The sequence below is a fragment of the Macrotis lagotis genome, chromosome 3 (assembly GCF_037893015.1).
Source record: "Macrotis lagotis isolate mMagLag1 chromosome 3, bilby.v1.9.chrom.fasta, whole genome shotgun sequence".
Classification (NCBI taxonomy): domain Eukaryota; kingdom Metazoa; phylum Chordata; class Mammalia; order Peramelemorphia; family Peramelidae; genus Macrotis; species Macrotis lagotis.
This window is the reverse complement of record NC_133660.1, coordinates 299,504,621-299,576,709: the sequence shown is the minus strand read 5'-3', so window position 1 is coordinate 299,576,709 and position 72,089 is coordinate 299,504,621. Positions and strand designations below refer to the sequence as shown.

Genomic DNA, 72,089 nt, shown 5'->3' with positions numbered 1-72,089 from the left:
AAACTAAAACCATTCTTCTGGGAATCAATTTATTAGAATTGTAGGAAAATATATCTTTCGATCTATATTTTGCTGTTAAAGGGAGACACATTTAGTTTCTTGCTGTAAACAGTCCAAAAAGTTTTTAAGTTTACATTTTCATAGACTATGTGCATGTATTATTATCTTAATTTGATTCTGATCAAATTTGGGATAAGAAAGTATTTTCTAATAATGATCACTGTTTGCCACCACTCCTAAGGTCATTATTCATTTCTCCATGAATGCTAGAAACAACCATCTATAATCTGTTGATTTCAGTAGATGTGCCTAGAAAATTCCTTCTTTTTACTTTTCAGAAATATGAATTGTAGAGAGATACACAAAAAATTCATTTTTTTTGAGAGACCACATGCTAAATGTTCATAGTTCTTATAGCTAATCTTTTTAGTTTGTTTTAAGACAAAGTGTAGTGATTACGCCTAATTATTAAAGAACACTTGTGCAAGTGATGTACTAGGTCAGACCTTGATGGAAACTGGGCAAGAAGAGTGAAGGCATTTCAGGCAGGGAAAATTGCGTGTGCAAAAGAAGGAAGGAAGAAATAGATGTTGCACTTCAGGGCATTATGATCAGTGTGCTTTGGTTGAAACAATAACTTCATTTAGAAAAACATTATGGAGATAAGTTTATACAAGTAGTTTGTCCAGATTAAAGTAAGATTCGAATGTCACAGGGTTAACTATTGTTTTAAGCTTTCCTGATAGTCTGGTACAAAGACTGATCCAGATAATATAAAAGATTTTTCTTTCATTAAACCTCAGAGTAGGTAGCAGGGACTCAAGTTTCTGAGTCAGAATATTCTGTTTCTTCACCAAACTTCTTTTTTTTTTTTTCCATTTCCACTCAAATTATTCTAGTAAGGGAAATTTCTGGGTCTCTTATTTCTCCCCAACTTGTGAAAATTTGTACAATATTTTTTCCTATACAAGTCAATATTTAAATAATATAAAATAGATTTTCTTCTGGGTAATGCATATTTCTCTCACCTCCTCTGTTTCTCTGTCTCTCTCTTTGTCTCTCTGTCTCTGTCTGTCTCTTTGTCTCTGTCTCTCTGTCTTTCTGTTTATCTCTCTGTCTGCCTGCCTGCCCTGTCTGTCTGTTTCTCTCTCTCTCTCTCTCTCTCTCTCTCTCTCTCTCTCTCTCTCTCTCTCTCTCTTTCTTAAACTCCTGGACATTGTCATTGTCCAACAAAATAGAAAGGGGAAGGTTTTTTTTTGTCCATGAGAATTAAATCAGAATTAATAAGCTTTTTAATAGCAAAGGAAAAGGGGAAAAGTGTTAGAAAGGATTCAAATGGAAGATTAAAGTGGAAACTAATTGACTGTATTTCTGGAGTGTGATCATCTAGTTACTTTTTCCCACATCTTCAATGTCTTAATATAACAGATGATTAATTAATTCTCAGAATATACTCAAAATTGAAAAAAAACAAATATTGCAATGTATAACTTAATCAGAATGGGTTATTTTCTTTATTTTATATAACTTTAAATATAAAATACTTTTGAAACTCAGGAATTCAAGATCTCATTTATTTGAAGTGTATCCTATGGGTCCCATCCAAAGATGAGAAATCACAGACCTACTCACTAAGAGGAAAAACCAAACAAAAAAAATGTTTAAAAATTGGAGAATGAAGAGAAATTAAAGTCTTATAATGGATATATCAGAGGGAAATGATGATATAGTTATAAAAGCAGAAGATTGCAGGTAGGAGGCTTTAGGCTATATAAAAAATGAAAAATAAGAAAGTTTATAGTACAAGATTATTTTGATTTATTCCTCTGTGGAATTAGATACTAGGAAAAACAAACAAGTTTAATTCTTTGGAATTTTTGTACTCAGAACTTTCAACATTTGGACAGCACTCCTATTGCATTATTTACTGTGCTATATGACTATCATGATCAGAAAAATGATAGATCCTGTCACTTACTCCTAACTCAACCCCCCAACTCAGGAATGAACAGCTTTCTCTCATCCCCTTTCTTCTCCATAGTCTCTTCATCTCTCCTCTTATTTTGTCTACTTTCCTTTCTCTCATTTCTTCTATATTTTGAATTGATCAAATTTCTACTTTTTTCTCATCTATGCTGTATGAATTCCTCCCCAAAATATAATCTTAATTTTCAATAAATACTAATTTCAAAAGTGAACTATTTTATTTTTGTTTAAGGCTCCTATTTCTTTGTAAGAAATAGATATTATTGTGAAATCAGAACTTCAAAAGTGAATTGACCTATGATCTATTATAACTTGGAGCATCAATGAGTTGCTTGGGCCACCAAAGATTATCCAGGGTCTCAAGTTAATATGTGACAGAGGGAAGAAGGATTTAATATTTTGTTACCTTTAATCCATATGGAAACATTATCTTTCATGGGGGAAATGTTTAACTCCTTTAATTTTTTTTTTAATTTAAATTGTTAATTTGAACTTCCCTTTACTCATTTATTATGTTACTCTCGTCATATTATTCTGTTTTTCAGGATATATATCCAAATTCCACTCAACTTTAGTCATGACGAACTATGACAGAAATCAGCGCACTGCAATTTTATTCATTCTCTTGGGATTCTCTTACCACCTAAAACTGTAGATTCTGCTCTTTCTATTTTACCTAGTTAACTATATGATCACTGTGAGGGGGAATCTTGTAATGATTTACATCATTATTGTAAACTCCAAATTGCAGACAGCACTATTTTTCCCATAAACAGAAACTTAAAAATAAGCCTATACAAGTAGATCAATGTTGAAAATCTTTAGCAACATGTAATTGGAAAAAGAAAAGAAAATATCAATTAAAAATAAGAAAGATGATCCTGGCCATGCCTTATCCTAAATCATCTGTGGGTAAACTATTCCATCATATTATAATTTTCATCTCATTGCACATTATAAAATCACAGGAAATATCTAGATAAATATTTGTGAAGGTGAGAAAAATTCAAATATATGAAAAAAACTGATTTTTAGAAAATTCCATTCACTGACAGTGACATAGTAGAGACTTTTTTTAAAATTATCTCTTTTGAGAGCACATATGTAGGGTTGGTAGAGAGTCTCTAGGGTCTGTGTCCCAATGGTCTTACAAGCAAATGGAGGAACTTTAGCATAAGTACAATTCTCTGATTCAGAGTAGGACATCTATCCAACTTTATTGTAAAATGAAGAGAATCACATTTTTCCTTATTCAGTTAATGAAAAAAAGACTGAATTTCTTTTAATGAGGTATTCCAGTGCATTCATTCTTAGTTTAATCCTTACAAAAGGATCAAGAAATCATGTAAACATGAAATTAAAATATAGAAAAAATATACAATCTATAGTACAAATCTAGAAAATGAAGGATCTAGGAGAGTCTATGTTCTGGTGAGTAGATATGCCTGGTAATTTCATACCAGAAAATTTTTTCTGCTTTTGCTTTTTCTTTTATGATTCTGTTTTTTTTTGGGGGGGGGGGATTATTGGAAATTAGAAGATTACTTTCATAAGTTCCATGAAAGATGAATCAGAAAAGAACTGTCAAAAAGGAGGGAATGGGTGGGCTTATCTGAAATCCCCATTCTACACTCCCTCCTCAACATTTTCATCATTTTCCATTTGATTTTTATTCTTATAAAGGGAACATAATTTCAATGCTTCTTAGAAGATATTAGAATCCAATATCTAATGTGTCTTAGGAGGTTTAAGAAGATATCTCTTCCCAGGAAAAGTTTTTAGTACATGTGAAAAGATGAGACAGGTAAACACAAGCATCAAAGCAAATAGCTTTTAGTCATTGTTAAAAGTCTACTGGCAAGTGCACTCAGAAATTGAGAGCAATCAAGAATGCCTGTGGATGAGGAGCATTGGATGGTCTAAGAAGCTTAATTCATAAATTACACGGTAATGATATTTTTTTATCCTAAAATAAAATTATTTGGATTATATTCTAAAAAATAATTAATTTTAGAGCTCTCACCTCAAGAATTTTCTGAATAACATGAAATCACAAGACCAAAAAAAAAACCACAACAGCAATATGATAAATAATTTTAATTGACTGAGATATATTAATGCATTAGAAGTCTAAAATGACCTCAGTATGAACAAGTATGAGGGATATGATAAATCCTGAAATGAGACATAGATGGAAAAGGGAGATACATCACTTTTTAATAGAGTACTACAAGGAATCCAGGGAAAGAAATTGCTAAGAGGGAAAATATCTAAAATAAATTTAAAAATAGAAGTTCGTTAAAATGAAAACTATTGGCCATAGCAGTGCAGCAGAAACATGAAAATTAAGGGAAAATATCCTCAGAAGATCACCTTTGATTCAATGAATTAAAGAAGGCATTAGTGAACAATTATGAAAGTGTGCACTCAATGAGTGAAGAGGGGGAGGGAGAGATATAGATGGATGGAAACTAGATATGGAAATACTTTGAAATGGTAGATAATGGTCTGGAAAATTGAACATATTATTCCTGGATGAGGAATGAAATTATTTATATTTTGCTTGTTATGATTCATTTATAACTTTCTCAAACAGGAATCATGATGAGCACATCGAAGAATCAGAGTTTTGCAGTCAAATTCATACTATTAGGATTCTCTGAAAGCCCAGAGCTCCAAGTACCCCTCTTTCTACTATTCCTTACCATCTATGCTGTCACTGTGGTAGGGAATTTGGGCATGATTGTGATCATCAAAATCAATCCCAAGCTCCATACCCCCATGTACTTTTTCCTCAGTCATTTGTCCTTTGTGGATTTCTGTTACTCCACTACAGTTACACCAAAATTACTAGAAAACTTAGCTGAAGAAGACAGAAGCATCTCCATCAAGAGTTGCATCACACAGTTTTCCATTGGTGTCACCTGTGTGGCTATTGAAACAGTCATATTGGCTGTGATGGCCTATGACCGGTTTGAAGCTATTTGTAATCCTTTGCTCTATACAGTTTTCATGTCCTCAAAACTCTGTGGCCTGCTAGTCACTGTAGCATATTTATGGGGTATAATCATTTCTGTGATTCTCACCTACTCAATTCTTGTATTGTCTTTTTGTGAGACAAAAATTATTGATAACTTTGTTTGTGAATATTCTGTCTTCCTTTCTGGTTCCTGCTCTGATAAGCACTTCAGTGAGCTAATAATTGTTATCTTTGCAAATCTCAGTGTATTGTGCACCCTCATCATTATACTTTCATCTTATCTTTTTATTTTTGTCACAATCCACAAAATGCATTCAGTCAGTGGGAGGTATAAAGCTTTCTCCACTTGTGCCTCCCATTTGTCTGCTGTTACCATCTTCTATGGGACCCTCCTTCTTCTTTATTGTATTCCCAATTCTAAAAACTCAAGGCTTATGATCAAAGTAGGATCTGTTTTTTATACCATAGTGACTCCTATGCTAAATCCCTTAATATACAGTCTAAGGAATAATGATGTGAAGGAAACCTTTAAGAAGTTAAAGGATTTCAAAATCATTTATCAATAAGATTATTTATTTAGATTCTATGACTACTGAATGAATTAAATTAAGGATGATAATTAACTCTAATCAGTTTCTCTCTTCTCTTGCTCTCATATCTGTTGTGTGAAGGATTGTCAGAAAAATTTTTAGATAAATTGAGAGTGTTTGAAATTGTTTAAATGTACTCCAAGATCCTGCATCTGTCTCAGAATCTTTCAATAAAGATCCTTGACAATTTATTTTAAAAATGTAAATCTACTAATTCTACATGAGTGAATAGTTACCTTCCTTTTTTTCATTCTTCACACTTTTTTATACTCATAGAGAAGACATAAACTAAAAAAAAAAAAAAAACAGTTCTTAACTAGTTGCACGACCTAGTGATTTTTGGATGTCTACCAGAAGCAAATATCTGGATAATTGACCATATCCAGTTTGGAATATAATTTGAGTCCCCAAGTTCTGGAGCAACTCAGTTCAGCTGTCAGATTTATACCCAAATTTCTGCCTACAAATTGCTTAGTGCAGGCTTAGTAATAAATATAGGCTTATTTGGTGATGGTTGATAGATTCATTTGCATGGGGAGACAAAGTTTCCTAGCTCTCCTATCTTTCAATATGAATAACTCTATCTAAAAAATTAGAGTTCATAATATAGTTTATTAAAATTCACTTTTTAATAATAGAAAAAAAGAATTATTCCAGCTTCAAGTTTTGTTGAATCTGCTAATAAAAAAAGACTGTAAAATAATGGATGTTCCTACTTCACTGAGACATTGTAGCAGTAGGTAACAAAACATAGGATGCAGGGCCAATTGTTTTCAGGTCTTTCCAAACTTTCATTTACAAAACCCTTCTGTTAATCATAGAAAGCATCCGATTGAAAGAAAAGTTATAGATAATAAGATAGATTGATAGATAGATAGATAGATAGATAGATAGATAGATAGATAGATAGATGATAGATGGATAGATAGATAGACAGACAGAAGACTTTAATGTCATTTTAAGAGAAGTTCTGAGGTTTTCTAAGGTATTTGACTTTTCATACTGAATAATTATATGGTTGGGTTTGAACTATAAAGTGTCAACCCCAAATTCCAAGAGTCCTTAACTTTGAAATCTTTTGTGAAAAAGAATGTTGCTAGCTTCTTGCTTGAAATATCTGGAATAGTCAGTTTTTAATATACAAAGACATGACCAAGTCCATAAGAGGATGGGATACAAGACACGATAAAACCCATTACTTGGGATCACTATTTAGAGATGACTCTTTGAGATGTCAGTTCCTTTTTTTTGAAACCATAACTAAAAAGAAATAGAGCAAGGAAAATATCAGAAAGAGTTGATGAATTTCAATTGTGCATTCAGAGAACCCACATAATTCTCTAGCTGTGGATAGTGGCTAATGTGGTCATCCAGAATCAATGCTGTGGTCTATGGGTACATTTTCTTATTCAGAATCATAAATGCCAAATCATTATTCATGGGATCTAATGTCCCAGAGCTGAAAAGAAGGGGAACTACCATGGAGATGAAAGCCCCATTCAATGATTTAAATGCATCTTTCTCTGCTGATATACTTCAAGAGTTTGTCAATGAGTAAGCTGACATTATTGGTTTGAATCTCAGCCACACACACCACATCTCAGTTTCTGAAGGCCATGTATAGGGCCCAAACACCACCAATAAGGAAGAAGAAATACATCAGGCTAGTAAGGATAAGAGACATCAAACCTCTATCTCTCAGCTTCTTCAATAGTAAAGTGGGAAAATGATTCTCAAGAGAAAATACCTCCACTTGACATAAAAAGGCTGGCGATGAGAAGCTGACCTGATACATCTATGCTTCTACCATTAAAGCTTCCTGAGTCACAGCATCCCCATAGTCATGAAACAGAAGGTTAAGGCTCTGGTTCTGAAGCTCTAGGGTTCCCAGCTGTCCGTTTGTGAAGCTGCCTTGATTAAAGAGGAATGATGATGGGATCTTGGTTTGTAACTGAAACTAAAACTTAAGAAATCAATGGCTATTATCTGGTGAAACTGTTGTTATACTTTCCTAGATCCTGTACTATTCAAAGTTAGATGTTGAAAAGAAACATGATTTCTGAGGTTCCAACTATACAAAACCCATTCATCCATTCAGAGTCTTTCCCTTACTATCTAGTCTAGATAATTCTGTTGTGAGACCTTCATTACTGAACCTCTCACTTTCTATTAGGTGCTTTTTATAATATCAGAAAAACCTGTACTGAATTAGGGGTGTCCTTAGGAGAGGTTGAGATAGCACAAATGAGGAGAATTTGGAGGAAAGCTTCCTAATTCCTCCTAAAGCTTTCAGTTTTCTTTTCCTGTTCCCTCCACTCAACAGAATGTAAACTCCAGTCTTTTTGCCTGGCCTGTAAATCTGTTGCTTTGAACAGGGCCTAGAACATAGAAATCAATTAATAAATACAAATTTACTGTTGAATGCCAAATTCTAGGGGTGTTGATTATCAGGTGTACTTTCTAGGACATTCACTTGATGACTGGCACTTATGGGTACATTTCAGGTTTGTTATCACCAAAGTGATTAATAAATTTAAAAAATATTATGCAAAGATCCTATTAATATTACTACTTCATTAGAATATAAGAACTTACAATAATTTTTTCATGTTTTAATGCTACTTTTAGGTCTGTACCCTAAAAACCATGTTTTAAAGGAAAAGGATCGATCTAAAAAATATTTATAGGCATTATTTTTGTTGTGGTAAAGAACTGGGAATGAGCAGATTCCCATCAATTGGGAAATGACTGAGCAAGCAATGGTATATAATACTGAAGAAGTATTAATGTGCATTAAAAAGATAATCAGACTGTATACTAAGGTCTAAATGGGTATATAAATATGATAAATGGTTATATAAATATGATAAATATGATATAAATGATATAAATATAAAGGGCAATACCATAAGAAATTTAGGTTAGGAAGAAATAGTTTATCTATTAAATCTCTATAGGAGAAAAGAATTTATGACCATACAGGAACCATAGAATTTTAGGAAATGAAAAATGGATAACTTTGATGATACTAAAGTAAAAAGTTATATAAACAAAACTAATGTGACCAAGATTAGGAGGGCAACAGAAAACTGAGGGAAAATATACAGCATAGGATTCTATTAAAGGTCCCATTTCTAAAATTTATAGAAAATTGAATCTAATTTATAAAAATACATGTCATTCCCAGGTAATTAATGATCAAAAGATGTGAACAAAGAGTTTTCAGATGAAGAGGTAAAGCTATTTATCATCATAAAATGCTCTAAATCACTGTTGATTAGAGGAATGCAAACTAAACCACATGGAGGTAGCACTTCACACCTGTCAGATTATAGAAAAGAATAATAATGTTGCTGAAGACTTGGAAAAATTGGAACATTAATGCTTTGCAGGTGAATTTCTGAACTGATTCAAACATACAAAACAGAAATTTAGAATTTTGTCCCCAAAGCTATAAAAAGTGTGGGTACCTTTAGATCCATAAATACCACTACTTGATGTGTATCCCAAAAAATATTATAAAAAGGAAAAATAGAACAAAAAGTATTTATAGAAATTTTTGTGATGGAAAAAAATTGGAAAATGAGGGGATGCCCATCAATGCGGTAAGGACTAAAAAAGTTGCCTTATATTGATGATAATAATGTAATACTATTGTTCTATAAGAAAAGATCAGCAAGTATATTTCAGAAAAACCTGGAAAGAATTTCATGAGTTTCTATTGAGTGAAATGAATAGAATAAGAAGAATATTGTACTCAGTTACCACTATGTGTTACTTAAGTCTTTACCTCAAGAAAGTAGATACAAGAAAATTAAAAAGTTGTTTTGATGGAAAATGATAAATTGAGATAGAGCTAAGGATTCTGAATGCAGATAGATGAGATTACAATTTTCAATTTTTTTTCTTGCTCTTTTCTCATATATTTTCTCCTTTTCCTTTTACCTCTTCTTTCTTAGCAAGTCCATAGAAATATGTTTAACATTAATATCCACATATAAACCATATCAGATTTCTTATTGTCTTGGGGAAGGGGAAGGGATGTAAATGAGGGATGAAAATTTGGAACACAAACTACTACATAAATGAATGTTGAAAATAATCTCTACTTGTAAATGAAAAAAATAAATACCATTAAAGAAATATCAAAGAAATATCAAAAGAAAGAATTGAAAAACAAGCAAAATAACCTGGAATAAATTATAAAATCTGATTCAAAGTTAAATGAGTGAAACCAGAAGACATTATACACAGTAAAACCAATCTTATAAGATGAAAAACTACAAATGATTTAGTAGTTTTCCACAATACAATAAGGATCCAGGACATTCCCTAGGGCTTTTGAGGAAGCATGCCATCTGACTATTTGGGAAGGGGGATGATTGGAGGGAAACTGACACTGTCTGAATACAGACTAAAATATGCTATTTTTCTCCTTTTTTCCTTCCTTCCTTCGTTCTTGTTCATTTTTTTTTTACAAAATACTGATAGAAATATTTTGCAATATTTTCATAAATGAATCAAATGAAGGGTAAGGAAGTAAGAGAGGGATAGAAGTTGGAACTTAAAAGTAAAAAAAAAGTTTAATTACTTGAGCATGTAATTAAAGAAAAAATAAAACATTATAAAATATCTTACCTGGAATGTATATGTATGCTATTTATAGCTTATGGTCTCCAACAAAATATGAACTCATTGTTTCATCCACAATATTAATTGAAAGGTTTGAAACATTTTTAAATACATAGTAAACATTTGTTGCATTGTGGATTGACTAAAAATGTCTTCAAACTCACAAACATAATTACTGTATTATTGGGCTTGGGGTGAAAGGCAGAAGAAATATATTATAAATTCTAACAGTAGCTTGACAATAAGCTCATCATTAATTTTATATATATAATATATATACACATACATATAAATATGTTTATAAATACTTACATGTGTATAGATAGATATGTGTATTTATATGTATATAAATATATACATTTATACTTGTGTACATACCAATGCATATGCAGTGACGTATCCAAGACATTCCATAAGGAAAGAGTGTCCGTTGGTGGGAATAACATTATGAGTTCAGGAGAGCAAACATGCAGTTATCAAAGCAGCTGTATCCCTACAGGAGAGAGTCTTGCTTGAAGGTTGAATGATAGCAGATCACCAAATAGAGTCATACTAGCTATTCAGTGACTTGTCCAGAAGTTAGAGTGAGGATTAAATTCTTCATCTTGAAATCCACTTTCTACAATGTCTTTACTGTGAGGTATAAGATGAAGTCAAAAAACTAATTATCAATGGGGGGAGAAAAAAGATGTTGGAGTGAAGATAGGAAATCCCTGGAGCTCTCCTTTAGACCACTCCAAATAACTTTAAATAATGATTCAAATCAAGTTCTAGAGTGGTGGAACCCAGAAAGAATAAGTGAAACAATTTTACAGTCCAAGACAACTTTGGAAGATCCGTGGGAAAGGTCTGTTACACAGGGAGTCAGTGCATCCAGAGTCATGATGGAGCAAACCATCTCTAGTCATCCAGGAACATCCCACAAGGTATCTGGGTCCATGGAAGTGGTGGCTTTTCCAAACCTCTAAGGCCAGGAATTGCCAAAGACAACTTAGAAGTTTAGGGGGAGAACTCTGCTACATCCAGAGACCATGGTGCACAGTTCAGAGCTGGCCTCAGCACAGACATGGCCCCAGGAACAAGGAACAGGTCTGGGGAGTCACCCAACAGGGAGTCACCTGTCATCTTCTCAGTCCAAGGATGATAAGGGGGTCAGGGAAGACTGCAGAGATCTCTGCAATCTCTGAGGCAGGACTCTGCTGCTTTATCCATATTCAGATCCAAATTGCAGTATGGGACCCCAGGCTCAGGAAAAGGCGATTTACTGTAATAGTGGAGCAGGGACTCTCCTTGCAGTTCCAGGGCAGATAAGAATGTTTGTGGCCATCCACACACCAGAGCACAGACCAAAAGTGCAGTCAGAGTCTCACAAAAGACCTTGAAAGAATTGAGGTCCCAGGGGAGTGTCCCTAAAAAAAATTACAGAAACCCTCAAAAACTCAGGACAGTATTTCCTCTACCCTGGAAACAGAGCCCCACCTTAACAAAGAGTTAAAATCAAATCACAGGCTGAGGAAACGAGCAAACATCAGAAGAAAATAATCCAAACTTGCAAAAATTACTTTGATCCTATGGAAGACCAAAATACATACTCAGAAAATAAGAAAATCAAAGTTTCAGTATCTAAAAGTTCCAAGAAAAATAAATATGAATTGATCTCAGACCAAGGAAGAGCTCAAAAGAGATTTTTAAACATTAAATAAGGAAGGGAGAGGAAAAAAATGGAAATTGCAGGAAAATCATGAAAACCAAGTCAGCAGCTTGGTGAAGGAATTACAAAAAAAATAAAATACTGAACAAAATAACATCTTAAAAACCAGTTTGAGTGAAATGAGAAAAGCAGTCCAAAAGATCAATGAGAAGAAGAATGCCTTAAAAAGCACAATTGGTCACATGAAAAAGGAGATACAAAAGATCTATGAAGAAACTAATACCTTCAAATGTAAAATAGAACTAAAGGAAGCTGATATGAGATATCAACAAACAATGAAACAAAAACAAGACAATGAAAAGCTAGAAGAACATGTGAAATATCTCATTGGAAAAACAACTAGCTTGGAAAAACAGATCTAAAAGAGATAATTTAAAATTTATTGGGCTACCTGAACATTATGAACAGGCAAAGAGCCTAGACTTCATTTTTCAAGAAATTCTCCCAGAAATTACCTTGATATTCTCAAAGGGTATCCTCAGAGGGTAAAATAGAAATTGAGGTAATCCACCAATCTTCTGGAAGAGCTCTCAAAATGGAACCTGCATGGAATATTATAGCCAAATTGCAGAACTCCCAAGTCAAGGAGAAAATATAACAAGCAGTCAAAAAGAAAGGGTTCATATATAGTGGAAATCCAGTAAGGATAACACAGGTTTTCATATCATCCACATTAAGGGCTCATAGAACTTGGAATATACTACAGAAAGCAAAATCAACCATCAAGCAAAACTGAGCATCTTCTTTCAGGGGAAAGGATGAATATTTAATGAAATTGAGCAACATTTGATATATGAATATAAAGGAAAACTTTTCCTATAAGAAAGATTAAAGCATATTATTTTCACTTCTTTTGTATTCCTAACTTGTGTTTTATCCCTGTTGATCTAATTCTTCTTTCACACCATCCACAATGTCACAATATGCTTAAAATTATTGTAAATGTATCACCTCTTCCAGACTAGAAAAGTTTGCAACTCAAAAGCTTACATAAATAATTGGTAAAAATCATCTTTACATGCAATTGGAAAAAAACTAAAAAGAAAAAAAAGAGGCTTTCTGCAGCACAACAATTTCCAAGAAGAAGCAACAAAAGAGGAAAGACCCACATGAATTGATGTCAATAAAATGAGCAGAAAAAGAAGAACATTTTATACTGTGAATTATTCTTCAAAGATGAATTGTAAATGATTTGACTATTCTAAGCAGTACAGTGATTTAACATTACCAACAGACACTTGAAACCTATTAAGGGTTTATAGAGAGAGAGAGAAAAAAAAGACTGATGGTATCTAAATGCAGATTGAAGCATGCTGTTTTTGTCAGTCCTCTTTATTGTGGCTTTGTCTTTGTTTCTTTACTCCATTCTCAATCCCTCCCTCCCTTACTTCCTCCCTCCCTCACTTCTTTATCTTTTTTTCTTTCTCCTTTTGTTCCTTCTGATCCTTCCTTTCTTTTTACCTTCCCTCCTTCTTCCTTCCTTCCTCTCTCTCTCTCTCTCTCTCTCTCTCTCTCTCTCTCTCTCTCTCTCTCTCTCTCTCCTCTTCTTTTCATTTGACTTTTACTAGGCAATGGAGTTAAGTGACTTAACAAATATCACACAGTTAAGCAGTTATTAAGTGTCTGAGTATGGATTTGAACTCATGTCCCCCTGACTCCAGGGCCAGTGGTCTACCCATTGTGTCAACTAAGTGCTTCTCTTTTGCTTTTTCTTGATCCAGTTTCTATTTTTTTTAACAAAATAATGAATGTAAAGAAATATTGTACTTGATTTACATGTTTTCATGAATGTTTATATTAGGAATAAGAGAAAAAGGAATAGATAGAATTTGGAACTGAAAACTTAGAAAAAGATAAAAAAATTACATGTAATTTTTTACATGTGATTATATTAAATTAAAAAATAAGAAATAGGTTGTATATCACCTGGAATGAATATGTACATTATTTTTTATTATGGCCATCATTAAAATCTGATTTTTCTGGGTATGCTCAATATTAAGTAAAATTCTTTGAATATTTTAAGTGCCCATTTAATATTTCTTGCATCCTAGTCTCACTAGAAATATCTCTAACTTTACAAACTTGATTATTATAGGGGATCTGAGTGGAAGAAGGAGGAGGCATTGTCTAATCTCAAAACTGGCTGGATACTAGGGTCATTGTGTCATTACATTACACATCTATGGAATGAAGCATAGGTTGTATAATTTTAGGGTTAACATTATGAAAATGGGAGTATTACTGTCCAGCGATCAAAGAGCAGCATCTTGGTTGAGAGTTGGGTGACATTACATCATCAAGTGCTGCTTTGATAGCCAGGAGCTAGAGTGAGATAGAAGTTCTGCATCTCCAAACCCACTTTTTACAATATCTTTACTGTCTGGTGCAAGGTGAAATCAGCAAATATTTAAGAAATTGTCTGAATAAGCATTTATTAAGATGATGCTGGTATGGATTTCCAGGGCTGAGCCAAGATGGCAACTTGAAGCTAACATGCTCCTGGAGCTTTTCTCTACACAAAGTGAAATGAAGCCTCTACACTGACATTAAAGCTACAGATCACACACACACACACACACACACACACAAAAAATAAAAGATGCAAAGATGTTTTCAACAGTAGACATCATGGGGGATCTTCGGTGAACGTGGGAACAGAGGAAGTAAAACCAAGACATTGGAAGGATTTTAGCCGATGTACAATCCAGATCCTGAGAGCTTGACAACAGCAAAGGTCCTGGCAGCTAGATAGCAAGCCAACAGGGAGTTTCCCAACCCCCCAAAAAAGTCTTAACCCTGGGAGCACTAGAGCAAAAGACAGGACTGAGTTGGAACAAAGCACAGCACTGGTAGAATGTGGACATAAAGGAGGAAATAAATCTCTGCAAAAGCAATGGAAAATTACTCTCAGGGAAGTCTCAAAAGAGTCTATGAATTGGACTCAAATCCAAAAGTTCAAAGATGAGCTTAAAAACGAATTTTAAAAGCAAAGTGGAGATGAAGAAGAAAATGAAAAAAAAAAAAAGAAATGAGAGCCATGCAGGAATATTATGAAAAATTAATCAAAGAAATCAACTCCTTTAAAAGTAAAGTTACCATGAAGAGCAATAAAACTGTTCATATCTTTTCACCCAGCAATTTCCATTCCTTGTCTATATCAGAAGAAATTATGAAAAAGGGATAAGTCCTACATTTTCCAAGATATTCAGAGCAGCTCTTTTTGTAGTGTCAAAGAATTGGAAATTGAGGAAATGCCCATCAATTGGGGAATGGCTAAACAAATTATGGTACATGAATACTATAGAATATTATTGACCATAAATGGTCAGACTCTAAAGAAACATCAAATGACTTTTGTGATCTGATGCAGAGTGAAGGGAACAGAACCAAGAAAATAATGTACACATTAACGACTTTGTGAGATGAACAACCCTTATGGAAGCAGCTCCTCTCAGCTGTTCAGAGAGCTAGGACAGCTGTATTTTACTGGCCATGGACAATATTATTCCTATCCAGAGGAAGAAAAACAAAACAAAATATACACATACACTGAAAAATAACCCTTCAGAATCTTATGAACACTTTATAAAAATTATCTCTTATACATCTCTTTCCCTTAATCCTAATTCTTCATACTGAAAATAATTAATAAGTAAACATATTTACCAAAACTATGTATGTACAGTGCTAAGTTGTTTACTGCTAAAGGAAGGGAGGTAGGAAGGGAAGGAGGAAGAACATTTTGTAACTTAAAAATATTCATGAGCATATGGATGAAAATTTTTAAAAAGGTAAAAGTTAGTGACTAGAAAAAAATGTAAACCTTCAAAAAAGAAAAATCAAAACCAACCGGAAAAAGAATGAAACTCAGCAAAGAGAAATATTTACCAACTGGAAAAGGAAACACAAAAACTAACTGAAGAAAATAAAACCCTAACAATTAAAATTGGAAGAACAGAAACCAATTCATCAATGAGACTGTAAGATTCCATCAAAGTAAAAAGGGTGAAAAAATTGAATAAAATGTAAAGTGCTTTTTAGGACAAACAAGTGACCTAAAACAGATATAGAAGAGATAATTAATGAATTACAGGACTGCTAGAAAGGCTGGATCACAAAAAAGAACCTTGGAAAACATCTTGCCAGAAATTATAAGGGTAAACTGTTCAAATCTGCTCGAGCAAAAAGATAATATAGCCATTTAAAAAGTACATAGATTTTCTCCAGAAAGAGATCCCAGGATAAGAACTTCCAGACTATCATGGCCAAATTCAAGAATTTACAAATAAAGGAGAAAAATACTGCAAGGAGCCAAAAAGAAGCAATTTAAATGCAAAGGAAACACAATCAGACTTACACTGAAGTTAGGGTCTCCATCATTGATAGATCAGAGGAACTGGAAAACCATATATTGGAGGGCAAATGTCCTCACATTATAGCCAAGAATTTACTACTCTGCATAATTAAGCATATTATAGCAGGAGAAAAGATGGATGTTCAACAAAGTAGGAAAAATTCCAAAATTTCCTGATAAATAGACCAGAAGTGAACAGAGTATTCAATCTCCAAATGCAACACTCAAGAGATGTATAAAAAGGTAAAAGGGGAAGGAAAAATAAAATTTAAGAAATTGTGATTCAAGAGCACAAAATTGTTTACAACTCTATAAGTGAGGTTATAACCCTAGTAAGTCTTGAAAAGTGTATTCCTCTTAAGATAGGTAAAGTGTTGAATATAATTGAAGAGACTGGATTTAGAGGATATGGATATGGTACATTCTTGTCCCTCAATTGAAAAGGATAAAGATGACATCAGTATGTCTGGGACAAAAATCCCAGATGAAAAGCAAGGGTATTTACATGTAACTTCTGTGTCTCAGTTTCCTTTGACGAAACTTAATTCTGCTTTGCTCATAAAGCATATCTCTTCTGATGAGGACCTCCCATACTAGGTGATCTACAGCCAGTGTCTCCCATTTCTTCAGATCAAGTACAAAGTTCTTAAGAGAGAACTTCAGAGGGTCCCAATATTTAGAGCATTTAGAGAATCTACAGTTATTTAAACCCTAAGTGACTTCAATGCAAAGGGTGGAAACATAAGGGTGGGATTTCAGTTAGCAAGGGTTTAAGTACCCTTCTTGAGGTAAAAGGGGGGACTATGAGTGAGAGTATTCTTGGGGTGGTACAATGGTTCATGAAATGAATAGGCTTTGGATGTATTTTGACTCATCAGGATTATATGCCCTTGCAGGGTATGATTGAATGATTTTAATTTGAAAAGAATGATTATAATTTGAAGTGATTCATGACTCTTGAGAAAGAAACAGAAGAGGGGAGGGTACTTAGTGATAATGAGTCAATGCTGCTATCAAGCAATCAATCAAGAAATTTGTGATTGTACTTTGATTAAAAGTATTTTGAGCCTATGAAGCCAAGAAGCAATCAGTTAATCAAACTTTGATGATACTTTATTGATAGTTCTTCTTATGATAAATGACACCAGGTGAAGAGGCACAAAGATCTATATTATTAGAAGGAAAGAAGGGAGGGTATGAGCACTAAGTAAATTCTGTTCAATTGATTTAGCCCAGAGAAGGAATAAGATGCATTTCCACATGGGTTTAAAAAACTCTATTCTAAGGGCAGCAAGGTGGTACAGTGGAGCTAGGTGGTGCACTGGCCCTAGAGTCAGGAGTACCTGAGTTCAAATCCAGCCTCAGACACTTAATAATTACCTAGCTATGTGGCCTTAGGCAAGCCACTTAACCCCATTGCCTTGCAAAAAAAAAAAAAACACACTACTCTATAGGAAGTGGGGGGAGAAGGGAAAGAAAATGGAAGAAGAAACTGACAAAAGGGAAGGTGAAGGTATAAGGGGGAAAAAACTGAAAGTTAAATATTAAAAGAAAAGTTAGAGGGGAAAGGGAGTATGATGAAGAGGAATAAGAGGAAAGTAAAGAGACAAATATAAATTGAAAGCGATAGCATGGGAGGGGGAATATAAAATTAGTAATCTTAACTGTAAATGTAAATGGAATGAACTCTCCCATAAAACAGAAGAGGAAAGCAGAATGGGTTAAAAAACAGAACAATATGTTGTTTACAAGAAACAGGTTTGAAGTAGAGAGATACACAAGGGGTTAAGATAAAAGGCTGGAGTAAAATATAACATGCTTCATCTAGAATAAAAGTATCAGGAATAGAGATCCTGATATTAGATAAAGCAAAAGAAAAAAACTGATCTCATTAAAAAGGAAAGGAAGGAAACTACATCTTCTTAAATGGCACTATAGGAAATGAAGCTATATCATTATTAAACATATATGCATCTACTGGTATAGCAAGAAAATTCCTAAAGGAAAAACTGAGTGAAATACAAGGATACATAGAAAGCAAAACTTTAATAATGGTTGACCTCAACCTCCCTCTCTCAGAACTAGATAAATCTAACCACAAAATAAACAAATTACAAAAGTGAAAAAAATCTTGGAAAACTTATATATGATAGAACTCTGGAGAAAAATTAATGGTAATATAAAAGAATATAACTTTTTCTCTGTGTACATGGCACATATAGCAACACTGATTATGTACTAGGGCATAAACCTTATATTCAAATGCAGAAAGGCAGAAATAATAAATGAATACTTTTCAGATCATGATGTAATAAATATTGCTTGTAATAAATGATTATGAAAAGTTAAACCAAAAATTCATTGGAAACTAACTTAATTTGAAATATTTATCAGAAAAGCAAAGCATAGAAATAATTACAACCAAGAATATGATAACAATGAGACAAACCAAATTTATGGGATGCAGCCAAGGCAGTTTTGAGGGTAAACTTTATATCACTAAATGTTTATATGAATAAAATAGAGAAAGAAGAGTTCAATGAATTGGGAATACATAAAAAAGGACAAATATAAAAATATAAAAAGAGCAAATTATAGATCCCCAATAAAATATCCAATTAGAAATTCTGAAAATCAAGGGAGAAATTAATAAAATTTAAAACAAGAAAACCATTGATCTAATAAATAATATTAAGAATTGATTTTAAGAAAAAAACCAATGAAATAGATACATTCATGATTAATTTGATGGGGAAAAAAGAAGATAATCAAATTACCAGTATAAAATATGAAAAGGGTAAAGTATCCACCATTGAGGAGAAAATAAAAAAGATAATTCAGAACTATTTTATCAAACTGTGTGCCAAAATTTTTGATAACCTGAGTGAAATGAATGAATATTTACTAAAAGTGCAAATTTCCCAGATTAACAGAAGAGGAAATAAATTACTCAAATAATCCCAATTCAAAAAAAAAATTGAAAAAATTTCCTCAGAATAAGTCTCCAGGTGGATTTACATGTGAATTCTACCAAACATTTAAGGAACAATTAAATTCTATTCTATATAAACAATAAAAAAATAGAACAAGGAGTTCTGCCAAATTCCTCTTATGACACCAAAATGATGCTGATACCTAAACAAGCAAGAACCAAAACAGAAAAAAACAAATTATATACCAATCTCCTTAATGATTAGATTCAAAAACTTTAAATAAAATTTTAGTGTAGAGATTAGACCAAGTTATTTCTAGGATAATATACCATGATCAGGTAGGATTTTTACCAGAAGGCAGGAGGGTCCAATATTAGAAAAACACTTAACATATTTGAACATTTCAATAACAAAACCAACTGAAACCATGTGATTATATCCATAGATGTTGAAAAAGCCTTGAAAAAATACAATCCATTCCTATTAAAACAATAGAAAGTTTAGGAATAAATGAAATTTTCCTTTAAATAATAAATATTATCTATTTAAAACATCACAAATATTATATGTAATGAGGTTAAACTAGGAGAATTTCCAATAAGTACAGGGGTAGGTGGGGCAGAGCCAAGATGCCATTGTGAATGCAAGAATTCCCAGAAATTTGTTCCCCAAAACCTCCAAAAGCCTTCAAATTATGACTCTGGCTAAAATTTAGAGGGTCAGAACCCACAGAAAGACTAAGTGATACAATCTCCCATTCCAAGGCAATTTAGAAAATCTGCAGGAAAGGGATCATGGGTTGGAAAGAGATGCAGCACAGCCACAGCATAGGCAGGCTGGAGCAAACTAGCTCCCATCTTCCAGGAGCAGCCTAGTGGACTGCTTTGGGTGCCTGGGGGCACCTGGGTCCAGGGCAGAAGCGTCAGTTTCTAGACCTCTTTACCCAGGGATTACCAGGGATAGTCAGAAGGGATAGTGGGAGAGCTCCGCCGCACCAGAGTGAGCATGGAATGCCAGTATCAGAGCAACCCCACAGTGAGAATCTGTAGTGGGAATCAGCAAAGCCATCCAGCACTTATAGAACACCCAGTCCACAGAGAGTAAGGTGGTTAGAGGAGACTACAGAGATCTCTTTGCTCTCCCTGGGGCAGGACTCTACAGTTTGGCCTCACTTAAATACAGGTGGAAGTCTTGGCCCCCACACTACCATAGATTGGAGAGAAATACAGCTAGTAATAGCAAATGTGGGGAAAATATTGAAGCAATCTCTCTGGTAGACTCATGATAAAGAAGGTAATTCATCCCAGAGGCAGAGTCATTGGAATCTGAATACAGACTTAAGTACACTTTTCTTTCTCTTTCACTTTTCTTAAGGTTTCTCTTTCTTTTTTGGGAGGGGTAAGGAGGGGTTTATGTTTATTGTCATGACAAGATTATTGCAATAATATAAAATAAATAAACCAAAAAAAAAGCAGGAGTGAAAGAACAATGCCCATTATCACCAATACTATTCAATATCACATTAGAAATGTAAGCTTTAGCAATAAGAGAAGAAAAAGGAATTGAAGGAATCAGAATTGTCAATGAGGAAGCAAAAGTTTTCACTATTTGCAGATGATATATTATACTTAGAGAACTGAAAAAATCACCTAAACTATTCCTTGAAACATTAACAGATTCATCCAAGTAGGAAGATATAAATTAAACCCACATAAATCATCGGTATTTCTATATATGAACAAGAAAGTTCAAGAGCAAGAGAGAAAGAGAAATTCCATTTGAAATAAGTGCATTCTTGTACTTTTAAAATATGCATATGAATGAAAATAAATAAATAATATAAAAAGAAATAACTGCATGCAACATTAAATACTTGGGGATCTACCTCCCAAGGAATATTCAGAAACTATATGAACACATCAGAAGGCAATTCTCACCCAAATAAAATAAAGTCAGATCTAAATGATTGGAAAAATCTCAATTGCAAATGGTAAGGTTGAAGTAATATAATAAAATAACAATTTGATCCAAATTAAATTACTTATTCACTGCCATTCTATTTAAACTACCGAATAATTATTTTAACAAGCTAGAGAAATTAATCACAAAATTCATCTGGAGTAGCAAAAGGTCAAGAACAAAAAAGGAACTGAAAAAAATGTAAAGGAAGGTGGTCTAGCTCAACCAAATCTAAAACAATACTATGAAGCAGCAGTCATCAAAATGGCCTGATAATGGTTAAGAAATAGAGCAATGGATCAGTGAATTAGTATAGATTCAAAAAAAATTATAGTAAAGGACTACAGTCATCTACTGTTTGACAAATCAAAAGACTTTAGCTTCTACAATAAAAACTCACTATTTGTCTAAAATTTTGGGGAAAACTGGAAAATAGTGTGGCTAAAAACTAAGCAAAGACACACATCTCACACACTATACAAGAATAAAGTTAAAGTAGGTGCAGAATTTTAACATAAAGTAGGACACCATACATCAATCAGCAGATCAAGAAATACTCTGTCTAATTTTTGGAAAGGGGAGAAATTGATGATCAAGCAAGAAATAGAGTACAATATAAATTGCAAAATGGATGATTTTGACTATATTACAAAAAAAGGTTTTACACTAATAAAATGAATGCTGTCAAAATTAGAAGGAAAACAAAGTTGGGAAACAATTTTCACAGCTGGAGTTCTGCTAAATGTCTCATTTCTAAAATATAAAGAGAATTACACCAAATTTGTAAGATTAGAAATCATTCCCCAATTGATAAATGGTCAAAGGATATGATCAGACTATTTTCAAATGAGGAAATTACAGCTATATTTAATCATATGAAAAAAATGTGCCAAATCATTGGCTGATTAGAGAAATGCAAATTAAAACAATTATGAGGTATCACTTCACACCTATCAGATTGGTTAAAATGAAAAAAAAAGCAAAAAAAGTCAATGTTGGAAAGGTTGTGGGAAGATTAGGGCATTAATGCATTGTTGGTGGAGTTGTGAACTGATCTAACCTTTCTGGAGAGCAATATGAAATTGTGATCAAAGAGAAATAAAACTGTTCATACCCTATGACTGAGCAATTCCAATACTAGTCCCATATCCAGAAGAAATCATAAAAAATGGGAAAAGTCCCACATGTTCCAAAATATTCATAGTAACTCTTTTTGTAATGGCAAAGAATTGGAACTTGAGGAGATGTCCATCAATTGTGGAATGTCTAAAGAAGTTATGGTACAAGAATATTATGGATTATTATTTTTAAAAGAAACCATAAGTGGTCAGTCTCCTAGAGAAGCATGGAATGAATTACAGAATTTGATGTTGAGCAAAAGTAAGCAGAACACTGAACATATTAACAACATTGTAAGTTGGTAAACCTTTATGGATGCAGCTCCTCTCAGTAGTTCAGAGAGCTAGGACAACCATATTACACTGACTATGAACAATGCTATCCCCATCCAGAGGAAGAAAAAGAAAACAAAACAAAATAAACAAAACAAAATTCTTCAGCATCTAAATGAACACTATATTCATTTTTTAAAATTTTCTCATGTATTTCTTTCCTATCTCACTGTTTTCTTTCTTTTCTCTTAATCCTAATTCCTCATGTCAAGAGTAATTAGTCTGTAAATAAGTTAAGACAATATGTATAATATGTACAAATGAACAATATTCACCTGACTTCACCACTGAGGTCTGGGGATGGGAGGTGCCTATGCAAGTGGATGAATTTTGAAAAACTTTCAAAATGTGTAATTGGAAAGAGAAAATAAAATATTAGTTAAAAAAGGATGATGCTGACCTTGCCTCATCCTAAATCAATGGATATTGAGGGTAAACTATTCTATTATGTGATCATTTTCATCTTATTGTACATCTTGAAATCATAGGAAAAATCTATGTAAATATTTGTGAAGGTGAGAAAAATTCTAATGTATGACAAATTTGATTTGTAGAAAATTCCATTCACTGATAATGACATAGCAAAGACTTTTTTAAAATTTTATTCTTTTTAGACCACATATGTAGGTTCAATAGAGAATCTCTAGGGATTGGGTCCCAAAAGTCTTAGAAGCAAAAGTAAGAACAGTAGCATAAGTACAATAATCAGATTTCAGATAGAGTAAGACATCTTTCTGACTAAGATTTGTTATAAGATGAAGAGAAGCACATTCTCCACCTTTAGAGGAAAAAAGGCTGGTTTTCTAATAAGGTATTCTAGTGGATTAATTTGTAGTTTGATCCTCACAGAGGGGTCAGGCAATCATGTAAATATGAATATAAAATATAGACAAAATAAGCTATCTATACGATGATTCTAGGAGAGTCTATATTCTTGTCAGTAGATCTATGTGGTAATTGCACATCAGATACTTTTATCTGATTTTTGTGGGTTTTTTTTGTTTTTCTGTTTCTTTTTTAATTGAATATTAGAAAATTATTTTCATAACTACCATGAAAGATGAATCAGAAAATACCTGTCAAAAAGGAGGGAGTGGGTGGACTTATCTGAAATTCCCATTCTACTCATCCTCATCATCATTTTCAACTCATCATTCATTTGACTACCATTTTTGTATAGGGAACCTAATTTTTATGACTCTTAGTAGTTATTAGAATCCAATTTCTAATGATTATTAGCAGTTTTAAGACAACATCTCTTCCCAGGAGAGGTTTTTAGTACATATGAAGTATGTACTAAAGTATATACAAAGTATGTACAAGTATATACAAACATCAAAACTAATAGCATTTAATCATTGTTAAAGGTCTACAGGCAACTACACCTACACTCAAGGCTACAGAAATTGAGAGGAATCAAAAATGCTTGTGGATGAAGACCATAGGATGGTCTGCAAAAGCTTGATTGAAGCAAGTTATATATGAAAGGCTATGCTTAATTTAATAGGGACCTAAAACAGGTAATCAAATTATTTCTATGAAGTATTCTAATGGAGTGAAAGGATATGTGTGTGATGGGGTGGTGGTGAATGAGTTAACTCTTTACTCTTTAAGAATTATCTGTCATATATTTTTATAAAAATGTATGAAGCTATATCAGTGAAGGTCCTTTACATGTGAAGCTCCTTTTATCTTCATAGATAACTCAATAATGATATTCTTTGATCCTAACCTATAATTATTCAGATTATTCTCTGAAAATAATAAATTTTAGAGCTCTCTCCTCAAAGATTTTCAGAGTAACATGAAATTATAAGACCTTAAAAAAAAGCAAGGTTGCCATTAATTTAAAAATTTGACAATATGGTAATTTTAAGTGATTAAGATATATTAATGCATTAGACATCTATAATGACCTCAATATGGATAAGGTTGAGGGATAAAATAAATCCTGAAGCAGGACACATATGAGAAGAGGATAATAATACCTTTTATGAATAGAGTAGTACCAGGAATCTAGGGAAAGAAATTACTGAGAATGAAATTTTCACTTGATGTCAAGCAGATTTTCTGAACAATCAAAGCTTATTAATACTGGAATAGAATGACTCTGTAGGTGATATTATTTGCATGTACCAATGACATTTTTCTTCCTCTTTCTTTTAACTCTTATTTTCACCAATTGTGTGTAGATTGATTCAACATGTAAAAAGACTATTAAAAAATAAGAAAAAAATCTCATTCCCTGGTGTCAAGGAGCTCATAACCAATGTGAGGGAGGTGAACTTCTACATACAAATTATAATATTAAGAATTAATACAAAATAAATAAGGTTCTAATGGTTGTGACAAAAATTGTCTTGCAACTTTTAGAGGAGAGATATATACAAGATGATCAATGGACAGAGAATGGTCAAAGAATGGTTGAAAGGTAGGGAAGAAAATTTAAGATTTTTTCAATTAGAAAAGCACAATGAGGTCACTGAGGCATGAAATAAAGTAAGAGCAAACATATGAAACCAAGAATATGCAATGTCTTGATGGCTTAAAGAATCTGGGCAAAAACTGGTGCAAGTTATAAAGACACAATTGAGATGTAAAAGTTGATCTCTTGGGAGCAAGTTTATTAAATGTTTGAAAGATAGGCTAAAACTTCTTTTAGTTGACTCAGTTTTGACTATAACTTGAAGGACAATATGAATTAAATATTTTTGAACATGAAACAGTGGAGGGAGTGACACTCAGTGCCAGAATTACAACTCCGTTGTTTAATTCCTGTGTGATCTTGGATGAATCATTTAACTTCTTGATCTTTCAGTCTCCTCTTGTATAAAATGAGGGACTGGACTAGATTGGACCATAAATTTTCAACCCCTCATTATGATAATAAACCTTAAACTTTTTGATATTTACTAAAGACAACTGGGCCTACAAATCCTTTGAAGTCACCAGAAATGTGGAAGAAATGGGTGAGACTGAAAAATAGTTTAAAATGTAGAAAGATGAATAGATATGAAGAAAGATTTTGGGTTTTTTTTGGGGGGGGAGCTTATCTAGTTTAGCACTGCCTAGCTTTTTAATTGTGTGTATGTGGGTTTTTTCTTCAATATCCTGTACCCACCCACAGACATATCTACATTTACATATTTTATACATTTATACATTAATAATGCATGCATAGGTATATATACATGCACATATATGTAATAAATCCTCTCTTGCTCCCCATTGGAATGGCCAAGAATAAGTCCCAGGCCAAATCCCACCCATTCTTTGGTTGGGACATGATTGACTTGGAGTGAATGTAAATGGCAATTATTTGCTTTTTGGTTGGAAATTCTGACTTTTTGACTAGGTAAAGGAGGTTATTCTTTGTCTTTTTCTTTCCCACCTAGCCTCAATTACGGAATGAGCTAAAATGGCCAAGATCTCCCACTGCATCCAGGGCCATCTTTAGTCATACTATCTATATCTGGCCACTGGACCTAGATGGTTCTCAAAGAGAAAGTGAGACTGGTGACCTTACACAACCTTCCCTCATTAAAATATAATTTACTTGTGCAACATAGCATCACACAATTTCATAAGCCCTTAATAGAAATAGTTTGAATTAAATGTCCTTGGACAACCTCAGATAAGAGGACTGAAAAAGAATGACTGAACAACACGGGGTAACTTGGTGCTGTTGGGACTATATCCCTGACTGGTAATTGAGAAGATCTTCCTCAGACATTTATAAGCTCTGGGCCTCTGGACAACTCACTTAACCCTTTTTGCTTTAGTTATTAATCCACAAAATGAACTGGCAGAGGAAATGGAAATCTGAGACAGTATCTTTGCCATTAAAATCCCAGGTAGGATTAGGAACATTCAGACATGAGTGCAAAGGAACTGATGCCCTCAGGTAACTCTCAAATTGTATAATATAAAGAGATAAAGAGCTCTTACACTCCTGAGAATGTGGTGAAAACACTTAACATGGCACAAGAACAAGAAGCTTGTCCTAGGGTTGACATTTGTTGTCTTTTACAGAAGGTCAGGAGAGGCTGCAAATATTTGAAAAAAATTGAAAACAAAAAAGACAGTTCTTTAAAATTTATGAAATGCAAGCTATTGGTCATAACAGTGCAGCAGAAACATGAAAAATAAAGGAAAATATTCTCTGAAGACAAATTTAGGTTCAGGAGATTAAAGAATGCATTAATGAACAAATCTAAGGTTGTTTACTCAATGAATAAAAAGGGGGAGAGAAAGATATAGATGTATGGATATTACATATGGAAATATTTTGAAATGGTAGAGACTGGTCTGGAAAATTGAATGCATTATTCCTGGATGAAAAGTGAAATTATTTCTGTTTTGCTTCCTCTGATCCATTTCTAATTTTCTCTAACAGGAATCATGCTGATCACTGACAAGAACCAGAGTTTTGAAGTAATGTTCATACTCTTAGGATTTTCTGATAACTCAGACCTTCAGGTGCCCCTCTTTCTTCTGTTCTTTACAATCTATTCAGTCACTGTGGTGGGAAATGTGGGCATGATTGTGATAATCAAGATCAATCCCAAACTCCACACACCCATGTACTTTTTTCTCAGTCATTTGTCCTTTGTGGATTTCTGTTACTCCACTGCAATTACACCAAAATTACTAGAAAATTTAGTTGTGGAAGACAGAAGCATCTCCATCAGGGGCTGCATCACACAGTTTTCCATATTAACAACCTGTGTGGCAACTGAGACAGTCTTATTGGCCATGATGGCCTATGACCGCTTTGTAGCTATCTGTTATCCTTTGCTATATACAATTTCCATGTCCCCAAAATTCTGTTCCCTATTAGTGATTGTATCATATTCATGGGGCATAGTTACTTCTAGTATTCTCACCTACTCAATTCTTTTATTGTCTTTCTGTGAGACAAAAATCATTAATAACTTTGTTTGTGAATATTCTGTCTTCCTCTCTGCTTCCTGTTCTGACAAATAATTCAGTGAGATGATTCTATTTATTTTTGCAAATCTCAGTGTATTTTGCACCCTCATCATTATCCTTTCATCTTATCTTTTTATTTTTGTCACAATTCTCAAAATGCATTCAGCCAGTGGGAGACATAAAGCTTTCTCCACTTGTGCCTCCCATCTGATTGCTGTTACCATCTTCTATGGAATCCTCCTCTTTCTCTATTGTATTCCTAATTCTATAAACACAGTCCTTATGATCAAAATAGCATGTGTTTTTTACACTGTAGTGACTCCCATGCTAAATCCTTTAATATACAGTCTAAGGAACCATGATGTGAAGGAAACATTTAGGAAATTGAAGGATTTTAAAATTGTTTATCAATAAGATTATTTATGTGGACTCTATGACTACAGGCTGAATTAAATTATTGATGATAATTAACTCTGTGTTCTATTCAGTTACTGCCTTCTCTGATGCTCACATCTGTAGTGTGAAAGGGAATGGGGAAAATTCTCAGGTAAATGAAGAGTGTTTGAAACGACAAATAATCATTGCCAGAAAAATCATTACAGTTTATTCCAAGATGTAACATCTATCTTGGAAACTATCGTAAAATTCTTGAGAGTTTATTAAAAAAATACTTGTTTTCTTTTTTGTCAGTGTTCACATTTCTCTTCTCATTGAGAACAAATAAACAAAAAATCAAGACGTTAACTAGCTGGATGAGCAGGTGATTTTTGGATGCCTACCAGACACAAGCATCTTGATGAGTGACATCATCCAGTGTTGTAAGACAATATGAGCCCCTAATACCTGGAACAAATCCACTGACAGAATTATTATAAAACCAAATTTCTTTCTACAGTGTTTAGTACAATTCTTATAACATAGTAAAGGCATAATTAGTATCGGTTAATGGACTCATTTGCAGTATGTAGACAAAGTTTCTTGACTCTCCTCTCTTTCCATATGAGCAACTCTATCTTACAAATTGGATTTCACTATATTTTTTGTCAAAATTCATTTTTATTATTAGCAAATAAACAATTACTCCAGCTTCAAGTTCTGTTGAAGTTGCTAATAAAAATGACTTTGGAATAATGAATATTTCTGTTTCTCTAAGGCATTTTAACAGTAACTTACAAAACATAGGATTATGCTCTATTTGCTTAAAGGTCTTTCAAAACTTTTATTTACAAGTCTCTTCTGTGAAACACAGGAAGAATTATGCTAAGGAAGAAGGGATAAATATATACATACATACATACATACACAGATGATACATAGATGCCTTTCAAGTCATGTTAAGAGAAGTTGAGAGACTTTCTAAGTTGTTCCACTTTCCATACTTTATAATTTTATGGCTGGGAATGAATTATAAAATGACAGCTAAAAATTCCAAGAGTCTTAACTTTGAAATCTTTTTTTAAAAAAGAATGTTGCTGACTTCCTGCTTAAAATATCCAGAATGGTCAATTAAAATTTCTGTTACATGAAGACTTGGCCAAGTCCACACATTTGATTGATACTTGACCAGAAAAATATTACAGGAAGAGGAGGGGATATAAGACAAAACCCACTGAAGTCAATGGCTATTTTGGGTAACTAATTAGAAATTCCTCTGAGGCATTACTTCTTATTTTGAAACCATGACTAAAAAGGAAATAAAGCAAGGAAAACAACTTTTTACCTTCAGAAACAGTTGACAAAGTTCAAAGTGTCTTCAAAAACCTTTATAATTCTCTAGCTGTGAGTAATGGCTAATGTAGTCATCCAAAAGCAATGCTGTGAGCCATGGGAATATTTTCTTATACAAATTCATAAATTCTGAATGAGTATTCATGGGATCTAATGACCCAGGATTTCTGCCTAACTGATGTCTGTCTGTCTGTCTCTCTCTCTCTCTCTTTTAAGAGAACTCTTTCTCTCCTTTTAAAGAGAAATCTATCTGTATCTTCATAGTATTTTCATCTATGTTACAATGTATTGTTATTGAGAAAGTAATGGTTATGAGGAAGCACTGAGAAAAATCTGTATTTAGTTAAAGGAACTGATTTATCTTACATCATTAAAGTTAAAAGGGACAGGTAGGTGGCACAGTGGATAGAGCACCAGCACTAGAGTCAGGAGGACCTGAGTTCAAATTTGGTCTCAGACACTTTATAATTACCTAGTTGTGTGACCATGGGCAAGTCACTTAAACCAATCGCCTTAAATGAATAAAAATTCAAAAAAAAGTTGAGGATGGAATCATAAAGATCTGAATTCAAATCCAAAGTCGGACACTTGCTAGTTATGTGACCCAGAGCAAGCATCTTAATTGCTATTTTACCTCAGTTCTTCACTTCTGAAAAACTACTCCCATATCTGTGCCAAGAAAGTCCCATGCACCAGCATTAAGATGATTGGAGATGGCCCTGGATATGAGGCAATCATGGTTAAATGACTTACTCAAGGTCCCACATCTAGTAAGTGTTGTGTCTGTTTTGAGTTTGAAAATCCTGTCCTCCTTAGACCTTTAAAGGTCTAAATATAGTCTTATCCTATGACCATTAGATAGATAGATTGTATCATGGAAACAATGAGCATGAACTTGGACAGACTTTGGGAGACTGTAGAGGATAGAAGGACCTGGTATGTTCTGGTTCCATGGATTTTCAAAGAGTAGTACATTACTGAATGACTGAACAACGAGGCTACTGAGATTCCACATCTGACTGAAGTCTTCAAAAAATGCAGACATAAGAAAGTATTTAGAAAATATTAATAAATAAAGAGTAAAGATTTGCTGTCCTACCATTTCCTCTTCTCTTGATTCTTCATTCCATTTTTATTCTGGGCATTTGTTATAAAACAGGGAAAGACACCTTGGAAAGTGGAGAGATACTCATATTTTGAGGCTGAAAGATCTGTGTTCAAATTCATTCTCCAAAGAATTCAATGGGGAGTCCTGACAAAGTCAATGAGCAAAAGGATCCTGAAACAATTCTCAAAGACTCCAAGATAAGAACTTCCTGGATAATCTTATAGAGATAGTTTCTATGTTCACATATTGACCTATCATAAAGTGATCAATAATTTCTGAGAATTTTGAAAGCTGACAATATAAGGTAGCTTGTGGAAAGGGAATATTGTTCAAAGCTTAAGAAAACAGAGAAATTGAGAATTTTCTAAACTATAGTTCAACAGAATTTTTATTTTCCTCAGCATCAGAGTATGTAGAAGAGAATTATATAGAAATGTTCTTTCCAAGAAGGTTGAAAATATAAATACTTGAAGAGGCAATATATTTGATAGAAGGATATTACTTTCTAGTATAAATTATAGAATTTGACATAAATGTGTTTTTGCAAGGAAGGGAAAACATGATCACGATAGAATCAAAGTCCTCCATAATGAAGTCATTTCCCCCTATTTCTTTCTAATGCCTTTGTGATTCTTTTTTCCCCCCTTCCCCTCTAGTGTTGATAGTTACTATAAAGAAACAAAAACAAATGATTTGATCTTGGGTTTTCTTTCAAGAGTTTCTCCTATTTTTGTTGTTACTGCTTTCCTAGTATTTTTAAAGAGCTGAAATAATGACAATATATATTTCTGGAAGGAACTTCAGAACACAGTCCATAAAATAATAAAACTGGAAAGGAACTTATGCATTTTCTAATTAAACCATTATTTTTTCAAATGACAAAAACAATGGCAGGGAAGGTTCCATGACTTATCTGAAGTCATATTTCTAGTAAATGAAAAATTTGAGAAATAATCTTAAATTTCTGCAAGTCAGATTGTATTTTTAAGAAGTTCTCTGAAAGGTTTAGATAAACTCACAAGCACAAGGAAAGTATATTGATTCCTGATTAAGTCACCAGAACTAATATATAATTTGAAGACTTATTTGTTTGAGATTACTAAGCATTATGAAAAAGTTGAAAAATTATGAATAATAAAATAATTTTTATTATTATACAAAAACTGAGAACAAATTCAAATAGACTTCTGAGAAACCAAAAAGTAATAAGGAGTAAAAGTGATAAATTTTGTGGCTATATCTCTAAGTACTCTGAGAGAGTCAGGTGACTTCCAACAAATATAATCTATTCTTACTCTTACAAAACAAGGGACCATATAATACAACCCTGAAACTACAGTAATCTCCTGGCTTAACAAACAGCTCAAAAATTCCCAGTTCCCTCTTTCTATATTTTTTTACACTCTCTCTGGTGCCAGTGATGAATTGGAATATACACCTCAGTATTATACCCCTGTTACCTCTCTTTGATACTGAGGGGAGGAGGGAAGTCAATAAAATTATCAGTAAGAATCACCTCCATTCAAATTGAGACATCTGTATTTCCTTTCCTATGTTTTGATCATAGTCAGAGGGTGCTATTTAAAAAAAAAATGACATATTTTGAGAAAATGTCAGAATAGGTCTGAAACTTCTAGGCTTTCCTAAATTCCTCCATAGACAAAAAAATCACCATGAAATGAATGCAAACCATGAAAAATAAAAGGGTAAAGTAGTTATCCTCCTAAGATATTTTGAAAGGACTAGAGAAAACTCCAGAGGGTGAAGTTTGGTTTGAGTGTAATCTAAATACCTCTAAGTCAACTCCATGATTCAAAAAACATCAGGTCCTGAAGGAAGCATAATAAACCTCAAAAAAATTTCACCTCAACTTTCACATCAATCATTGCCTTGAGAAATTTCATATTAGGATCTTTCACCTCACACATTTCATCTAAAGAACAACAGTTAGATGAATGAGGGAAAAGTGGAGTATTCCCTGATGTTTTGTCAAATCTGACCTAACAGTGCCAAGCAAATGTAATTCCTGTGGGCATGTGTGAGAGGGAACACATGCCTATTGATTGTGGTGCTATAGGGAGAAAGGACAGTTTGGGCATGGTGTGGTTAGGAAGAGTCCATGAGGTTGAACTCTTGGAGAAAATTCAGAAAACAATGGGAAGGACTTGAGGCCTAAAATAACAATACCCACATCTCAAAATTAAAACTTGTTAAAAATAATACTGAGCTGTTAAAAATAAAATAAAGAAAATTAAAAATAAAAATGAGTAAGCAAAGTGGAAAAAATGCAACCATTGAAAACTATTTAGTATAAAAGAAGATCTGGGTTCATATTCAGAATAAGACAGTAATGTAATAATACTACTACTACCCTAACCAATAAAGTCAACTAGTTAAAAGACCAAAAAGAATTCATGAAAGAAATTCAAAATTCAAATCAGAGAGAAAGAGAAAATTTGGAAAAAAATACTGAAAGCAATTTAATATGATTATGAAAAGAAAGTTAATCAATTAGAAAAGGAGATTCCAGGTGAAAAGGAACAAAATAACTCCTTGAAAACAAGAACCAGACAAGTAAAAAGTGAAATTCATTGACATTTAACACAAGGACATAATAAAAACCAAAAATCTGAAACATTTTATTAGGAAAAAAGTTTTGAAGAACAAGTCAAGGAGAGACTATCTAAAAACTGTTGGATTATCTGAAAGTTATAATTAAGAAAAGCAAATGGAAATAATATTATAAGAAATCATTAAGCAAAACTGCCCTGAAGCTTTAGAAAAAAGCAGAAAGAGAATGAATCCATCAGTCACCAACTGAAAGAGATCTTTGAAAATAAATTTATAGGAATGTCATAGTTAAGCTTCAAAATTCCTCGATTAAAGAGAAAATATCACAAGCAACAAGAAAAAAGTTAATACTGTGGGAAAACAAAGTAAATTTCATAATACCAAACAGCTACTACAGGAAAAGATTATAGGTCTTAGAAAATTACATTTTGAAGGGCAAAGGAACTGGGCTGCATGCAAGAATAACTTATCCAGCAAGGAAGTACAAGCCTGAATGAAAAAATAAAATGATGAACTCAATGTCTTTCAGATGTTTGTAATAAAAAAAAACAGAAGTCTATACAAAATTCAATATAAAAGATTCAGAAGAAACATAAGGATAACATTAAATACTCATTATATGCCCTAATTACTGTCAAAATATTTTCTTATAATATATGAAAATATTAGTATTAATAATAATTTATATTAAAAATAAAATTCTTAAACCTCTTATTACTAATCAGTTTGAAAGAAAGATTGAAGCTGAATTCTATATGATAAGATGATTCTTAAAAAATGAAACTGAGTAGGAAAAGATTAAAAAGATAAATCAGGGATAAATTTTAACACATTTTAGTTTATAACAAAACAGAATTAGTTTAAGATCAACATTTATTGATAGTTCTCTAAGTCAAGAATTATAATAGGAACTTGAGAGCCAAATCCCCTAAAACTGAGTCCTACACTGGAGTTCAAACAGATTGACCATTAGAGCATGGAATCTGAAATATTACCACTGTTTGTCCAATCAAAGAAGGGTACCTCCCCTCTTCAAAACAGTATGGGGCAGGTACAACCTAGGAAGAAGCAAGGACAACTCAGGATGGAGCAAGAGGAATTTCAAGAAGGGAGTGGAGGTGGGGGCTCAAGATTACAGACATTCCAGTTAAAACTGTATTTTATCAATTGTTCTAAAGATTTTTCAAAGAAATGGAAACAGTTGTAGGGGATCTTGATGGGAATTAGAAGGCAAGTCTTTTGTCTTTTTCCAATTGAGGGAGTGTTCTCTAAGCACCCTTTACATTTGCTAATGTTTGTCCTTCATTTTCAAAGAAGACTACAAAATCTATGAAGACTGGCTAAAGTGGAATTTTGGTAATATTTATTTAATTCACTATGACTTCTATTCAGTTACTCCCTTCTCTGGTGCTCACATTTGCAGTATGAAAGGCAGTCAGGAAAATTGTTAAGTAAATGAAGAAAGAGTTTCTGAAATAAGAAAAATCATTGCCAGAAAATCATTATAATGTACTCCAAGATATAGCATCTATCTCAGAACGTTTCATTAAAGTTCCCTGAAAATTTATTTAAAAATAAATAATAAATCTCCTGTTTGTTTGTTTGGTTTTTTTCTTGCCAATCTTCATATTTCCTCCACTCATAGAGAAGAAAGGAAAAGAAAAAGGAATTATTAGTTAGTTGGGCAAGCCAATGAACTTTGAATGCCTGCTAGAAATAAACATCTTAATGAATGACCATATGCAGAGTGAGAAGATAATAAGAGTCCTGGAGCACTTCAGTCAGCTAATAGAATTCTTATAAAGATAAATGTCACTGCAAAGTACTTAGTACAATTTTTGTAACATAGTAAAGGTTTTATAAGTGTAGCTTGATTGAGCCATTTGCGGTATGGAAACATTTCCTGGCTCTCTCCTCCTTCAATATGAACAACTCTATCTTAGAAATTGACTTCTAATATATCTTTTTTGACAAAATTCATTTTTTAAAAAAAATAAGCAATACTCTTTCAAATTCTGTTGAAGTTTCTATTTTAAAAAGTGTTTAAAGTAATGAAAGTTCCTGCTTCACTGAAACATGGTAACAATATCTAAAAAAACAAAGTTTTGTTAAAGTTCTTTGATAACTTTCATTTATAAATCACTTCTGTTAAACTGAGGAAGAACTAGACTAAAAGACAAATTATCTTCCAAAATATTCAAAGAAGCTCTTTTTTTGAATTGGCAAATAATTAGAAATTGAGGGGATACCCATCAATTGGTGAATGGATGAACAAATTATGGTATATGAATGTCATGGGATACTATTTGTTCTATAAGAAACCATGAATGGTCAGACTCTAGAGAAGCATGGAAAGAACTACAGAATCTGCTGATAAGTGAAGGGGTCAGAGCCAAGAGAACATTCTACACATTAACAACAACATAGTGAGTTGATAATCAACCTTGATTGATGCAGCTCCTTGCAGTAGTTCAGAGAGATTCTATCTCCATCCAGAGGAAGAAAAACAAAACAAAACAAAAATCTTCAGAATGTGATGTATGACACATTCTTTTAAAAATATCCTCTTATGTATTCCTTTCTATCCCATGATTTTCATTCTTTTTCCTTAATCCTAAATCCTCATAAGAAAAATGAATAATCTGTAAACATATATTAACACAAATGTGTATGTACTATCTTCACCTGACTGTTCGTCCGTGAGGGGGGGAGGGTGGAAGGAAATCATGTCACTCAAAAATATATCCATATGCATATGGATGTATGTTGTTATACTTTCATAAATGTATCTGGAAAAATTAAAAATCAATTTTAAAAAAGGCCAAAAAAAAAGAAAAATGGAAAAGGAGATGCAAAAGCAAACTAAAGAAAATGATTCCTTGAAAAATAGAATTGGTTTTAAAATTTGATTTAAAAAAACTAGGTTTATACTAGGGTTATCATCACATTAAGCATGGAGGAAATGAAGTATCAAAGGCAATACATATGGAGAACATGTCTAGTTTTGAGGATAACATTATGAGTTCAGGAGTGTTAGTGTGCAGTGATCACAGCAGCAGCATCTTGCCTGAGGGTTGGGAGACTTTGCATCATCAAAAGTTGTAATTATTCTGGGACATAGAGTGAGATAGAAATTCTGCATCTCAAAACCCACTCTTTACAATGTCTTTACTGGCTGTTGCAAAGTGAAATCAGAAATACTTAATAAGTTGTCTGAATAAGCTTTTATGAAGGTGATGCTGGGCTATACCCAAATCTCTGAGGATAAAATATTTAATTATGTGAAAAAGTGTATCTAATTGTACATTGTATGAACTTAAGGAAAATCGATGTTAATATATGTGAAGATGGGAAAGATTCTGATATATGACAAATTTGATCTTTAGAAAATTCCATTCACTGACAGTGACAAGGTAGAGTCATTTTTTAAATTACTTGTTTTAAGACATAAGGTCAGTAGAGAATCTCAGGGGCATGAGTCCCAATGGTCTTGGAAGCAAATGTAAGAACTTTAGCTTGAGTGTAATACTCAGTTTACAGATAGACTAGGTCATTTTTCTAACTTAGCTTTATAGTAGAATGAAGAGAAATCCATTCTCCTTGTCCAGTTAGTGAAAAAAAAGACTGATTTTTCTATTGATAAAGCATACCAGTGGATTAATTCTTAGTTTGATCCTTATAAAGGAGTAAAGCAATCATCTCAGCATGAAATCAAAATATAGACAAAATATGCTCTCTATGCAATGAATCTAGAAAATTATGTATCCAGGAGAGGCTACAGTCTGGTGAGTAAATATGTCTGTTAATTTCATATCACAAACTTTTTTTGTTGTTTTTGTCTTTTGGGGTTTTTTTTGTTTCTTAGTTTTTTTACTAGAAGTCAGAAAATTATTTTCATAAGTTCTGTGAAACATGACTCATAAAGGAACTGTCAAAAAGGGGAGAATGGGTGGGCTTAACTGATACGCCCATCCTCTCTTCTTCCTCAGCATTTTGATCATTCTCTTTTTGGTTACCATTTTTATGCAGGGAACCTGATTTCTATTGACTCTTGGAAGATATAAGAACCTAATTTTGAATGACTATTAAAAGGTTTAAGGCAATGTCTCTTCTTATCAGAGATTTTCAGTACATCTAAAATGAGAGAGGTATGTAAAAAGATCAAAATTAATAGCAATAATAATTGTTAAAGGTCTACTGGCAACAACAATCAAGGCTACAGAAATTGAGAGGAACAACAAATGCCTGTGATTTAGGAGCATAGAATTGTCTACAAAACTTAAAATAGAGCAAGCTATGTATGAAAAACTACACTTCATTTAATAGGAATCCAAAAGAAGTCATCAAATTCTTCCTGTGATATACTCTACCTGAGTGAAAAGATGGGGGGCCAGTGAGTGATAAGTGATTTAAACTCTCTGCTCCTCAAGAATTACCTGAAGCCATAAATTTAAAAAAAAAAGGTAAGAAGTTGTATCAGTAGAACTCTTTTACATGTCTGAACCTCTTTTTATCTATGGAATCAAAGATTCATTCCAAGTCTCCAAATCGATCATTTCATCTATAATTCAGTAATGATATTCTTTGATGCTAAATAATAATTATTCAGATAATACTCTGAAAATAATTAATTTTAAGTTCTCTCCTGAAAGATTTTCAGAGTAACAAGTAATTATAAAACCTAACACAAGGTTGCAATCAAATTAATTATTTGAAAATATAGCAATGGTTTGATTGATTGAGATAGATATATGTATTAGAATTCTATAGTGACCTCAGTATGGACAAGTATGAGTGACACAATAATGAGATATAGTTGAAAAGGGGAGAATCATGACTTTCCTGAATAGAGTAGTAATAAAAGTCCTGGGGGGTAAATTACTAAAAGGGAAATTTACGCTTGATGTCAAACAAATTTTCGGAACAATTTAAACTTATTAAAAGTGGAATAGACTGACTCTGTAGATGGCATGACCTGCAGGTTCCAATGATATTTCTCTTTCTCTTCCATTTAATACTTATTTTCATCTATAGTTTGCTTATTTTTTACCTCTTTAAAAGACTTTAGCTATTAAAAATAAAAAAGAAAACAAAAAAAGAAAAAACCCTCATTCTCTGATGTGAAAGAGCTCATAATCAATGTGAGGGAGGTGAAATTCTGCATATAAATTTTCATATCCATATTAAAAATAAAAATCTAATGATTGTGACAAAAAATTGCCTTACAGTTTTGAGAGGAGAGATATACAGCAATGTTCAATGGATAGAGAATGGAAAAGTAGGAAAGATAATTTAAGATTTTAGATTGTACAATTAGAAAAACAGAAAGAGGTTACTGAGACATGGAATATGGTAGCAGCAAAGGTATGAAACAAAGAGTATATATTGTCTTAATGATATAAAGAATGGACACTTTAGACCAAAATTGACGCAAGCAATAGAGATATATTTGGGATAGAAAAATCAGAGTTTGAGGGAGCAAGTTTATTGAAAGATCTGAATGATAGACTACAAGTTTTATTAGTCTATTTGCTTTTACCAATAACTTAAAGCACAATTATTACCATTTTTCAATTCAATATTTTTGGAGATGAGACATAGTGTAGGCCATCTGGGTTATGCCAGGATCACAACCTTGTTATTTAATTTCTGTGTGATCTTGGATGAATCATTTAACCTCTTAAAGCCTCAGACTCCTTTTTTTTACAAAATGAGAGATTGCACTAGATTGACCTATAAATTGTTGACTCTTTTTTATGACAATAAATCATAAACTTATGAGTGTATTAAAGATCACTACACCTACAATCCTTAGAAGTCACCAGAAATATGAAAGAAAAGGGTGAGATTTTAAAATAGTTAAAAATGTAGAAAAATGTTTATATATTAAGAAACATTTTTGGAGTGCTGTCTAGTTTAGGGCTGTCCACCTTTTTGGTTTTTTTTCCTGTTTGTTTTCCTTCAATACTCTATATCCACACATAGACATACATACATACATACATACATACATGCATGCATGCATACATATACACATTCTAACCCTTCCTCTCTTTCAATGGCCAACAATAGATCCCAGACCAAATCCCATTTGTTCATTTTCTTGGGCTATGATTGACTTGGAGTGAATGTAAATAGCAATTGTTTCTTTTTGGTTAGAAACTCTGATATTCTTCCCTGCCTATTTTTGATTATTTTGTCTAGGTAAAAGAGGCTTATTTCTTTCTCATCTAGCCGCAGTTACTGAATAGGTGTTGCTCAGTCAAACTCAGATCTGCTAAAGACTAGGTTAGAAAGACCAATATCTCTCTCTGCATCCAGGGCCATCTCCTTATCTTGATCTATATCTGGATTCTGGAACTGTCTTTACACAGCCTTCTTTCCCTTAAATCCAATTTACATGAATGCCATGGCATCACCTCCCTGATGTCATGGTTCTATTTGGGAACACAAGACAAAAAAACAGTAAGACCTTGATGAGAGTTTGACTTAAATGGTCTCGGACAACTCATTTAGCCACCTAGGGCTTCGGGTAATAAAATTGAAGAAAAATGTTCAAGGAGTAATTAGGTGGTAGTGGGGATAGATCCCTTCCTGGGAACTGTGAAGGTCAGTGTCAGACATTTGCAAGCAACGCACTTAACCCTATCTGCCTTAGTTTCTAATGTGCAAAATGAACTGGAGAAGGAAATGTAAATCCCTTCCAATATATTTGCCAAGAGAGCCACAGGTAGGATCAGGAACATTTGGACATGACTGCAAAGGAACTGAAAACTTCAGGTAAGTCTCTAATTGCATATTTAAAGAGCTCTTATATTGCAATGAGCAATCATTCTTTCTCTATCAATGCATCGATTGATCATACATGAGGATATAGTGAAAGCACTTGACATGGCCCAAGAAATGGTAGGTTGTGCTAGGCCTGCCACATTGTTGTCTTTTACAATAACTTCAGGAAAAGAAGCAACTATTTGAAAACTAAAAAAGGTGACGAATTGATAAAATATAGGAAATGTCAACTATTGGTCATAGCATTGCATCAGAAACATGAAAATAAAGGAAAAAATATCCTCAGAAGATAAACTGAGGTTCAGGGGATTAAAGAATATATTAGTGAACAAGTTTAAAGATGTACAATAAATGAATGAAGAGGGAGCGGGAAAGATGTAGATCGATCAAAGCAGCATACAAAAATATTATGAAATGGTAGATATTGGTCTGGAAAATTGAACAGTTATTTCTTGATGAAAAGTACTATTATTTCTCTTTTGCATCTCATGATTTATTTCTAATTTTCTCCAACAGGAATCATGCTGAACACTGACAAAAATCAGAGTACTGCAGCTATGTTCATACTCTTAGGATTTTCTGATAACCCAAAGCTCCAGGTACCCCTCTTTCTACTGTTCCTCATCATCTATGCAGTCTCTTTGGTGGGGAATCTGGGCATGATTATGATCATTAATATCAATCCCAAACTCCACACCCCCATGTACTTTTTCCTCAGTCATTTGTCCTTTGTGGATTTCTGTTACTCCACCATAACTACCCCAAAATTACTAGAAAACTTAGTTGTAGAAGACAGAAGCATCTCCGTCAAGGGTTGCATCACACAGTTTTCTTTTGCAGTCACCTGTGTGGCAACTGAGACAGTCATGTTGGCTGTGATGGCCTATGACCGCTTTGTAGCTATATGTTATCCTTTGCTATATACAGTCTCCATGTCCCCAAAACTCTGCTCCCTGCTAGTAATTGTGGCATATTTATGGGGCATAATTACTTCTCTTTTTCTCACCTACTCCATTCTTATATTGTCTTTTTGTGAAACCAAAATCATTGATAACTTTATATGTGAATATTCTGTCTTTCTCTCTGCTTCCTGTTCTGATAAACATTTCAGTGAGATATTAATTGTTATCTTTTCAAATCTCAGTGTATTTTGCACCCTTATCATTATACTTTCATCTTATATTTTTATTTTTGTCATGATCCTCAAAATGCATTCAGCCAGTGGGAGATATAAAGCTTTCTCCACTTGTATGTCCCACCTAACTGCTGTTACCATCTTCTATGGGACCATCCTCTTTCTCTATTGTATTCCCAATTCTAAAAACTCCACCCTCGTAGTCAAAATAGGATCTGTTTTTTATACTGTAGTGACTCCTATGCTAAATCCCTTAATATACAGTCTAAGGAACAATGATGTGAAGGAAGCCTTTAGGAAATTGAAGGATTTCAAAATTGTTTATCAATAAAATAATTTATATGAATTCTATGCCTACTGCCCGAACTACATTAATTAACTCTGAGTCCTATTCACTTACTCCTTTCTCTGATACTCACACCTGCAGTGTGAATGGAAGTCAGGAAAATTCCTAGGTAAATGAAGAAATTGTCATTGAAATGAGAAAAATCACTTCCAGAAAATCATTACATTATGCTCCAAGATGTAGCATTTGTCTCAGAAACTTTCATCAAAATTCCTTGACAATTTATTTTAAAAATTAAATCTACTGATTTTGCAAGAATGAATACCATTTCTCTTTAATCTTCACATTTCCTCTACTCATAGAGAAGAAAGAAACAAAAAGGAAGGTGTTAGCTAGTTGGTGAAACAGGTGATTTTTGGATGCCTACCAGAAAGAAATATCGTGATTACCTTATCTTGTGTTGGAAGATACTATGAATTCGCAGTATCTGGAGTAATTCAGTTCACTGATAGAATTGTTATAAAACCAAATTTTTTTATGCAAAGTGCTTAGTACAATTCTTGTATCATAGCAAAAATTTAATTAGTGTTGGTTGCCTGATTCATTTGCAATATGCAGTGTGCAGTTTGTTGGATCGCCTCTCATTCAATGTGAGCAACTGTTTTAAAAATCAGCTTTCAATAAATCTTTTGGTCAAAATTCATTTTTATTACTATAGAATAAGAGTTACTCCAGTTTCAAGTTCTCTTGATATTACTTATAAAAAAGACTTTAAAATAATAAATGTTCCTCTATCACTGAAACATTGTAATTGTAGCTAACAAGACAGGAATTGCCTTTGATTTGCTTAATGATCTTTCAAAAACCTTTCATTTGCAAATCTCTTCTGTTAAACACAGGAAAAACTAGACTCAAAGATAAGATATTGATAGATAGATAGATAGATAGATAGATAGATAGATAGATAGATGCCTTTCAAGCTATTTTAAGAGAAGTAAGGAGGCTGTCTAAGTGGTCCCACTTTCCATACTGTATAATTTTATGATTAGGATTGAACTATAAAGTGGCAGCCCAAAATTCCAAGAGTCCGTAACTTTTTGTGAAAAAAGCATGTTGCTGGCTTCCTGCTTGAAACATCTGGAATGATCTATTTCTAGTGCAAGAAGTCAAGTTCCTATATTTGATTAACTGTCAGCTGAACAATATCTCAGCAAGAGGATGGGATATAAGACAAAACCATCTGAAGCTAATGGCATTACTTGGGGAAACTATTAGTGGTGTGAAGTATGGCCTCTTGGAGGAATTAGTTCCTAATTTGAAAGGAAACAGAGCAAGGAAAACAATACTTGTCCCTCCAGAAAGAGTTGATGAATTTCAAATGTGCATTTTGGAAACCACAAAGATTCAATGTGGATAGTGGCTAATGTGGTCATCCAGAATCAATACTTTGGATTGTGATAACATTTTCTTATACAGATTTATATGGGATCTAATGGTCCAGAAATGAAAAAAGGGGAACAACCAAGGAGATTTAGAAATTTCAAAGGATTTTTCTCTGGATGATGTGCTTTAAGAAAATGTCATGGGTGGGGGGCGCAGCTAAGTGGTGCAGTGGATAGAGCACTGGCCCTGGAGTCAGGAGTACCTGAATTCAAATCCAGCCTCAGACACTTAATTATTACCTAGCTGTGTGGCCTTGGGCAAGCCACTTAACCCCATTGCCTTGCAAAAAAAAAAAAGAAAGAAAATTTCATTGGGCAAGTTAACATCATTGGTTTGAATCCCAAGGCACATATCCCACATTTTTGTTTCTGAAAGCATGTATATAGCTCAACGACCACCACAAGCCCCAGCAAAGAAGCAGAAATTCATCAGTCTAATAAGAATAGGACACATCAGGCCTCCATATTTTAATATCTTCTGGAGTAGTGTGATGATGAGTCTCAAGAAAAGATAGCATCATTTGACAGAAAAAGGTTGTGGACGAGAACCTGCCCAATCTGATTTTGCTTGTATTATTAAAGCATGTCCTGAGTTACGGTGTCCCCATAGTCATTAGAGAGAATGATAATTCTCTGGTTCTGAATGATAAGTCTCTAGATGTCCCATCAGTCCCTTCATGCTGCTGGCTTATTCAAAGAGGAGTAATTATGAGATCTCGAATTGTCACTGAAAAGAAAACTAATTAAGTGATATTTGGCAAATCACTTAACCCTGATTGCTTCATATGCACTGCCACCTCATCATGATTCATTTCTGGCTACCGAATCCAGATGGTTCCAAAGGAGAAAGTGAGACTGGTGACTTAAATGCAGTAACCTTTAACTCAATTCATGTACTTGTCATGGTATCACATACTTGAAATCATGGTCTTCTTTTAGAATGAACAAAAATCATCTTCATCATTGTATATTCTTGGATATATAAATGCTATTAGCTAAACTAGTTTTCAGAGAAACTTTGGGAACAAAATGCAAACATACAATTAAGAATTGCTTTCTTTTTATATTAATAAATCAACAAGTCCTTATTAAATGCATATGATGAATTCCAAATACCTTTCCAACTTAAATAACTTAAAATCTATTTTTATATACTATGAGTATATAAAGATATCTTAATAAAAATTAAATTACTTTTTTAAAAAAATTCATTTATCTGTCAAATTAATTTTCTTACAAATATTTTTCCAGAAGGTATGATTTTATTCAAATTATCATATGCATATGTGAATATCTGTATGTGAGTATATGTGTCCATTTAGGTATATATGAATATGGATAAATACTTGCCTGCATGCATACATACACATCCATATAGAAGGTCAGGGGCTATGTTATATCTAAGTGTCACAATTTTGTTTGTCCATGTACTAGCTAGATGGCTGACCTCATAATGAAAAAACCCTGGTCACAAGGCTTGTCTCTGTCACTAACTATGAGCATTATCCCAATCAATTTCCATGACTTTATCAAGGACTTTCATGTGTTAGGGACAGCTGGGTGGTACAATGGAGAGAATATCAAGCCTAGAGTCATAAATATTCATCTTGTGATTTCAAATTGAGCTTCATATAGTCACTAGCTTTATAACTGAGTAAATTACTTAACTCTGTCTCAATTATCTCATCTATAAAATGAGCTGTAGAATAAAATGGAAAATCAAGAAAATTCAAATGGAGTCAGTTGCAGCTGAAACAACTGGACAACAGCAATGTATTGGTTAATAAGAATAATAAAATAAAAAATAATATAATTTATGAAATTTTATAATAAATAATAATAAAAATAATAAATAAAAATTTCTGCCTTAAGAAATTACTAATGAAACAGCATTGTTATATATATGTGTATAGAAATATGCATATGTGTGAGAGTATATATGTATGTATGTACCTATATAAATATATAATATATACACACACACTATGAAAATCTTAAAGTACTATTAAATGTTATTAAATATAGGTGATTATTGCTGTCTGTCGGTTCCACATGAAAAATTCCTTTTATAGCCCTTAAGCTATTTTCTTCTCTGTAAAATTGAAATACACTTACTTGTATGCATAAAACTGACTATGAGATATCTTCCATTAATCCTTATAAATCTAAGGATATATATATATATATGTATATATATATACATATATATATGCAATTAGCATTAGCAAGATTTTCTGATTATGATAAAGTTTAATTGATTTAAATGTTAAATATGTGTGATATGATTAGTTTCTCAGACATAATATTGCTTCCATCTGATATTTGCACAAGTACAGTAATGCAGAACTCAAGGTCCATCCTGCCCCTCCTCTGGAAATGGTTTCTGCTGATTCTCTCCATCATAAGGATAGAAGTGTTTGGAATTAAGTATATTATAATTTAAGGCTGCTCTAAAACTGTGAAATATTATTGTTACTTTTGCCATTAGTAAATTGATTTTATTTTATACAGATATGCAATTGGAAGAACAGTTGACAAAAAGAGGATTCCATTTGAATTTAAATACACTAGAGTGAAGAAAAATCAGCTGCATATCCAGATCAGAACAATTAATTCTTGTATCTCCTGATTCCAATATTACTAATGAAAGGCTTTTGCTGTGAAATGAGAACATAAAATTACTTAGCAAACCTAGTAGCACTCTATTGTTGAATGATTGAATAATGATGAAGATGAAGATGATGATGATGATGTAAAAATTGGGTCACAGGGTAACAGAGCATTCTCCCTACTTGTTCACTGCAGTATAATATACTGTTCATCCTGTGTCTATATGTGGATAGTTTGATAGCTACTGTCGTTACCCCTGATTGAGTTTGGCATTAATTTAAATTCAGAGTTCAAACAAATTTTTCTGTTATTCATTATCTTAGTAGTGCTCTACATTTATATTTTCAAAAGATATTTTGACCATCTCCAAATAACTTGCATTCAGAGTCTCTATTGTACTTATTCTCTATGATTAAACACAAAACTGAACTGTGTAAAAGGAGCATTGAAGATACAGAGTTTCCTCTAATGTTATGTTGTGTTATTTACAGAGAAGTGGTCAGCTGAGATTCTCCTAAGATCCTAAGAGCAGATCTCTGATAAACTGCATTCTCCCCAGACTAAACTTCCTAATGCAATAACATAAACTACTTCTTACTTTCTCTCCACTCCTTGGAGTAGATTGAAGTGATTGTTTCACCAGTTTGAGAGAAAGTACAACAATGGTCCATATTAGAATATTATATTGTCCCATTGCTAGCCTATTCAGTATTTTATTTATTTAAACAATTTGGAACAGTGAAAGTAGAATATTGGAATTATAACTTTGGAGAATCTCAGCACAGAAAAGGACTTTTGCTATTATGATGTACAAAGTCCTTATCTGATGAATGAACTAATGGAAAGATAAATAAAATTTCTTAAAACCCTATGTCATATCATGTCTTCTGGCTCCCAGTATACTTCATGCCCCCCTACATGTCATCTACTTTGTCATCAGTCTCATTAATCAAAACAGGAAAGATCTGGTTATAACCAACTTGAGGATAAATCAACTTTCTGGTGAGTAGATCTCCTTTTGAATTGGAGTTGTATCCAATGTCAGTGCCCCAGACTGGAAGAAAAAGAGGTTCCCCTGCCCTAACCTGACCCCGTAGCTTATTTCATAAGGCATCTGTAGTTTAAGACAAAAGAAGTAGAGGACAAAACTTGCCTTTTTCTTCTTATTACATGTATGGCTAATCATCTCCTACTTCATTATTCTCTTCCTCCTTACATTTACAAGTAAATTCTTTTTATCATCTAGGGGAAAAAAAGACACAATCATAGTATATGATCTCGAGACTCTCACAATCTAATAAGCAGATGGAGCATGAAAGTTTTAATATCACTTCTATTTTGAATACTAGGAGCACAGGCAAAGTATGCACTGAGTGTTTCACATACACAGAAAACAGGTTTCAAATATGAGCAGAAAGAGGAGTCAATAGACAGCAAGATGTCCTGGAAGGCTTTGTAAATAGGGTGGATCTGAGCAATTCTTTCAGAAGGATTAAAACATAGATAAACACAAATAAATTGAAGGTGTTAAGGCAAGGAGCATGAAAAGAACAAATATATGAAGACATTTTCTGAAACAATGATTCTCTAAAGAGCTGTAAGCACAATCTATTGGATGATAAAATCCTGAATTTAATCCTTGTAATCTTAATATCCCAAGGATAATAGGACCACAAATGTATAGCTGGAAGTGAACTCAGGCTAGATTTCTTTTCCCTTTTTCTTTATTTTTGTCAGTCAGTGGGTTTGAGGCTACATGTGCTCAAGAGATCTAGCCCTTATTACCGCTTAATGTCTTAACTTCTATACTTGTTACTTTTAAACCACAGGAGAATATAATAAACTTTCATGTCCCTTTACCTCTGAGTAAGTCAAGATTTGACTGTGAAGTTCATTCCTAATTTTCCAAAAAAAAAAAAAAAAACAGACATTCTTTCCTGCTTTCATCATTATGAACCTGCGATGAAAGAGTGGTGACATAATTCCTCCAACAGCTCTCCCCAGAACCCCACTCCTGGAAGACTTCAGGCAGGTTCTTCAGATACAAAGACCAGAACATTTTCTACCAAGACACATGGAGTGCATTTGGGAACTCAGAAAATATGCTGCTTTTCAACCTCCGACTTTGAATGGTAAAAGATCTAGCACAGTCTGACTCAATGATTTCATGAGGTGATTGCCCTTGATTTCCTAAGTTTTGGCTTCAGTGACAAACCAAGACATTAATTCATTTAATAGAAGGTCATTAGAAATTTTCTTCTGATACCCTCGCCATCTGGATGGTGAGGTAATATTTTATGAAAACCTTTCATTCTTCTCTTTGTTCCTGGGTAGATTTTTCATGTAAAGATTGTAACTCAGAAAATCTTAAGCAATCAGGTTGGAAGAGAGCGGTCTAGGGAGGGAGGATCTGTGCTAGGCCATATAATCTTGCTTGACTGTCACCTCGGGGCAGCTCCTTGATCTTCACTAACTTTGTGAGACTTGGTGGTGCCCTTTTCTTGAGAAAAGTCAAAACAAACTCTCCTTTTTGCTCAGAAGAGTCTATATTTTTTTTAAGTGGGTTGCTATCCCACACAAGGGTCATATAGACATGGCCCTTAGAAACTGAAATGTGGGACATGTTGGCTGGGTTTCAAATCAATGATTCAAATCAACGCTATTCATTGACAATCTCTTAAAGTACAACAGTCAGAGAACAATGTATTGAAATCACTGAACTGGGGTTTTCCTCTTCATGGTTGTTCTCCTACATTTCATTTCTGGGTCAAGAGATTCCAAGAATACCCAGTTAGAATTTATGAACCTGTATAAGAAAATGTTCCCACAGTTTACGGCTTTGATTCTGAATGACCACATTAGCCACTATTCGTAGCTCGAAAGTCTTATGGGTGTTCTGAATGCACATTTGAACTCCATCAACTCTTTCCAAAGGGAAGAGAGTTGTTTTCTTTGCTCTATTTCCTTTTAAGTCATGGTCGATAGTTATGTTATTAATATGCGCTATTAACTTCAGTGAGTTTTGTCTTGTATCCCATCCTCTTTCTGAAATATTTTTCTGGTTGACAGTCAATCAAACATATATATTTGGTTATATTTTCCTGAATAAGAAATTCTAATTGTCTATTGCAGATATTTTAAGAAGGATGTCAATCACATTCTTTTTCATAAAAGTTTTCAAAGTTAAGAACTCTTGGAACTTGGGGCTGTCATTTTATAGTTCAATCCCAACCATATAGAGAGTGAGGCCACTAAATAAACTTCCCAACTTCTCTCTCTCTCTCTCTCTCTCTCTCTCTCTCTCTCTCTCTTAGATTTTAAAATTTATTTATTTTCATCCATTTGTACAAGCATATTTACAAGTTACAAAATTTCCCCTCCACCCTTCCTTCGCAGCCCCCTCCCCTCAGCAGGGAACAGTCAGGTTAGCATTTTACATGCGTATTTTGTTAAACATATTTACAAATTAGTCATTTTTGGTTTGAGGAATTAGGATTGAGGGAAAGAGATCCATAAGAGATAATTTTTATAAAGTGTTCATCAGATTCGGAAGGCTTTTTTTTCTGAGTATTTTGGTTTTTTTTTCCTTCCTCTGGCCTCCCAGCTTCTCTTAAAATGACTTGAAATCTATCTATCTATCTATCTATCTATCTATCTATCTATCTATCTATCCCTTCTTTTTAAGTGTAATTTTTCTGTGTTTAACTTGCAAATGTTGTGTTAATGGTAAAGGGAAAAAATATTAAGCCACTTGTAAATGAAGGATTTGAAAGACCTTTAAGCAAATGGAGTTGAATCCTACTGTTAAAATGTCTCAGTAAAGCAGGAACATTCATTATTTTAAAGTCTTTTTTTAATAGCAACTTCAATAGAACATGGAGCAGGAATAATTGTTTATTTTCTATTAATAAAAATGAATTTTGACAAAAAGAAATATTGGAAGTAAATCTGTAACATAAGATCTTCATTTTAAAATAGAGGAGTGCCAGGAACTTTGTTTACACACTGCAAATGAATCAATCAACCAAAACTAATAACCCTTTACTGTGCTATAAATATTGTACTGAGCATTTTGTAGGAAGAAATTTGGTTTTATAAAAATTCTATTAGTTAATTGAGTTGTTCCAGAACCTGGGGACTCACATTTTCTTCCAACACTGGATATGGTCATTCATAAGGATCTTTATTTCTGGTAGGCATGAAAAAAATCACCTTCTTGTCGAATTACTTAACACTTTTGTTCTTTTGTTTATATTCAGGGAGGAGAGAAAATGTGAAGATTGAAGAAAAAGAAAAGAGATAATCACTTGTGTAGAATTAATAGACTTATTTTTAATAAATTGTCAAATAATTATAATGAAGTTCATCTTGGTATACATTTTAATGATTTTCTGACAGTGATTTTTCTCATTTAAAACACGTTTTTTCTTAATTTACCTAATAATTTTCTTGTCTACCTTTCATGTAGAAGACATGAGCACCAGAAAAGGGAAAAACTGGATAAAACTCAGGTAATTTTATTCATACAGTAATGATAGAAACCACATAAATAATCTTCTGATAAACAATTTTAAAATCTTTCAATTTCCTAAAAGTTTCCTTCACATCATTATTCCTTAGACTGTATATTAAGGGATTTAACATAGGAGTCACTACAGTATAAAAAACAGATCCTATTTTGATCATAAATCCTGTCTTTTTAGAATTGGGAATGCAATAGAGAAAGAGGAAGAGTCCCATAGAAAATGGTAACAACTGTCAGGTGGGAGGCACAAGTGGAGAAAGCTTTATATCTCCCACGGGCTGAATGCATTTTGAGAATTGTGACAAAAATAAAAAGATAAGATGAAAGGATAATGATGAGAGTGCAAAATACACTGAGATTTGAAAAGATAAAAACTATTATCTCACTGAAGTGTTTATCTGAGCAAGAAGCAGAGAGGAAGACAGAAAATTCACATACAAAGTTATCAATAATTTTGGTCTCACAAAAAGACAATAGAAGAAGTGAGTAGGTGAATATAATAGAAATAATTATGCCCCATGAATATGCGACAGTCACTAGCAGGGAGCATAGCTTTGGGGACATGGAAATGGTATAGAGCAAAGGATAACAAATAGCTACAAACCGGTCATAAGCCATCATGGCCAACACAACTGTCTCAGTTGCCACACAGGTTATTAATATGGAAAATTGTGTGATGCATCCCTGGATGGAGACGCTTCTGTCTTCTTCAGCTAAATTGTCTAGTAATTTTGGTGTAATTGCAGTGGAGTAACAGAAATCCACAAAGGACAAATGACTGAGAAAAAAGTACATGGGGGTGTGCAGTTTGGGACTGATCTTGATGATGACAATCATGCCCACATTCCCCACCACTGTGACTGTATAGATGATGAGGAACAGTAGAAAGAGGGGCACCTGGAACTCTGGGTTATCAGAGAATCCTAAGAGTATAAACATGACTGCAAAACTCTGATTCTTTTCAGTGCTCATCATGATACCTGTTGGAGAAATTAGAAATGGATCATGGGAAGCAAAACAGAAATAATTTCCCTTTTCATCTAGGAATTACACTCTTCATTTTTCCAGACCAGTCTGCAGTATTTCAATATATTTCCATGTATATTTATATATATATATATATATATATATATATATATATATATATATATATATATATATATATATCTTCCATCAGTCTATATCTTTCCCTCCCCCTTCACTCAATTGAGTGTACAACTACAAAGTTGTTCACTAATGAATTATTTAATGCCCTGAACCAAAATTTATCTTCTGAGGATGTTTTCTGTTAATTTTCATGTTTCTGCTGCACTGCTAGGGTCAAAAGTTGGCATTTCACATATTTTTATGAACATTCATGTTTGTTTTTCAAATATTTGCATCCTCTCTTGACCATCTGTAAAGGACAGCAAAAGTCAATCCGTGCATAACCTTCTTCTTCTTGTGTCATGTTAAGTGTTTCCCCATAGCCTCATATATAGCCACATAATGCATTGATATGGAACAAAAAATTCCTTATTGCACTGTCTTTATAACATGCAATTAGAAGGGGTTTTTCCCTTTGCAGTCATGTCCCTGACCCTACCTGAGATTTTCTTGACAACGAAACTTCAGTGGATTTCTATTTCCTACTCCTGTTCATTTTGCAGATTAGAAGCTAAAGCAAAAAGGTTAAGGAAGTTGCCCAGAGGCCCAGAGCTTGTAAGTGTCTTAGCCAGACCTTCTCAATTCCCAGCCAGGGATATATTCCCAACACCACCAAGCTACACCTTGTTATTCAGTCATTTTTTTTTCAATCTTATTATCTGAGGCACAGCGAATGAGTCGTCCAAGGACATTTAATTCAAACTATTCCTATTAAGGTCTTAAGAAATTGTTATTGTTTGTCCTGTGATCTCAAAGAGAATCATGACATCAGGGAGGTGATGCCATGACATTTAAGTGAATAGGATTTAAGTAAGGGAAGGCTGTGTAAAGTCACCTAGTATCAATTTTTCTTTAAGAACCATCTGGGTCCAGTGACCAGATATAGATCAGGATGACTAGAGATGGTCCTGGATGCAGTGGGAGATCTTGGTTGTTTAACTTAATCTTTTAACTTAGTTTCAGTTTGGTTGAGGGAATACCCATCCGGTGACTGAGACTAGGTGAGAAAAAAATAAGAAAAAGAACAGTCTTTTTCACCTAATCAAAAAAATTAATCAAGATAAGGAAGACTGTCAAGTGTTTCTGACCAAAAGACAAAAAAATGCTATTTGCATTCACTCCAAGTCAATCTTGGTCCAAACAATGAAAGAGTGGGATTTCGTCTGGGACCTGTTGTTAGTCATACATTTAGAGGAAGAGAGGATTTATTATTTATATGTACGTGAAAAAAATATATATGTAAATATTTCTGTATGTGGATGCAGGATTTTGAAGAAAAACACACCGACACAAATATAAAGGGAAGCAGTGCTAAACTAGATATACCCCCAAAATCTTTCTTCGTATCTATTCATGTCTACATGTTTAAATATTTTTAAATCTCACCCACTTCTTCCACATTTCTGGTTTTTTAAAGGATTTGAAGTTCCATTGGGCTTTTGTACAATGTTTATGAATTATCATAACTAGGGGATGAAAACTTATGGGTCAATCTAGTCCAGTCCCTCATTTTTATACATGAGAAGACTGAAGCACCAACAGGTTAAATGACTCATCTAAGATCACACAGGAATTAAACAATAGAGTTGTGAATCAGGCATGGAGGCTCATTCACTCCATCAGGTATCATCTTCAAAAACATTCAGTTTAAATTGTGCTTCAAATTATTGATAAAACCAAACAGATTTATAGAATTTTTAACCTATCATTCAAAGTGGCCAATAAACTTGCTACCAAGGGCTCAGACTTTCCATCCCAATTGTGTCTTGTACCAGTTTTTTCCCCAAATTGTTCGGTCTTCAAATTATCAAGATAATGTATATTCTTGGTCTCATACCTCTGCTCTCACCATATTTCATGCCTCAGTGACCTCTTTCTGCTTTTCTAACTGAAGAAATCTTAAATTTTCTTTCCTACCTTTCAATCCATTCTTTGACCATTCTCTGTCCATTGATCATCTCTAAATGTCTCTCCTCTAAAAACTGTAAGTCAATTTTTAATCACATCCATTAGACTCTTTCTTTGTCTTTAGTACTAATATGAAAATTTGTGTACAGAAGTTCACCTCCTACATTAATTATGAACTCCTTGCCATCAGGGAATGAAGTTTTATCATATTTTTAATAGTTAATGTCTTTCTGTATGTTGAAACAATATACATACAATTGGTGAAAAGAAATATTTAAAGTTAGAGAAAGATAAATGTCACTGGAAGCTATAGGTTATCTCACTGAATCAGACTATTCCATATTTAAGAAATTTTAATTGTTCACAAAATCTATCTGACATCAAGTGTAATTTTCCCTCTTAATAATTTCTTTCCCAGGAATCCTGAAGCTACTCTATTCAAAAAAGTCATGATTCTCCTCTTTCCATCTATGTTTCATTTCAGGATTGATTGTATCCCTCATACTTGTCCATACTGAGATCTTTATAGACTTCAAATATATTAATATATTTCAATTACTCAAACTATTACCATATTGTCAAACATTTAAGTTGATTACAACTTTGTGTTTTTTTCTAGGTCTTACAATTTCATGTTACTCTGAAAATCCTTGACAGAGTTCCCCAAATTATTTATTTTTAGATTATATTCTGAATAGTGATAATTTAGGATCAAAGAATATCATTACTGTGTTATCTATGAAATGATAGATTTGAGGGCAAAGAATATATCTTTGATTCCAAAGATAAAAGGAGCTTCAGAAATGTAAAGGACCTCCGCTGATACAGCTTCATACAATTTGTGAAATTTTTGACTTTAGATAATTCTTGAGGAGCCCAGAGTCCAACAACAAACCTCCCCGACTCCCCCATAAACACATTTATTCACTCAGAGAATTAGATAACCTTTTTGTTCTCTATCAAATTAAATTTACCTTTTCAAACATTGCTCACTCTAGTTAAATGTTTGCATACAATCCTATGCTCCATACTCACAGGCATTCTTCATTCCTCTCAATTTCTACAGTCTTGATTGTGGCTTCCAGTAGACCTTTAACAATTACAAAATACTTTTTATCTTTGTATGTACTATCTCAGCTTCTCACATGTACTGAAAACCTCTTCTGGGAAGAGGCATTGTCTTCAAACTAATAATAGTCATTAGAAATTAGGTACTATGGGGCAGCTAGGTGGCCCAGTGGATAGAGCATGGGCCCTGGAGTCAGGAGTACCTGAGTTCAAATCGAGCCTCAGACACTTAATAATTAGCTAGCTGTGTGGCCTTGGGCAAACCACTTAACCCCATTGCCTTGAAAAAATGAAAAAAAAATTAGATACCAGTACTTTCTAAGAGTCATAGAAATTAGGTTCCCTGCATACACACACACACACACACACACACACACACACACACACACAAATAGACACAAAAGAGAATGAAGATAATGATGAGGTATAAGAGAAGGATGGGGATTACAGCTAAACCTAGGCACTCCCTTTTAGACAGTTCCTTTCTGATTCATCTTCCATGGAATTTATGAAAATAATCTTTCTAATTTCCAGTTCAAAGTAAAACAAAACAAAACAAACAAACAAAAAAAAAAAAAACCAGAAAAAAGTTTCTGGTATGCAATTACCAGACATATGCACTCACCAGAACATAGGTTCTCCTGCACACTTCATTTTCTAGATTCATTATATAGATAGCATATTTTGTCTATATTTTAATTTAATGTTTAGGTGATTGTTTGACCCCTCTGTAATGAACAAACTAAGAATTAATCCACTGGAATATCTTATTAATAGAAAATTAGTATTTTTTCAGTAAGTGGACCAGCAGAATGTGGTTCTCTTCATTTTACAGCAAAGCTAAGAAAGAGAGATGTCCTATTCTGTTTGATACCTTAGTAATGTACTTACACTAATGTTCTTTCATTTGCTTCCAAGACCATTGGGACTCAAGCCCTAGAGATTCTCCTTACCCTACATTTGTGATGTCAAAAGAACTAAAATAAAAAATATTAAGAAAATATTCTGCTATATTACTGTCAGTGAATGGAATTTCCTAAAAATCAAATTTGTCATACATTAGAATTTTTCCACACCTTCACCAATATTAAAATAGATTTTCCCTAAGATTATACAGTGTGTAATAAGTTGCAAATTTTCACATAATTGAATAATTTACCCTCAGAGGATTTAAGATAAGGCGTGACCACCATCAAATTAAAAAAAAAGTTTATTCAGACAATTTAATAAGTATTTTGTGCCAGACAGTAAAGACATTGTAAGGAGTAGATTTTGAGATGAAGAATTTCTTTCTCACTCTAGCTCCTGGCAGAAACATGACTCCACCCAATCCTGAAGCAAGATGCTGCTGCTGTGATTACTGGAAACTTGTACTATTGAGCTTATACTATTATCCCCAAAACTAGACATCTTATTCTTATGTAATGTCTTGGATACTTCATTCCTTCCATACAAAAGTTAATGATAAACATAGAATTAAGTCAGTTTTATGATTAGACATTATCTCTTCCCTCTTTCACCCAGGTCTCTAATAATACTATAATACTATAATCAGATTTGTAATTTGGAGTTATTTCTAGTGAGTCCACTAGGCAACAAATATTAAATAGGCATTTAAAATTTTCCAGGAACTTCACTTAATGTTGCTCACATACAAAGGCATTCAGAATTTAATGGTTGTGAAAACAAGCAATAAGTAATATTCATATACATACCAGGTATGCTAAAACCCATTTTTAAAAATTAATTAGAATTATATGTTAAAACAATTTTATCATTTTATCTATCTGTCTCTTACTGTCCTATCTGTGATATAAACATTCATGAATATATATCAATCAAATAAATTATTTCTTGTATTCAATATTTTATAAAAAGAAGTGACTTGATCATGAAAAAATGACAGACAGCAGGAAAGAATGAAAGAAAAATTGAATGAAACAGGGAAGGACATAGGGAAGGTTAATAAGAAAGGAAGAAAGGGAAGGAAAGATGTAAGGAACAAAAGGAAATGGAAAGAAGAAAAATGTAGAAAAACAAAGAAAGAAAAAAGAAAGTAAAAGAAAGACAGATGGTGGGAGGAAAGGAAGAAGAGAGAGAGGGAGGGAGGAAGAAAAGAATAAAGAAAGAATAAAAAAAGAAAAAAGAAAGAAAAAATCATTCTTCAGATTACATTTAGATAATATCAGGTTTGTTAATGCCCTCTAGTGACCCTTCATATGTTCCATAGTTTCCTTTGGGAATATCAAATCATTGTATTGCTTAGAATAGTTAAATAATACTCAATTCATCATACAAGCATGCTTTTATTGTATAAAATGCTCCTCTGACTCTTCTTATTTCATTTTGCATCAATTCATGTTCATCTTTCCAGGTTTTATTTTTTGTTTTTTCTTGGAAATCAAACTGCTTGTCATTTTTTTCTTACTAGAATTTTTTCCAATTGCTTGTAAAGATTGTTTTTGCCAATTATTTATGTAATGTTTTGAGTTCCAAAGTATTGTTTCCCCCCCCACACCTTTCTCTACCCCCTCTCTTGGACAGCAAGAAGTCCTGAATAGGTTTTACATTGCACAATAATGTTAACTGTATGGATAAATTGAGAATGTTGCAAAGGAAGAATCAGAAGCACAAGCACGGGGGGAAAAGACAAGAAAAGAATACCAAAAAAGTGAGACTATGCTTTGATCTGTATTCAGACTCGATAGTTCTTTCTCTAGATGTGGTTAGCATCTTCCATAAAGAAATTTTTGGAATTCACTTGTATAACTATTGTGGAAAAGAGCAAAATCCATGATAATTGATCATCACACATTGCTATCACTTCATATAGATCTTTTCAGGTTTGTTTTTACAAAATTAATCTGTTTTCATTTTATTATAGAAAAACAATATCCCATTGATAAATCAAAACATGTTCAATTTTGTTGAATGTCCATGTTTTTCCATAAAAGCAGATGCTCAGTTTTGTGGGGTCGTTGATTCTAAGTTGCTATCCATGTTCTTTTACCTTCCAGAATATTATATTTCAGACCCTATGAGCCCTTAATATAGACAATGCTAAATCCTGCGTTATCCTGACTTTAGCTCTGCAATATTTAAATTTTTTCTTTTTGGCTGCCTGTGAATATTTGTGATGGATAATACCATCTATATCCACAGAAAGAACCGTGGAGTTTAGACAAAGAACAAAGCTTATTAATTTCAATTTTTTAAAAAAGTTCTCTTATGTACTATATAATTTTGTTATCTTTCTCTAACATTTCATTTCTTCATCAATGATATGTTATTTTTTTCTCTCAACACATTCAATTTTGATCAATTCATCTCATAGAAACAATGTAAAGATTATCAGATTGCCTTCTCCTGGGGGTAGGGGGGAAGGAAGGGGAGGAAATTGAAAAATTCAAAACATTACATTAAAATGATTGGTAACTCATTATATATAATTGGAAAACAAAATATTTTAAAAATAAAAGAAATTTAATAGTTTTTAATATATGAATGGAAAACTCTTGTTCTATAGGAAAATGCAAGCAGGTTGATTTCAGAAAAAATCCTTAAAAGATTTAGATGAACTCATGGCAAATGAGGTGAGCAGAACCAGGAGAACATCATGCAATGATCAAGTATCATAGACTTTGTTCTAATCCATAGTAGTTATACAAGAACATTGCAAAATCTCTTTATGGAAGATGTTCACCACATCGAGAGAAAGAGCTATGGAGTCTGAATTCAGATCAAAACATATTATTTTCACTTCTCGTGTTATTCCTTTCTAGAGTTTGTCCCCCTGTCATTCTAATTCTTCTTTCACAACATTCCCAATGTAGCCATATGGCTAACATCATTGTACAATGTATAACCTATACCAGACTTCTTCTTGTTTAAGAGAATGGGTAGAGAATGGCTGTGGGGGGAGGGGGGACTTGGAACTCAAAATCTTTCATATATAATAGGCAAAAATAATCTTTATAAACAATTGGAAAATAATAGTTATAATAAAAAATTATTGCAATTTGATTTCTAGGAAAAATCAAAAATCATAATCTGGAAAGATAGATATGAATTGATGCAAAGTGAAATGAGAAGAAACAAAATATTTGATACAGTAGAAGCATTCTTGTACGATGCATTGTGAATGATCTGGCTATTCTAATCAATGGATAAAACATATTAAGGATCTCAAGAGATCATTAAAAAAAGACCCTGATACTGTCTGAAGAGTGATTTTTTCTCTTCTTTCTTACTTTTTTTCCCATTGTTTCTTTATTTGTTCCTCCCTCCCTCCTTTCCTATTTTTTCTTCCTTTTCCTACCTTTTTTCTTCCTTTCTTTCTGTCTCCTTTTGTTTCATCCATCATTCCTTCCCTTTCTTCTTTCTTCCCTTGTCCTTCCTTCCCTCTTTCTTCCTTTCCTTCTTCCTTCCTTCCTTTTTCTTTTTTTCTTTTTTCCCTTTCGTTCCTTTCTTATGGCTATCATTCTTTCATGATCATGTCTCCTTTTTCTACAATATAAGTGAATATAAAGAAATACATAATTTAATTTACATATTAAAATAAATATTTATATCAGGCATAGAAAAGGAAGGAACAGAAAGATTTTGGAACTCAAAACTTAAAAAGAATGATAAAATTATTTTAACATGTAATTAAAAAATAAATTTAAAAAATAGGTTCTATCAAACCTGGAATGTATATGAATGTTATTTATTGCTTATTAACATGACCATTAAATTCTGAGCATCTTTGAGTGTGTCCAACACTAAGTGAAATGCTTGGACTATTTCAATTGTCCATTTAATATTTGTTGCTTCGTGAATTCACTACAAATATCTCTAACTTTATAAATTTAATTATAGTATTATTGGAGATCCAGGTGGAAGAGGGAAGAAATAATGTGTATTCATAAACTGGCTTAATATCACATTATACATGGAGGCAATGAAGTATCTTAGACATATGGAGAGGATGTCTAGTTTTGGGGATAACATTATGAGCTCAGGAGTATAAGTATCCAGTGAATGTTTTAGCATCATCTTGCCTGAGGGCTGGATGACATTACATCATCAAGTCCTGTTATTACTCTAGCAGCTAGAATGATATAGAAATTCTGTATTTTAAAGCATACTTTTTACAATATCTTTACTGTCTGGTGCAAATTGAAATAAAGAAATATTTATTAAGTTGTCTGAATAAGCATTTATAAAGGTGATGCTGTCCATGCCTTATCCTAACTCCTCTGATAGTAAATTATTTAATTATATGATAATGTACATCTAATTGCACATTGTTGAATCTCAGGGGAAAATTTATGCTAATATTCGTGAAGGAGGGAAAGATTCTAAGGTATGACAAATTTGATTTTTAGAAATTCCATTCACTGACAATGACATAGTAGAAACATTTTTTTTAATTACTTCTTTTGATACTACATATGTAGGGTCAATAGAGAATCTCGAGGGCCTGAATCCCAATGGTCTTGGGAGCAAATGCAAGAACTTTAACTTAAGCACTCCAGGTTTCAGATGGAGTAAGACATCTCTAAGACTTTGCTTTGCTGTAAAATGAAGATAAGATAACCACATCCTTCTTGTCTAGTCAGTGAACAAAGACTGATTTTCTATTAATAAGGCCAGTGGATTAAATCTCAGGTTGATTCTTACAAAGGAGACAAGCAATCATGTCAATATGAAATTAAAATATAGACAAAATATACTATCTATTCAATGAATCTAGAAAATAATGAATCTAGAAGAGGCTAGGATCTGGTGAGTAGATATGTCTGGTGATTTCATATCAGAAACCTTTTTCTGTTTTTTGTCTTTTTTTGTTTCGTTTTTTTATTGGAAGTTAGAAAACTATTTTCAAAAATTCCATGAAAGATGAATCAGAAAGAAACTGTCAAAAAGGAGGGAGTTGGCAGGCTTTCCAGAAATCTGCATCCTCTTCCTCCTCCTCATTTTGATCATTCTCTTTTTGGTTGTTATTTTTTTTTCCTTTGGGAACCTAATTTCTATGATTCTTAGAAAGTATTAGAAGCTATTTTCCAATGACTACTCAAAGATTTAAGTCAATATCTCTTCCCATAAGAGGTTTTCAGTACATGTGAGAAGTTGAGGTACATACAAATATCAAAATTAATAGCATTTAGTAATTGTTAAAAGTCTACTGGCAACAAGTCTACAAAAATTGAGAGGAATGAATGACAAATGCCTTTGGGTGAGGAGCATAGGATTGTCTGCAAAAGTTTAACAAGATCTAGGTATGTAAGAAAAACTACACACTTTAATAGGGATCAAAAAGAAGTCATCAAATTCTTCCTGCAAAATATTCTACCTGAGTGAAAAGATGTAGGTGGGGGGGAAGGAGATGAGTGAGATAAACTCTGTGCTCCCTAAGAATTATCTGAAGTCATAAATTTCAAAAAATGTGTAAGACTGTATCAGTGGAGGTCTTTTATATTTCTGAAGTTCCTTTTATCTATGGAATCAAAAATCCATTCCAAGCCCTCATTTCTGTCATTTTATAGATAATACAGTAATGATATTCTTTGATCCTAAATTATAATGGTTCAAATTATTCTCTGAAAATAATTAATTTTAGTGCTCTCTTCTCAAAGATATTTAGAGCAACATGAAATTATAAGACTTAAAAAAACACAAGACTGCAATCAACTTCAATATTTGACTATATGGTAATAGTTTGATGGAGGTATATTAATGTATCAGAAATCTATAATGAGCATGGTATGGACAAGTATGAGGGATACAATAAATCTGGGAAAGAGACAGATGGGAAATGGAGAGTCAATACTTTTTTGAATAGAGTAGTACCAAGAATCATGGGAAAAATTGCTAAGAGGAAAAATTATACTTAATATAAAATTGTACTTAATATTAAGCAGATTTTCTGAACAGTTAAAACTTATTAAAATGGAATAGACTGACTCTAAAGGTGAGATGACCTGCAGGTTCTAAATGACATTTCTCTTTCTCTTCCTTTTAATACTCATTTTCACCAATTCTGTATAAGTTGTTTCAATATGTAAAAAGACTTTAGCTATTAAAAAAAAGAAAACAAAAAACTAAGAAATGACTGCATTCTTTGATGTCAAAGGGTACATAATCATTGGCAGGGAGGTGAACTTCTGTACACAAATTTTCATATTAATAGTAAAAACAAAATTAGAGTCTAAGGGTCATGACAAAAATTGTCTCCCGACTTTTAGAGGAGAGAAATATAGAGATAATCAATGGACAAAGAATTGTCAAAAATAGTTTGAAAGGTAGGAAAAAAATAAGTTTTTTTGAATTAGAAAAGCTGAAAGAAGTCCCTGAGGATGGAATATGGTGAGAGTAAATGCATGAAACCAAGAATATACATTGTCTTAATGGTTTAAAGAAAGGACCCTTTGGGCAAAAACTGATGTAACCTGTAGAGACACAATTAGAATGGAAAATCTGAGCTCTTAGGAGCAAGCTTATTGAAAAATTTGTATTATAGGCTAAAAATTCTATTAATCTACTTGAATTTGACTGTAACTTGAAGCACTAAGATTACTATTTTTTAAAATGAATGTCTTTGAAGATGAGACATAGTGAAAGGAATGAGGTCAGATGTAGATATTGAGGCTCCATGCCAGACTCACAACTCCGTTGTTTAATTCTTGTATGACCTCAGATGAGTCATTTAACCTCTTGGTGCTTGAGTCTCTTCTATAAAATGAGGAACTAGATTGGCCCATAAGCTTACAACCTTTAGATATGTTAATAATTCAAAATAATTCAAAAACTTATTGGTACATATTAATGACCGCTGGACCTATAAATTTTTGGAAGACACAAGAAATATGGAAAAAATGGCTAAGATTGAAATATGGAAATATAATTTAAAATGTAGAAAGATGAATAGATGTGAAGAAAGATTTTTGGAGGGATATCTAACTTAGGGCTGCCCATATTTTTATTGTGTGTGTGTGTGTGTGTGTTTGTGTTTTTTCTTCTATATCCTGTATCCACACATAGATATATCTACTTATACACATTTTTTACAATTATACATTCATACACATTTGCATATATACATATAGATGTAATAATAACCATATGCAATAATCCTTTGTTACACTCACTGAGTAACAATTGGTCAGGTTCAAGTCCTATTGTTCATTGTTTGGGCCAAGATTGACTTGATCTGAATGTAAATAGCAAGTGTTTGTTTTTTGCTCATAGTCTTCCCTGCTCAGACTGATTTTTTTGAGTAGGAGACAGAGACAATTCTTTGTCTTCTTTCTCACCTAGCTTCAATCTCTGAATGGGTGTTGCCTCAGTCAAACTGAGACTTGCTAAAGATTAGGGTAAAAAAGGCCAAGATAAGTGGCAGCTAGGTGGTGCAGTGGACAGAGCACAGGCCCTGGAGTCAGGAATACCTGAGTTCAAGTGTGACTTTAGACACTTAATAATTACCTATTTGGCCTTGGGCAAGCCACTTACTTAATCCCATTTGCTTCGCAAAATCCTTAAAAAAAAAAAAAAGATCAAGATAGCCCACTGCATCCAGGACCATCTGCAGTCATCCTGAACTCTATCTGGTCACTGGACCCAGATGGTTCTAAAAGAGAAAGTAAGGCTGAACTTTTGCACAGGCTTTCATCACTTAAATCCAATTTACTTGCATACCATAGTATCACCTCCCTGATATCATGCATCTATTTGAGAGCAGAGACAAATACCAATAACAATTTCTTAATATCTCAATAGAAAGTGTTTAAGTTAAATATCCTGGGACAACTCATTTAGTCACCTCACAACACTGATAAGAAGAATGAAAAAAAATGACTGAAAAACAAGAGATTGCTAAGTGGTGGGGATAGATCCCTGGTTGGGAATTGGAAAGGTCTATCTCAGGTATGTAAAGGCTGTGTGTTTCTGGGCAACTCATTTAACCTTATTTTCTTTAGTTTCTAATCTGCAAAATGAACTGGAGAAGGAAATGGAAATCCGCTCCAGTATCTTTGCCAAGAAATCCCCAGGTAGAGTTGCAAACATTTGAATATGGTTGCAAAGAAACTGAAAGCACTGGGAAACTCTTTAATTGCATGTTATAAAGAGCTCTAACACTGCAATAAGGATTCTTTCATTCTTTATCAATGTATTGAGTGATCATATATGAGAATATGGTGAAAATATTTAAGATGACACAGGAAGAGGAAGGTTGGGCTAAGATTTCCACATTCTTGTATTTTACAGAAAATCTGTGAAATAAGCAAATATTAGAAAAATAGAAAGGTGACAGATTATTAAAATATATGAAATGCCAAATATTGACCATAATATTGTAGCAGAAACATGAAAATTAAGGAAAAATATTCTCAGAAGATAAACTTTGGTTTAGTGAAGAAGTTAAGTTGTACACTCAATGAACAAAGATGGGAAGAGAAAATATAGAGATCAAATCTACATATGAAAATAACTTGAAATAGTACAGACTGGTTTGGAATATTGAACAGTATTACTTCTGGATGAAAAGTGAAATTATTTCTTTTTTACTTCTCATGATCCATTTCTAATTTTCTCTAACAGAAACCATGCTGAACACTAACAAGAATCAGAGTTTTGAAGTCATGTTCATCCTCTTAGGATTCTCTGATTATCCAGAGTTCAAGGTACCCCTCTTTCTACTCTTCCTCACTGTCTATGTAGTCTCTGTGATGGGGAATATGGGCATGATTGTGATCATCAAGATCAATCCCAAACTCCACACCCCCATGTACTTTTTCCTCAGTCATTTGTCTTTTGTGGATTTATGTTACTCCACGATAGTTACACCAAAGTTACTAGAAAACTTAGCTATGGAAGACAGAAGCATCTCCGTCAACAGCTGCATCACACAGTTTTCCTTTGCGGTCACTTGTGTGGCTATTGAGACAGTCATGTTGGCTGCGATGGCCTATGACCGCTTTGTAGCTATATGTTATCCTTTGCTCTATACAGTTTCCATGTCCCCAAAACTCTGTGCCCTGCTAGTGACTGTGGCATATTTATGGGGTATAATTATTTCTGTTATCCTCACCTGCTCAATTCTTGTATTGTCTTTTTGCGAGACCAAAATCATTGATAACTTTGTATGTGAATATTCTGTCTTCCTCTCTGCTTCCTGCTCTGATACACACTTCAGTGAGATGGTGGTTGTTATCGTTGCAAATCTCAGTGTATTTTGCACTCTCATCATTATCCTTTCATCCTATCTCTTTATTTTTGTCACCATCCTCAAAATGCATTCAGCCCGTGGGAGACATAAAGCTTTCTCCACTTGTGCCTCCCACTTGACAGCTGTTACTGTTTTCTATGGGGCCCTCCTTTTTCTATATTGTATTCCTAGTTCTAAAAACTCAAGGCTTGTGATGAAAATAGGAGCTGTTTTTTATACTGTCATAACTCCGATGCTAAATCCCTTAATATACAGTCTAAGGAATAATGATGTGAAGGAAGCCTTTAAGAAATTGAAGGATTTCAAAATCACTTATTGATAAGATTATTTATATGGATTCTATAATTGATGGTGATTTTTTAATTAGCTCCGAGTTCTATTCAGTTGCTTCTTACTCTAGTGCTCACATGCTCATTGTGAAAGGTAGTCAGGAACATTGTTAGGTAAATGAAGAAAGAGTGTTTGAAATGAGAAAAATCACTGCTAGAAAAATCCTTACAATGTACTCCAAGATGTAAAGTCTTTCTCAGAAACTTTCATTAAAGTTCCTTGACAATTTATTTTAAAAAATAAATCTACTGATTCTACATGAGTGAATACCGGTTTCTTCTTCTCAATCTTCACATTTCTTCTCCTTATAGAGAAGAAATAAACAAATATGCAGCTAGTTGAATGAGTAGGTGATGTTTGGATGCCTACCAGAATCAAACATCTTGAGTGATCATATCCAGGATTGGAAATCAATATGAGTCCCTAAGCCCTGGAGTAACTCAGTCCACTGATAGAATTATTAGAAAACCAATTTTTTCCCTACAAAGTGTTTAGTAAAATTCTTATAACTAGTAAAGGGTTATTTAGTGTCGGTTGATGGAATCATTTGCCTTGTATAGACAAAATTTTCTTTCTCTCTTCAATATGAGCAACACTATCTTAGAAACTGGTGTCCAATATACCTTTTTTTCAAAATTCAGCTTTATTAATAGAAAATAAACAATTACTTCAGCTTCAAGTTCTGTTGAAATTGCTAATAAAAAAAGATTTTTAAAATGAATATCCCTGCTTCACTGAGGTATTTTAACAGCGACTAACAAAACACAGAATTCAGCTCCTTTGGCTTAAAGGTATTTTTTAATTGATATTTAATTTTTCCATATACATGCTATGAAAGTTTTTTCAACATTCATCCAAAGCAAATATATATATTTTTTAAGTTACAAAATTTCTTTTCACCCTTCCTTTCCATGTGTACATGCATATTTTTGATAAACATGTTTATGGATTAGTCATTTTCCGTATGAGAAATTAGGATTATGAGAAATATATAAGAGAAAATTTTTGTAAAGTGTACAGATTCTGAATTGTGTTTTTGTTTGTTTTGTTTTTCTTCCTCTGGATGGGGATGTCATTGTCCATAGCCAGACGATTGCCCTAGCTCTCTGAACTGCTGAGAGAAATGCGTCCATCACAGCTGACCATACCACAGTACTGTTGTCAGTATGTACATTGTTCTCTTGGCTCTGTTCCCTTCACCAAGCATCACATCCATGCTTCTCTAGAGTCCAATTATTTATGATTTCTTATAGAACATTAACATTCTATAGTATTCATGTACCAAAATTTGTTCAGTCATTCCCCAATTGATAGGCATGCCCTAAATTTCCAATTCTTTAGCACTACAAATATAACTGCTATGAATATTTTGGAACATATAGGACTTTTCTCATTTTTTATGATTTCTTTTGGACAAAGACCTACAATTGAAATTGCTAGGTCAAAGTGAATGAACATTTTTATTGCTCTTTCAGAAGCTCTTAGAAAACTTGCATTTAAAAATTCTTTCTGTTAAACACAGGAAGAACAAAACTAAAAGACAAATTATATATACTATATATAGATAGATCAATAGATAGATAGATAGATAGATAGATAGATAGATAGATAGATAGCAGATAGACAGATAGATAGATGATAGATTGTTTCAAGTCATTTTAAGAGAAATTGTGAAGCTTTCTAAGTGGTTCCACTTTCAATACTGAATAATTATATGGTTGGGATTGAACTATAAAGTGGCAGCCACAAATTCCAAGAATACTTAACTTTGAAATCTTTTGTGAAAAAGAATGTTTGAATGAAAATGAAAAAAGAATGTTTCCTGTTTGAAAGAGTCAATTAGAATTGAAAGGGTCAATTAGAATTGCAAGTACATGAAGATATGTTGACATTCATATATTTGACTGACTGCCAGACTGAACAATATTTCAGCAAGAGGATGGGATACAAGAAAAAACCCACTGAAGTCAATGGCATTACTTTGAGTAACTTTTTAGGGATGCCTCTTTGAAGTATCAGTTCCTAATTTGATACCATGTCTAGAAAGGAAATAGAGCAAGAAAAACATGTAATTCTCTAATTATGAATAGTGGCTTATGTGGTCATCCAAAATTAATGCTGTGAACTGCGATACATTTTCTTGTACAGATTCATAAATTCTGTATGAGTATTCATGGGATCTAATGACTCAGAGCTAAAATGAAAGGGAACAACCATGGAGATGAAAGTTCCCATTCAGTGATTTCAATGTATCTTTCTCCGGTGGATTTACTTTAAGAGCTTGCCAATGAGTAGGTACTTTGAATCACAGTCCACATATCCAACATCTCAGTTTCTGAGGGCCTTGTGTATGGCCCAAAGTCCACCAGTAAAAAGAAGAAATTCATCATACTAGCAAGGATAGGAGACATCAGGCCTCCATCCTTCAGCATCTTCTGGAGTAAAGTGGGATAGTGAATCTCAAGAAAAATATCTCCATTTGACTGAAAAAGACTGTTGTGTACCTACCTGCTCCATCTGATTAGTTGTGTATCATTAAACCTGAGTCACAGTGTCCCTATTGCCCTGAGAGAGAAGTTAAGTCTCTAGTTCAGAAGCTCTAAGGTGTCCCAGCTGTCCCTTCATAAAACAGGCTTGTCACAAGTCAAAACTTAGAAAATCAAGTGCTACCATCTGGTGCTCGATGTTAGATGTTGAAAAGAAATATGATTACTGAACTGACAACTGCACTCCCTGTGTCTTGGTAGAAAATGTTCAGACCTTTGTATCTGAAGTGTCATCCTGAAGTCTTCCAGGAGTGCAGTTCTGGGGAGAACTGGGGGGAGGTCGGGGTGGAGATGTGCACCACTCCATCCCAGGCTCACAAGTGATGAGTCAAGAAAGAAAGTCTGATTCTTTGAATTTCTGGGAATGAATTTCACACGCACAAATCTTGACTGACTCAGAGGTATAGGGACATGAAAGCTTACTACTCTACTGTGGCTTATAAGTAATAAGTAAAGAAATTAATAAATTAAGCAGTAATAAGGGCTAGATCTCTTGAGAACATATAGCCACATGCCCATTGATTCACAAAAAAAGGAACCTTGCCTCCAATTTATTTTTAAAAGAGCTCCCATTTTTCTTTCCTTGAAATCTTTTTAAGTTCTAATTAGCTGAAAGTCCTTGACAGAATAATATTCCAAAATAATGCTGAAAAGTATGAAAAATCATCTTCAAAATTAAGGCAAATTTAATGAATCTCTCTCTCTCATCTATCTATAATCTAGCTCTGTGTCTCTGTGTCTCTGTCTCTGTCTGTCTCTGTCTCTGTCTCTGTCTCTGTCTCTCTCTCTCTCTCTCTCTCTCTTTCTGTCACTGCCTCTGTCTTTTTCTTTTCATCTCCCTCTTTGCTTCTAACTTTTTGACTCTCCCTTTCTATATGTCACTCTCTCTAGCTCTCTCTGGCTTTATCTCTCTATCTTTTTCTCTGTGCTCCTTCCTCTTTCCTCTCTGCCTCTGTTTCTGTCTCTGTCTTTCTCTTTGCTTCTGTTGCTCTCTGTGTTTCCCTCTCTCTTTGTGTCTTTCTCTATCTCTATTTCTCGGTCTCTGTATCTGTGTTTCTCTCTCCTTTGCCATGTCTATTTGTCTTTCTCTCTCTGTGTTTCTCTCTCTCTATCTCTCTCTCTCTCTCTCTCTCTCTCTCTCTCTCTCTCTCTCTCCTCTCTCTCCTCTCTTTTTAAGAGAAATCTCTGTTTTCAGAGTATCAGAATCTATATTTCACTGGACTGTTTAATGAGATAGATATGATTATGAGGGAACACTGTTTGAGTAAAGGAACTGATTTTTCTGAGGGTAAGCATCCATCATTAAAGTTCAGAAACACTTTTTAGTGAAATATATAGAACACCAGTGGTGGAGTCAGGAAGATCTGAATTCAAATCCAGCCTCAGACATTTATTAGTGTGATCCAAGACAAATAACTACCACCTACTTTACCTAAATACTACATCTATAAAATGAGAATACACTGGAAAGAAAAATAAAAAAATTGCTCTAATATCTTTGCCAAGAAGATCCCATGCACCATGGGATCACAGAGTCAGAAATGACTAAATAAGACAACAAATTGTCTCATAAGTCCTTGTTATTCCCAGAAAGTCTAATCAGGGACAGCTAAAAATACTGTAGACATTGCTGGTGTTGGGGTTTCAGCTTTCTAGGTTCAAATCTGGTCTCAGACACATGTTAGATTTTGTGAACCTGGTAAATAACAACCCTATTTACCCAGTTCTTCATCTATAAAATGCATTGATGAACGAAAAGCCAAACCACACTGCATCATTACCAAGGAAACCTCAAAATGGAGTCACTAAGACTCCCAAATGACTGAAATGACACAGCAACAATAACAAAGAATAGGTGTCCTGAGTTCAAATCTAACCTCAGAGAGAGGACAAATACTAGCTGTGTGACCTTGGGCAAGTCACTTAACCCTGATTGCCTCACATCCAGGGCCACCTCCAGTTGTCCTGACTCATATTTGGTTACTGAACCAAGATGGTTCTGGAGGAGAAAATGAGGTTGGTACTTCAGTATAGTCCCCCTAACTCATATCCAAAGGCACCACCTCTGTGATAGTTTGAGCTTCCTCTAGAATGAAGAACAAACATCATCATCTTCATCATCATCATCATATTTACATGCAAACATACATGTGCACATTTTTTAAACTATGCTTCAGAGAAACTTTGGGAACAAAATGTCAAACAATACAAATAAGAACTCCCTTCCTTCTACATTAATAAATCAGTAAGTCTTTATTAAAGTCATATGACATATAATGAATTTCAGATACCATTCCAACTAAAAAAACTTAAAATCTTTATGTATATACATATACTTTGTATATATATACACATATTAATAAAAATAGGATTTCCTTTTAAAATAGTCATTTATCCATAAAACTCACTGTTACAAATATTTTCTTAGAAGATAGGATTTTCATCATATTCCCATTTATTTAATTATCACATTCCTATATATATATATATATGTATGTATGTTTGTATAGGTCTACATGAATATGTATACATACATGCATTCATGCCTAAATAGATATCCAAACACACAAAAACATATATACCTTGTCCTACTGTCAGGTTATAAACTTCTTCAGGTCAGGTGCTATGTCACATCTCAGATCATATTTTTTTTTTCCAGATACTGGATGGAGGCTGACCTAAGAATGAAAAACCTCAAGTCACAAATCAAGAGCCATTCTGTGTTAGGGACAGCCTGGAGAAATGAAGAATGATCTTGTGAATTTAAATTGAGCTTCAGACACTCATTCACAATGATACTCTGGGTATAACAGTTGACTCTGTTTTCCTCAAATTCCTCACCTATAAATTGAACTTTGAGAAGGACATGGAAAACACTCCAGCATCTTTCTCCAGAAAATTCCAAATAGGGTCACAAAGAGTCAGTTGCAACAAAAACAACTGCCCAACAATAATGAATAGGTTTAGAGCTGCAGAAAAGAATAAAATAATCTGTGTGTGTGTGTATGTGTGTAAATATGTGTGGTATGTATGTGTATATGTGATGGACCATATATATATATATATATATATATATATATATATATATATATACACATATATGCACTATGGAAACTTTAAAGCATTATTAAATGTAGGCCATTATTGTTACCTATTGTTTCAATGTGTACAATTAATATAACAGCACTTAGAGACTGTTTTCTTCTGTGTAAAACAGAAATCCTCTTACTTGTCTATATCTAACTGGTTATGAGACACCAATGAGATAATTTACATTAATCCTATTACAACATTCAAAAGACTATATTCAAAGCAGTTATTATTAGCAAGATTTTCTGCTCATTCTTTCCAACATAAGGAAGTGTTGGCAGTTTAATATTTTGTAACCTAAAGTTTCTATGAAGCCATGAATTTTTAGTTTTACAATTAGCAATTTTTGTTTTTATTTGATTTATTCTGAACATATATGCAATTGAAACAACAATTGACAAAGGTGATTGCACTTTGAATTCAAATACACCAGTGCGAAGAAAAATAAGCTGCAGGTCCAGATTAGAGTAGTTAATTCTTAAATCTCCTGTTTCCAGTATTACCAATGAAAGGTTTGTGTTGTGAAATGAGAGCATTTAAAAGTACTTAGCAAACCTTATAGCACTGTATTGCTGACTGATTGAGTAATGACGGTGATAAAGATGAGGATACACAAACTGGGTCACAGGGTAAAAGAGTATTCTCCCACCCAGTCACCCCCAAATAGTATGTTGTCCATCCTATGTCTATATGTGGAGAGTTTGAAAGCTACTGTCCTTACCCCTGATTGGGTTTATCATTAATTCAAATTCTGAGCTTAAAAAAATTCTAAAATTGTATTATCTTAGTGGTACTTTGCAATTTTATATATGTGTATTTGGTTTTTACAAGGCAATGCAGTTAAGTGACCTGCCAAGGTACCATTCCAGGGTTGTGGTTCTCTCCACTGCACCACCTGGCTCCCTCATATTGATATTTTCAAAAGAGATTTTGACCAACTCCAAATAATTGCATTCTATTGTCTCCATTTTGCTTATTTTCTATGATTAAAAAACAAAATTAAATTCTGTAAAAGATACCCTGAAGATTCAAAGTTCCTTCTAAATGATATCCTATATTATTCACAGAGAAGAGGACAGCTGGGATTCTCTAGCTATTAGATCCCAATGATCCTAAGAGCAGATATATTATAAACTGCATTCTTGTTAGAATAAACTTCCTAACACTGTAACAAAACTTTCTTTCTGTCCACTCTATGTATTAGATTGAAAGAACTGCTTCACCAGGCTCAGAGGAAAGTGTTGTAATGGTCTATAAGAGTATACCATATTCTCCCACTGCTAGCTTATTTATTACTCTCATTTTAAATAATTTAGAACAATGGAAGTAGAATCTTGGAATTACAATATTGAATTGAATTGAAAGCATTGAAATGCACTTTTGTTGTTATGGTGTGCAAAGTCTTCATTTGATGAATGAACTAATGGAAGAATAAAAAAAGGCTTAAGACCCTTATAGTAGAATGCCATATCATGTCTGCTGGCTTTCAGTATACTTCACTTCCCCCTATACCATGTCATCTTCTACTTTGATATCAGTCTCATTAACCACAAAAGAAAAGATTTAGGGATAATCATCTCTAGGATCAATCAACTTTCAGGTGAATAAATGTGCTTTGAATTGGACTCATTTCTCATGGCAGTGACTCAAATTTGAAGAAAATGATGTCCCTCTTTCCTATCCTGACTACCTCTTTCCTTGCCACGAGGCATCTGTTGTTTAAGACAAAGCAAAGAGAAGACAAAATTGCCTCTTTCTTCTTATTACATGCATTCCTAATGATTTTCTCTTCCTCCTCTTTCCATTTGCTAGTCATTGTTTTTATCATTTGGGGGAAAGAAAACAGACATTCAGACCATATGACATTGAGGGTCTCACAATCTAATGAGCAAATGAGACATGAAAATGTTCATATCACTTTTATTTTGAATACCAGGAGCATAGACATGTCTCTTTCTCACACATATACCACATCCACACACATTCACACACATGAAAGGTTTCAGGTATTGAGAGAGAAAAGGAATCATCAGAGAGGAAAGTGTTCTGGAAGGTTTTTTTAATAG

General features: G+C 33.3%; 3 protein-coding genes and 4 pseudogenes across 3 annotated transcripts; 4 read left to right on the top strand and 3 right to left on the bottom strand.

Annotated features, from left to right (window-relative positions):
• Positions 1 to 4,587: 4,587 nt before the first annotated feature.
• LOC141519048 (olfactory receptor 5D13-like) lies at positions 4,588 to 5,532 on the top strand. The gene has a single exon (XM_074231518.1). It carries the CDS (start codon positions 4,588 to 4,590, stop codon positions 5,530 to 5,532), a length of 945 nt encoding a protein of 314 aa, XP_074087619.1.
• A 1,311-nt stretch (positions 5,533 to 6,843) lies between these two features.
• On the bottom strand, positions 6,844 to 11,313 carry LOC141519622 (mesoderm-specific transcript homolog protein pseudogene; annotated as a pseudogene).
• A 15,687-nt stretch (positions 11,314 to 27,000) lies between these two features.
• Positions 27,001 to 27,945, top strand: LOC141519051 (olfactory receptor 5D18-like; annotated as a pseudogene).
• A 12,303-nt stretch (positions 27,946 to 40,248) lies between these two features.
• On the top strand, positions 40,249 to 41,193 carry LOC141519050 (olfactory receptor 5D13-like). Its single transcript, XM_074231519.1, has one exon. It carries the CDS (start codon positions 40,249 to 40,251, stop codon positions 41,191 to 41,193), a length of 945 nt encoding a protein of 314 aa, XP_074087620.1.
• A 1,011-nt stretch (positions 41,194 to 42,204) lies between these two features.
• Positions 42,205 to 67,240, bottom strand: LOC141519621 (mesoderm-specific transcript protein-like; annotated as a pseudogene).
• On the bottom strand, positions 49,722 to 50,700 carry LOC141517187 (olfactory receptor 5D13-like; annotated as a pseudogene).
• LOC141519052 (olfactory receptor 5D14-like) lies at positions 63,435 to 64,376 on the top strand. Its single transcript, XM_074231520.1, has one exon. It carries the CDS (start codon positions 63,435 to 63,437, stop codon positions 64,374 to 64,376), a length of 942 nt encoding a protein of 313 aa, XP_074087621.1.
• Positions 67,241 to 72,089: the final 4,849 nt, after the last annotated feature.

Bases quoted from the DNA above. Each gene is read 5' to 3' on its own strand.
- LOC141519048 (XM_074231518.1), top strand. From the start codon at position 4,588: ATGATGAGCACATCGAAGAATCAGAGTTTTGCAGTCAAATTCATACTA.
- LOC141519050 (XM_074231519.1), top strand. From the start codon at position 40,249: ATGCTGAACACTGACAAAAATCAGAGTACTGCAGCTATGTTCATACTC.
- LOC141519052 (XM_074231520.1), top strand. From the start codon at position 63,435: ATGCTGAACACTAACAAGAATCAGAGTTTTGAAGTCATGTTCATCCTC.